Consider the following 62,619-nt stretch of genomic DNA (forward strand, 5'->3'; position numbering starts at 1 on the left):
GAAACAATTGAGAACAGTCATAAATATCGAAATAATCTTATTAATAAAATTCTCGTGTCACAATGTTAGTTCCGGTACTCCTCCAAAACGGCTTGACCGATTCCCATGAAATTTTGTAAATACTTAAAAAATATTCAGGATATCTTAAACAACGTTTGCCGGGACAGCTTGTTATAAATAATTAAGAATAAAGATGAGATAGTTGCGAAAAAACGTACTAGTCAAAATTGACTTGGGACCAAAAATGTCGGATTTGCTGTGCGCATTATAATATCGATTGTTGCAGTAATGCAACGTAATGCAAGTAACGTGTAAACGTGCCGTATGGTTCCCGGCACTTTAAAAAAGGACCACTAAGTACATCTCTTTCTCATTCGTATTTTTTTGTATATTTTCTCTATATTAATAACATCTAAAATTTTGTTACACAGATAACAGAATAAAGTATTTATCAAAGGTACATACAAAAAACGTAACTTTTAAGCAATTTTTGGTCGATTTTAATATACAGATAGAAACGTGAATTTAAAGAATAATTAAGCAACAAACGTTATGATTGTGCTGAACTCGTTGTACGGTACTCGAGTCCAAAGCGCATTTAGCGAAATGATAGACTTGAGATTCAAATATTACTAATTGCTAGTCCATCGCCTAGAAAAAAAATCCCAAGTTTAAAAGCCTATCTGCTAGTCGCCTTTTGGCGACATCCATGGGAATGAGATAGAGTGGTCCTATTCTTTTTTTTAATTAGTGCCGGGTGCCACACGGCACAATATAAACACAATACAATGAAACAATAAAATTCCTTTAAATACGTTTTAATAGTTAAAAAAACATGTGTTTGAAAACCTACATTAGTTTTACGTTATTGTTTGGCACGCTCACCAGACTTACGAGAGAACTTATCGATGTGATTTCCAGGTGGAGAGCCGCCATGGTTTATTCCGCGAGACCCGAATGGCTACTAACTGATCTACACCAGGGCGCTGGAAAAACAAACAAATAAACACACTTTCACATTTATACCTAATATTTATTCAATGTATATACTGATTATATTCAATGTAGCAAATTTCATCAGAATCCAGTATGGATTAATGGATGGATAGACATGGACAGTAAAAAAAATATCGATAAATTTGCACACACATCCTTCCAGCTCTTTTGTTTATTTATATGCGAACATATTATATTACTTGTTTATAATATCTATACTTATATTATAAAGCTGAAGAGTTTGTTTGTTTGTTTGTTTATAATAATTTCGGGAGAATATACGGATCACTTGAAAATTATATCAGATATTTTCAGCAGAACAACAACAAACGTGCGTCACGATCCTGGAGAATTATCAATGCTTTCATAGCCAGCATGGCATATTTAAGATGGCGGCTAGTATAATCCGACAAATTACAAAAGCTGCCAGTTGTCCATAGAATTCTAAATAATGAAGGGTCTTTTGAACATAAGCGCCCTAAAAATTTCCAATCGTTTCATACAAGTGCTTGTTTTCGCGCGAGTGCGCGAGGCTGATAGTGATTACATACTCTTAACTCTTTGCATTCATCTGTCAAGTCAAAGTCAGCAAAAAATCGCTAACCTTCTCTTTGCTTTGCTTTGAGAGAATACTGAGAATTCACAGGAATATTCTATTTAACACTTGAATAATACTGTTAAAAATATAGTAGATTAAATAACTTACTATACGGCCAATGCAATTTTTTATACAATTAAAATAAAGTAAATTTAGGACATTGTGCGCCGGTGAAATAGTGATCATGGCGAATCCGTCATCAGGCGTTGGTTGGTTTTCAGATTGAGATGTATTATTGATATAGTATCTTAAAGATTACGTCTAGTGTGTTATGAAAACAGATTTGTTGTCTGTTTTCAACAGTGTAACAAATATTCAATGTTAATTAATTATTGTATGTCAACAGTAGTACCGCGGAACTTTCGTCTTCTTGAGGAACTTGAACAAGGCCAGAAGGGAGTGGGAGATGGGACTATTTCTTGGGGTCTTGAAAGCGATGACGATATGACTCTGACCCACTGGACTGGCATGATAATTGGACCCCCTAGGGTAAGAACAAAGTAGTGATAAACGTAATTGTTGTTATCTTTGGTGTCCCTTTAATTGATTTTATTATATGTTTATATCGTCTTTTCAGACTCCATACGAAAATAGAATGTATTCTCTTAAAATTGAATGTGGTACTCGGTACCCAGATGAACCCCCTACTGCAAGATTTATTTCTAGAATCAACATGAACTGTGTAAACAGTCAAACTGGACTTGTAAGTATGGAATATGCTTTTGAAGCATACATTAAGATCCAACAACCATGTTTATGATGATGGCATAATTTCTTTATATCTGCAACACTTGTGATGACATAAATTGTTTTAATCAATACCAATGTTTTTAAATTCTTGCATGGTTCAGGTGGATAACAGACAAGTCCCTATACTGGCGAGATGGCAGCGGGACTATACTATCAAGACAGTGCTGCAAGAGTTGCGACGCCTCATGACATTGAAGGAGAACATGAAACTCTCGCAGCCCCCAGAAGGAAGCTCCTTCTAGTTCTTCTATCATGTCTCAATGGACCCAATCTACTCTGATTCATATTGCATATAATTTTATAGCCATAATTATATGTGGCATGTGGTAACTTCATGTAGTTTGGCTTAATTCGACACAGCTATGCTTTTTGTACTTTCTTTGTTATTTATAAATGATATTATTGCATTTAATATATGTCAAGGTTACATGGTAAAAACCAGTTCATAAGGTAAATTTGAAACAATTTTAATTTCAGCTGTAGATTGGGTGAATAATTATCTATTTTCTAAGAATAATTTCTGAAACAGCTCTTAATTACCAACTTAGAGGTAACACCCATTTAATTACATATTACCTAAATTGTTGTGGCCTTTTAAAAAGTTAAACTTGCTTTTGGTATAATAGGCTAGTTTTACTAATTTATGCCTTTATTTACAAATAATCTAATATTTGAAAACAAAATGATTTTAATGTTTGTTATTTGTAAATCAAGGTGTATTTGTTTTTAACATTTCTATATCTACAACGTCTGAAATTTAGATATGTCTCATTTCTACATTATATTATAATAATTTTGAATATACATATTGTAAAAGAAAACTCCTTAATTTTCCTTACAATTGAACTTGATCAAGTGTAAAATATTTTAGGAAATTTTTATTTTTAGGTACATAAGATAAAGTACTACTGGTTCAACATAGCTTTACAGATATCAATGTTTTTCGCATATGTATTCTGAATGGCAATAGAATATTTCGACTTTGTTATTCATAAAACTGTTTATAGAAACCTCAATGTCCTGAAATTTCTCTAGAAATCCCATATAAAGCAATGCATGAATTATTGTTATAAACCAAATGCTAAGTCAAATTGTTTTATAGCATTAATATTTTTACCAATGTATAACTAGCAAAGGTAAATAAATCGTATAATACTGTCTGACCTTTGTTTTCTTAATTAAAATAAAAAAGGTGATAAAAGATCACAAGTTAAATTAGACTCATGGAATAGATTAATGAAAAAAAAAAGTTTGGCTTATAAATTTTTTTGTATCTTGAAGAAATATCTAGCCCTATTATTCAAAAGTACCTAGTTAATTCCTTCAATTATCTTTATAGTACCTGGGTGACCGAGCGGTGCTCAGTGGATGCCAGAAAAAATTGACTGTTTAATTTTTTCAATATTTCAAATTACAATTTAGATTCTGACATAGGTAGTTTTATTATACTTTTTGTGTTCATGGTTGCTGGAGATCGAACCACAATCATGAAAATAAATAGTACTTAGTACCGCACCGACTACTACTTCTAACAACAGTTTTATGCGAGAAAATGATTTTAGGTGAAAATTGTAAGCGTCAGCTAAAAATCATAATTAAATTTCCGAACAGTACAGGTCGCGCCATCTTTTAGTTTGTGACAAAAAGCTATTGAGCACTTACCAAAGAAATTGTATAAAGCATAAAAAGAGCGTGAGGAAAATATGTCCACTTCCATAATCATTGATGCTTAGATATTGGTACTGGTTTATTTATTTGTCTATGGGACCCCCAAATGTTAAAAAAATTTCAAGAAGAAAATAAGTAGATAGGTATAGTATAAATACTTATACAAAATAACTACATACAATAGAAGTTAAAGTTATAAATGAGAAAATTAATATATATAATAATGGAATAATGAAACTGAGCGTCGGTGGTCGAATTGGTAAGGTGCCCGTTTAAAATGCCTGATTGACAGAAAGGCACAGGTTCAAATCCCACCTTAGCAATGGACCAATGACTTTTCAAAGTTATATAAGTACTTTAGTTTGAATATTCAGGAAACTGGATGTGTAACCATGGATCCAATGCGGGTTAGGTTTACCTACAAAGGTTGCGGAGGTCAGATGGGAGTCGCTTCGTGTAAAAACCTGACTCACCCAATCCAGGATAAATAGTCAAACGCATACCCCGGGCTCCTCTCCAGAGAGATGAGGATGCAACCGGGACTAAAAGCCAGGAGGAAGAAGACTAATAATAAATCTATCTAATTAAAAGGAAGTTAAATCCCTATGCTACAGACAAAAATAATTTTATTATAATTTGGACCCCTTGTTTGGGTTCTAGCCAAACCACAGAACCGATCAGCATGAAATTTTGCATACGTAAGTAGATATAGTGTGGAGTAGAGCCGGACATAGTGTATCATCCCGGTAAAAACGATAGTTTCCGCAGGATTTGCGAAAAACCTTATTCTTATGTAGTAGGTGGTATTTATCTAACGTGCAGAGCTGCTGGTATAATCTAGTAAGTCATACTGACGAGATACCTTTAAAAAATTAGAGCCAACAAGGGAATCTAATTATAGTTTTCGAGATCAGTTCAATAATTGAGAACAACGAAAATAGAGTGCACCCACGCGGGCACAAATAATAGATATATGTACATAGACTCCATTCGATAGTACTCAGCGAAGCCGCCACTCGCTCCAAGATGTCCTCCACGGTTTTCTAGAATAATCAGTTCAGTTTATAAACACTAGATGGCTCTAGAATGTGAGTATAAGAAAAAATGGGACTTTTCTAGAACAGGTCCTAAAAAAAATCCAAATGCACCTAAAAACAGACACCTATGAATGTAAACATTATAACTGGATTGTCAATTGCAATGTCTTTTACCACCACGACTCTTCACTATCGTAATAGAAGACGTTTTCAAAATCTTACAAGAAGATGTGCCCCGCATACAACTCAATCAAGACAGAGTAACAAAACTGCCAATCTTTCCATCGTTTGCGGACGACGTCATATTGGTATCTTGTTATCTGCAACAACTAGGTAAACACAATTTTCATTTAATTGAAATCGTTATGTTAAACAGTAGGACTAAAATTTAACTACACAAAAACCAAAATAATCGTCCGCGACCCAGAAAACAAAAATAATAGGAACTTCTATACCTTCGACAGCATAATAACTGCAGCAAAGGAAACCTAGGCACTTATGTTACTGCAACACTCAATAGAAATAAAACAGTGCATGCACGTTTGCAAACAAGCACTTGTGGCGACATCTCTACGCCACAAGTCACAACAACCGATCACGCGACGCTATCAGTCAAAATCAGCGAAGTCTTAGCGCGCAAGCATAGATTTCACGGATTGGAGCATAATATACAACCTCCGATTCAACATCGCCGGAACCGCGGTTCCCCAGGTATAACACCTAGCCTGGCGGAATTCCTTCCCTTTGGTGACGGTCGAGCCGAATCATCACTCCTGCTACACTGGTGACCTCGACGTAATTGGAAGCAACTTTCTTCTTCATCATCAACTCCAATCCTTACCATCATCATTCCTCACTCTGCAAGCAGTCTCACAGAAAGCCAGCAACTGAGTATCGCAGCAGGACCATCGCAGCCGAATCACCGAGCTAACGCAAACGCGTGTCGACTGCTGCGTTACATTACTTAACGGGCACAATAATTAAGGGGTTTTAAATCAATCATTACCTGTGAGGAAAAGTGGATTCTCAGCAATACTCGGAAACGCTCATCGCAATGGCTGGTCCCTGGCCAGCCAGCCAAATTCAGTCCCAAGCGAAAATTGACCCAAGAAAGTCACTTGTAATTGTATGGCGGACTAGTGCCGGTGTCGTTCATTGCAGTTTTCTCAAATCTGGCCAGACGATTACGGCAGACGTCTATTGTCAGCAATTGCCAACTATGATTGAAAACAGAACAGACGGCTACCAAATTAGAGGAGCTTCAATTGGAATGTTTAAGACATCCACCGTACTCACCAGATCTTGCGCCAACTGATTACCATTTTTTTATTTAATTTGGGTAAATTCTTCCAAAGGATAAATTTCAACTCCAATAATAAATAACTCCGGGCAGTCAAAACCACCTTCAAAAATATTATCGATTACCGTCCGAATGGTTTTTTAGTACCTAAAGGGATCAAGGAACTACCTATGAGATGACAAAAGTGCATAATAATAATGGTTCTTACTTTGATACATACATACATACACATACATATAGTCACGTCTGTCATAGAGCCAACAGTCCCGAAAAGACAGGACAGTACGAGCGAAAATAAAATTATCGATTACCGTCCGAATGGTTTTTTAGTACCTAAAGGGATCAAGGAACTACCTATGAGATGACAAAAGTGCATAATAATAATGGTTCTTACTTTGATACATACATACATACACATACATATAGTCACGTCTGTCATAGAGCCAACAGTCCCGAAAAGACAGGACAGTACGAGCGAAAATAAAATTACTAACTACATACATATACCTAGGTAAATATGAAATGAACCATAAGCTTAGGAATGAATAAGTAAAAAAACACATACATTTTTTACATTTATTGAGACAAACATTTTAAGAGAACATCAAACTAAAAAAATATGTATAATGATATTACATTTTGGACTATAAAAAGATTCATTATAGATACTTTAAATCATAATTTTTTTGTTTGACAAGATATTAGAAACTTGTAAACATGTGGGCAGTAATTGTAGAAATCGGTTTGTAATAAGACAATAGAAATGACTTATTATTTTCAAACCATAGGGAATGATGTGTCGAATAGAATTAAGAATTCTATGGCTGTCATCTATTTGCAGACTCGAGGTATAGACAACTAGGTACTTACTAGTTCTGGACCGTTTTTCAAAAGCTTATAAATATTTAATACCATTATACAGATGGCAACCAGGTACACAGTAATTAGAATATAAGTAATATGCTATTAATGCTTTCAACTACAGATAGATGTACTTCAATCATCAATGTTGTATAAATGTACAAATTGCAAAGCTCTCATTGTATATCCTTCATATTGTACTGACCACAGATTACCCCTCTGTGGCACAGACAGACTTAAAAAACAATAATCAAACATTTATTTAATGTATTTATGTAAGTGTTTATATATCAAATATATACAAAGAATGAGTATTCAACTATCACAGCTATCTGCTGGAATATGATGCGGATACAAATAGTTTTTCTACGGCTCTGTTAGGACGAATATGACTTGCTGCATTTAGCTGCACAGCCTGCAGTCAGCTGAAATAATTAAGTAGGTATTGATATCATTAATAAATGTAGTTCAACCAATATTTATTGACTATTAATATAATATAAAACTGTTACATTTGCCAGAGATACAACTCTATCACTCGAATATTATATTTAAATATATTTATACAAAATCCCGCATCTTTCCCGAAAACGTAGGCAAAGACTACATCTTCCCGCATACCACAATCCCTGCAGTTCTTTGCTTAATTCATTCTTTTCATGCAAGGTTGTCGATTTAGGGTTCTCTCGATATGACCATTTGCTAAGATTTGAACAAAGACCTTTCTTTCGCCTAGCCCTTCCCTCCCAACGTTCCCATATACACTCTCTTGACACATTTGCTTAGTCACTCCCCACTACCAAACAGTCTAAGCATTCCCTATTTTATATCCCTTTTAATGTCACTCAAGATTACACTGATCACTATTTCCACGGCATTGATTCTGCTTCCATGCCTCTTCTGCCACACCCAACATTAAGGCCTATACACCGCATGAGAAACCTTTTGGAACAAGTTCCGACTGCGCAAAAAGACATGAATCACCGTTTTCCCCGCATTTACTATCATTTTAATATCCCTATCGTACTTTCCTTCTGCTATAAATATTAATCCAACATGTACAAACACTTTCATTTGCTCCTTTCTCCTTTATGCAAAAAATATAACATTCTGTCATTTCTTCCTTTTTTTCAGTCCTTTCTTATTCAGTTTCATACATACAAATGGCCATGAAAAAAATTTACTAAAAATGTTTTTTTTTAATTAGAAATAAGGAATTAATCACATGACGAAAGTAACCAAATATTATAGTGCTGATTTATCAATGTGTAACAGTCGCACCAAATGTCCAAATACTTGCAATTACCATTACCTAACATTTAAAGCGCTCCCCTATATAAGGACTGACCAGAGCATTTAAAACTTGGAAATGTACTTTTTTAGGAACAAATACCTATTAGATTTTATTTGATCCTAAATAACGATACTCTAAGAAGCTATTTAGTTTCATTTGAGTATTAAACATAACAGAAATAGAATAAGATTTGAGGTTTTACCGAAATGACAGTCCTCTTTCGACAACACAATGCTGCAATCGCTAATCTAGTTAAATTCTATTCTCTCTCTCAATCAAAATAATTAACACCTAACAATAAGTTTAATACAACAGATAACACCAGCCAGACATTTTAACCTACACTTATACATATAAGTTTGATATTATGGTGGTATACCATGACGACCTAAAAGCATTCCGTTACGTCGCTAGTATCTCGTATAAGTGCAGTTGAACAAACTAAAACAAACGAGCCACATTAGCACATGATAGAATTGAAGTTTTGCAACAAGCACCGCCACAGTCTACTCAAAGTATTCGTACGTATATTAGATTACACAATTGAACTTAAAGCTTACATTATGTTGGCACCGAACAGCACGAGATGTATTTAGGATGCATAACACAATTTATAATCTTTGGTCTTATAATGTTCTTCGGATAATAACGAGCACTTAACTAGTGCAATCATTACAAAACTGTTGACATAGTAACAAATATAATATTCGTGAACGAATAACAGAAATCTTCATATCATACACCTCTAACATCCACATTACGTGGAAATTATATAACTAAATCAAATGTCAACGTGCAGCTTATTATTCAGATAAACTATTTATTTACAACAATTTAAATTATGTACATATATTTTATTTTTTAACATTAAATCATTAACATTCCCGTTTCAAGAAGCACAATCAAAATATTTAAATGTAAATACATGCATAATTTTAATGAAAAAAAAACAGTAAATATTTGTATAATAAATTATACCTATGCGAACGAAATGCACATCATTTCATAAATTCAAAATATTAAATATTGACTACACAAATCAATCAATTGCCTTTTTCTTGTATTTAGTATATTTCTCGAAAAAAATCACTAATTTAATGCGAAAAGTTAGTAGTTTTCAATGTTTCTTAAATTACGTAGTAAAAATGTCTTGTACAAAGAAATACTTTGTGGTAATTCATAAGGTTGTTTACTCTTGGTGACATTGGTTCACATTGGTCAAGTTGTATATACTGTGAGATGTCAAGAACTGCTGACCGTTGATTCAACAATAATACCTACTGGTCATGTACCATCTCACATTTCCAATTTACTACCATTCCATATTTAAATGTCCACCTAAAGTTAATGTCATGGTAATAGTCGAATTAGACGATTAAGGGCTTGTCATCATGATCGACGTGTATTGGAGACTGTGATGCACAAATGCGATCAGAAATCAGTCAGTGGGGTGCCCCTTATTATATAAGAGCATTACAATATATATGTAAACCTGCATAATATTTTAATGTTATTTAGATAGATATTATTTCTTAGATAACTGAATTGTGAAACCCTGTTTACCTCGTGACTCGTGACATTATTTTGGAAGTCCTGTTGCACTATCGAATTCATAATTAATGTGAAAGTTCGCATTCATTTTCACTTTATGAATAGTATTTTCACCTCAAAATCTGGAAATACTCGATTAATCTCAACATTACAAAAAAATCACTCTACAAATTAGTACAGAGATAAAAATTTTTATATATTAGTTTAAGTTAGATAAAGTTAGGATTTATTTGGGGTCAGATTCAGTCAAATCGTGAAATCACACATATTTAGTTCACCAGATTTTAAATATGTATGTATAAATGAATTAGGGTTCGAGGCAACTAGACAATCGCTGATCATCGCACGAGAAGCTTACATAATACCAGTTTAAAATAATTTACTTTGCAAGATGTATGTATCGAGCGCTAGGCTTCCCGAGCGGGTTAAAGTTATAGTACTCCTACTACGATACCGCTTCACGCGTGGCGATCACGTCCCCATCGTTCAAGTCTATACAACGATCCCCGGTAACATAGCGTCCAGAGGCTCATCGTTTGCGGATCTTCATGCGACACTTCCTGCCGCTAGTGTCCGCGGAGCTTCCGCCGCCCGCCGGGTCCGCGTCGGCGCGGCGCTAGCACAGGCCGTGCAGCCGGCGCGCGGGCGGCGCGGGCCTCGCCGCCGCCCACAGCCGCAGCAACGGCCGCCCGCACAGCGCCACCAGCCCGCCGCCCGCCCAGCGCGCCGCCGCCGCCTCCTCCACCTCCGCGATGCGGTTCAGCGAGCGCGACTCCCGCAGCCGCGACTCCTTGCGCGCCGCGCGCCGCCGCCGCCCGCCGCCGCCGCGCGCGTCCCCCGCCGCGCCGCCCGCGCCCCCCGCCGCCCCGCCCGCGCCCGCGTCCGTGCCCGGCGCGCCCGCCACGCCACCCGGGGCCGCGCGCGCGCCCCCGCGCCCGCCCGCCCCAGCGCCCCTCTCCTGGCTGTCGCTGGAGTCGTCGTGCGAGTCGCGGCGGGGCCGGTCGGCCGGCAGGTCCGCTCGCTCGGCAGCCCGTTTCTTCTTCTCCGAATCGTCGTCGGACAGGTCCGACGAGGAGCAGGATCCGGCGCGCGGCCGCCGCCGCCTGCATTCCATCCGCTGACGGCGCGCGGGGGGCGGCGCGGGAGGCGGCACGCGAGGCATAGGCGCGCTGCAGCCCGCCCCGCCCTCTCCTCCGCAGTAGATAACGGTCGTTTCATCACTCTTGGATGATTGGGATGATTCATCATCGAGGTTCACCTGAAAATAATAATAAATTAATCTGAAACAGACTAAACGACACAAAGATATTAACGTACTAAATGCCGTGTTCTACTTTATAACACCTTCACAAAATGATCAGCGAGCTGCGTGGTGCGCGGCGGCGGCGCGGCGGCGGGCGCGGGCGGCGCCAGCGCGTGCGCGCGCGCGTGCAGGCGGCCCTCGGAGCGCGAGCCGCGCGCCACCAGCCCCGCGCCGCTCTCCTCGTCGTCCTCTTCCTCGCGGACTATGCTGCATTTCCTCGACCGCTGAAATACGTTTTTAATTGTTAAGTCTCTGTTTGTGTTTAACTTTCATTCCCAAAAATTGTTGAAAAGTATTCTTTACAGTCTTCTCAAAAAATATGTAGTTATAATAAGAAAGATATACACAATTTTTTTTAATCAGTACAAAAAAATCGACGCTTATAACTAAACGTTTTTTAATTATTTCGGACACGCCGAACACTTCTCCGTGTACCTCGTCTGCGCAACCACGACCACTCTGACAAGAGTGTTCGACTAAGAAGAAGATTTATAATTTAATTTCTAATCCAAATCACGACGACGACGATTGAATGACAAGGCACCTACAATGAGGGCGGGCATTGCGCCTTCTCCTGATCTTGACCTGAACATCGAAGCGAGTTTTCGAATGGGTAAAAAACATGTGACTGAACGTATATGAATGGAAGAATCATACTATTATCTAACATCGCGTTTTACCAAATTATCTTACATTTTTCGGGATATTCTTTACTTTTGATCTCACGAATATCATCGGGTAGGTACTGAAAGCTACCTTTTTGTATAGTAATTAAAAATTTATAGTGTATGTGGTTATTCTCTTGTCTGTACACCTCTTCCTAGAGAATTAAAATGTAGGTATGAACTGTATTTGTGACTCACGGGCGGCACGTCCTGCGGGGTGCGCGGCGCGGCGGCCAGCGCGGGCGGCGCCAGCAAGCGCGCGCCCGCCCGCGCCACGCCCAGCGCCTCGGGCCGGCGCGCGGCGCGGCTCTGCTCCTGTCTGCAATACAAACCATTGTGAGCAACGCAGACATGCGCCGCGCCTGATTGTAAAAAACACAAAGAAGTTTCAAATATCGCCATGGTTTGGGGCTATTCAATAATTTGTTGTGATTTTCATTGCATTAAAATAATATTGTATTAAATATAAAAAGCAAACAATTTTTGTATTTGATGATGCATTTTTTATTGATATTACAGACTTATGTCAATGGTATAATAATGGTTGTCAAATATTTCTTTTTTTTTTTTTAAATTAGGCCAAAAACAAAAATAAGGTTTCATAAGATTGAACATTCCGCCCACCATGGACAGAATGTCCATAACATTATGTATGTGCATATTAACACCATTATCTAATAACAAAAATCAACAACAGAAACCGCCCACCATGAAGATAAAAATGATAAATAAAGTGGACTGTATACATAACTTAAATAAAAAGAAATTGATTTCATGGTGAGTAAAATTTAAATAATTAAATTCATATAATCTCCTTAAACTTGAATTCATGACACAAAAATTGCTTGACACTGACTCGTCATAAATTTAAAAATTAAATCAGTATTTGAATAAACAAATAAAACAAAATGCTAACATTTACTTTAAAACAGGCAAAACACAGAGTTTATTAACAGGCCTTTTTATAATTGAGCCTTTACATTTTATATTTACCACACGTGTAATTCCATCCAATCCCGGAAACTTTTGTAAAATTAAACCTAATAACCATTTTCCGGGCGGCAAACCATCTTCTTTAACGAGAACAATATCTCCTACATTTGGTTCAGCTTTTTGATATGACCATCGATACCGGTTGTGAAATTGCGTCAGGTATTCCTGCGACCATCTTTTCCAAAATCCTTGTACCATCCTCTGTGTTAACTGCCATCTCTTTAAACTACTGACATTAGAGTTGTCATAATTCACATCAGGCACAAGCACTAACGGTTCTCCTATCAAAAAGTGACCAGGTGTTAAAGGAGTCGGATCATGTGGATTAGTGCTCAATTGTGAAATTGGCCTTGAATTGAGACACGCTTCAATTTGAGTGAGAACCGTGCTCAGTTCTTCATACGTTAGTGTAGCATCACCAATCACTCTTTTCAAGTGATGCTTGGTTGATTTTATGCCTGCCTCCCACAAACCACCGAAATTAGGCGCATGAGGAGGTATAAAGTGCCAACTCGTATTTTCTACGGCCAGAGATTCAGCTATTTCTTTTACAAAATAGGATTTTTCATTATGAAATAAAGTTTTTAATTCTTTTGCAGCTCCTACGAAATTAGTCCCATTGTCACTATGCAAATGTGCACAATGACCACGTCTTGCTACAAAGCGTCGAAAAGCAGCTAAGAATGCACTAGTTGTCATGTCACTTATTGCTTCCAAATGTACAGCTCGTGTTGACATGCATACAAACAGACATATATAGCCTTTATAAGACTTAGTGCCTCTTCCTTTTGACACCCGCATGTTTATAGGACCAGCATAATCCACTCCAGTGTGATAGAATGGCCTAGAAAATTCTACTCTTGCATTAGGTAGCTGTCCCATTAGCTGATCTCTGGTGTTTACTGCATACCGTACACAAGTGACACATTTTCTGATATATAACTTCACATTCGTTTTAGCATTCAGAATCCAATATCGTGACCTTAGATAATTAAGTGTGAGCTGAGGTCCGCCGTGCATTGTTTTTTCATGAGCATCTGCAATAATTAATGAAGAAAAATGTGATTTATCAGGTAAGATAATAGGATGCTTTGCAGACATATCTATGTTTGCTCTCTCTAAACGTCCTCCAACTCTAAGTATTCCAGCATCATCGAGGAACGGGTTCAACGAGGTAAGTTTACTCTTTCTATTTACATATCCTTTTTTATTTACATCACTTAATTCTTCATTAAAACTTTCTTTTTGTACTATTTTAATGCATGTATTTAAAGCCTCTCTTAGCTCTTCACTGGTAAGCCAATTTTCTTTAACGGTTTTAACCTTTCTTAATCTTTTGCAATAACTAACAACTCTTATTAGCTTACGCAGTGATGAAAATTTGATAATTATTTCATTATTATTTTGCTCATTTATCTGTTGATTACATACTCCAACATGACAAACCTTTTTTTCTAAATCTGTTTCATATATTCGATTTGTTCTTTTTTAATTTGCCTTTCTTTCAGCCAGTTTGGACCAGTAAACCAGATGGATGCATTCTTCAACTCTGAAGGTTTAATACCTCGTGACGCGACACCTGCTGGATTATCCTCAGACCTAACGTGAGTCCATTGATTTCTGTCCATATTAGTTAAGATATGTGATACGCGATTTGCTATAAATGTTTTCCATTTTCCAGGATGACAACTCAACCACGCCAAAACTACTGTAGAGTCCGTGTATGCATAAATATTTTCTTTGCTTATATCCAAAACTCCTGACACTTCTTGCAATAGTTTAGAAAGTAGTACTGCTCCACACAGTTCTAGTCGCGGAATGCTTACCTGTTTTATAGGTGCCACTTTTGTTTTGGATGTTATCAAATGAACCGCACTATTCCCATCTTTGTCTATTACACGAATGAAAACAACTGCAGCATAAGCATCATTGGAGGCATCACAAAATCCGTGAAGTTCCTGACTACAACTGTTACGATAAGTATTTATCCATCTAGGTATTGTGATATCACGAAGCAGTAGAAGATCATTGCGGTAAGTGGACCAATCCTTTAATAGCTTTTCAGGTAGCATATCATCCCAGCCGATCCCTGATATCCACAGCTTTTGTATGAATATTTTAGCAACTATAATAGCTGGTGCCAGCCATCCCAATGGATCGTATAACTTCGCGATTTCTGATATAACTTTTCGTTTTGTTACAGGTTCATCTGCGGGAAGAAGTTTCACAGAATATTCAAAATTATCCGTACTCTGGTTCCAAGTTAATCCTAATATTTTTAGAACATTATCTATTTTCAAACTTACTTTCTCTTCCGCTTGTTTTTCATTTATTGCTTTTAATAAATCTTCACTATTGCTTGTCCATTTCTGGAGCTCAAATCCTCCTCTTTTTAATAATTCCTTTGATTCCAGATATAACTTCTTGCCGTCTTCAACTTTTTCACAGCCCGACAAGAAATCATCCATATAGAAGTCCGTCAAGATTTTCTGTGATGCAACAGGAAAATCAGCTGCCTCATCTTTTGCATTTTGTTGCAGAGCCTTAACAGCTAAATATGGAGCTGATGCAGTACCAAACGTTACTCTTAAATTACGTAAATGCTTCAACTTGTCATTTGGATTGTCACGCCATACTATGCACTGAAAGTAGGTATCTTCATCAGTCACCTTAATTTGCCTGTACATTTTGACAATGTCAGCACACAGACAAATTGGATGAACACGCCAACGCATTATAATATGACGTAAGTCAAGTTGCAATTTGGGACCTAGCATTAACTCACTGTTAAGGGAGACTCCATTTTTTCCAGGACAAGAAGCATCAAATACAACCCTAACTTTAGTTGTTGTTTTGTCCTCTTTCACTACAGCATGATGAGGTAAGTATACAAATGTTGATTTAATTTCATTTTCAGGAATTACCTCCATATGACCTAATTCTACATATTCATTTATTACATTTGCATACTGTATTTTTAATTCAGGATTTCTAATTAATCTTTTTTCCAGATATTCAAATCGTTTTGTAGCAATCGCCAATGTATCTCCATATTGACATTGCGGATCTTCATTACGGAAGGGAAGTTTGACAATGTATCTACCTTCGGAATCCCTTGTTGTAGTACTCGCAAATATCTTTTCACACTTCTCTTCTTCCTCTGTCCATCTTTTTTCTTGACATAACTTGGGCTCTTCTTCCAGCTCCCAAAATTTCTGCAGCAGATTATTATCTTCTACGGCATGCATGCACTGGACAAAGGTATGAAAGTTTTTATTACATTCTTCTACATCAACAGATACCCTACCAGATAATATCCACCCCAACTTTGTATTTTGGGCAATTGGCATTTCTGGACCACTCCTAATAAATCCTTCTTCTATTATTTGACAATACACTTCCGCACCTAGAAGTATGTCTACTTTATTAGGAGAGTTGAATGTTGGATCTGCTAACCTGATTTTGGGCAGGTTTGACCACCTCTGCACTGCAATTTCCTTGTCAGGCAGCAATGTGGTGATAGTTTTAATAACGTGAGCTCTAACTTGAATAACGAAGTCTGGGTTGATGAGGGATTGAATTTTAAAATATACGATATATTTTGACACCATCAATGGATCCTTATCACCACCCAACCCCGACACATAACTCTTGCATTGTTTCTTCGGCAGCCCAAGAAGCTGAGCTGCGGACTCCGTCAAAAACGAAGCTTGTGATCCTTGGTCAATAAGAGACCGGAGAGTTATGCGTGTGCCTGATTGCGATATAGCATCTACCAAAGCCGTTGCAAGCAAAACATGGCTGTGTGTATTAATGTGGCATGAAGTAATATTCTTACACGATTCGTCTTGTTTAACAATAACTTCAGATGAATTATTTTCAGTTGGTACCGAACTAGGAACATTACTCGCTTGCGATAAAACAGTATTCAAATGAAGAAGCGAGTGATGTTTCTTATGACAGATTCTGCACTTGGATGGTACACGACACGAATACACCGCATGGTTTGAATTAAAACAATTGAAACATAGTTTCCGAGATTGTACGAAATTACGACGTGCGTCTGGCTCCTCCTTAGAGAATTTCTTACAGTTAAACAACTTATGGTTTTCGGAGCAAAACGGACATTTATTCGATTCTGTAACATGTAATACCTTAGTTTTCGGAACATTTTTTGAAACCTTATTATCAAGAAATTCAAGTGACCTAAACCTTTGCTGTAGAAATTCTGTGAATTGATTATAACTTGGTAAATTATCCTGCAATTCACTTAACTTCGATTCCCACAATTTACGAGACTCAGTATCTAACTTCAAACACAATATGTAAATTACGATCATGTCCCATGAATCAGTTTGTAAACCTAGATTTTTGAGGGCATTCATACATTCGTTGCTGGTATCTAATAACTCTTTTAATGCACTTGCAGACTCAGTTGTAACATTTCTTTGGCTCATAAATCTTTTTAGGACTGAGTTTGCAATGAAGCGTTTGTTATTGTATCTGTTTTCTAACTGATCCCAGCAAACTACATAATTATCACTAGTAATGGGCACATGTCGCAATAATTGTTCAGCCTCACCAGACAAATAAGATTTTAAATAATGTAATTTTTGTACATTGTCTAAAGATCGGTTAGTATGCACAAGAGACATAAACAAATCTCTAAAACTTGTCCACTCAGCATAGTTACCGGAAAATGTGGGAATTGTAATTTTTGGAAGTTTCACACTACTGTATGAATTTATTTTAGAATCGTTTTCGCAGACATTAGAAGTAGTTGGTATGACAGGTTTAATTTGACTTAATTTTTCTTTCAGTACCGCTTTGTAGTCAAAATACAATTCTTCTGTGACTTCATAAACAGCACATTCATCATATTTGGCTTTTTCTAAATCCTCACTATCGTACTCAGATATGAGTTTGGTGTGAGTATCCAGAAACATAGACCATTGTGACTCTAATGCTTCAAGTCTTGTTTCAATATAAGATTCAGTTAACCGCTCTTTAGGAGATTTTTTGAAATTACTAAAAGCTCTACCGATAGTTTTGTTAGTGTTAATCTGAACCTTAATTAGAGCATTCATGGTTTATGTTTAAGTTACAATAGTTTGAAATTGAAGCCAAATTTTTTTTTTTTTTTTAAAGTCGAAAAATTTTCTAAGTCCTAAATCAAAGATGAAAATTTTACAAGTGTTTAGAACCTTGTCACAATAAAACCGCTAGGAAATTGGGCATAGATTCCTCGTCTGAACACTTTTCTTAAAACTATTCTAAGTCCATACAGTACTACACTAATTTCCAAATATTTTCTAAGTAAATTTCTTCTTGTCTTTAAAGTTCAATTTTGCTACCACTGAATCGAATGAAAAAGTACTCACAATTGTCCGGCACGTCACTTACACTCGCACATGCGTAGTAGGTGTATCCGCTTACTTTCTCGTTCACTGTTGACTTCTCATCCACTGCTGGGCGAGTATGCGCTTACTGTTTGCAATGCTCTCTTCACAACGCAATCGATAATAAAACTTCGATTGAATCACGTGGACACCACTTAAGCATTTCCTGCTGAAACTTTGTGAAAGTCGCACAGTGTTCGCCCTTGACAGCAAACTACTGCCCGTGGGTGCGAACGAGAACCTATACACAGTACCAACCAAGCATCCCGCTCAGAAGGAACATGTACAATCGGCTGATTGTAAAAAACACAAAGAAGTTTCAAATATCGCCATGGTTTGGGGCTATTCAATAATTTGTTGTGATTTTCATTGCATTAAAATAATATTGTATTAAATATAAAAAGCAAACAATTTTTGTATTTGATGATGCATTTTTTATTGATATTACAGACTTATGTCAATGGTATAATAATGGTTGTCAAATATTTCTTTTTTTTTTTTAAATTAGGCCAAAAACAAAAATAAGGTTTCATAAGATTGAACACCTAAAGTTATTAGCAATGACGCACTTATACACACTTCCGGATCAAACTTGTCAAGTACACCCTTCTACGTTTGAATATTTTACAATGCAAGTCTTAATATTGCAAGCAAACATTTCACGGATACTTACACACAATATCATTGGAGCCACGGTTCCCCAGGCATAACACTGAACTATCGCTCCCGCTACAGTATAGTTACATGGCGTTAAATGTAAATTCGTTGGTTTTTGTAGATGGCGCTATATTCACGCGACCGAAACTTCGGGTAAGATTAAGTAATTTTATAAATACAAACGTTTGTAAGGATATGTGAATGTCTACGTTATACAGCAAAACTAAAACAAGGCTTACGTTCGTTACATAGATCGCCGATGTTGGTTTTTTACATTATCTTTAAAGTACAGACATTGGTCGGTTACAGTTATTATATATGTATATGATTTTGAATGTAACTAACTCACCTTTTTATTCTTAATTGTCTCTCGGCCATCAGGAAATATGTAGCAGTAATATGATTGTATTCATTTTTTTCGAGGGCCTCTAATATCTCTTCTTCGGTTCCTATTGTGCCGCATACCATTTCCTTTATGATTGTTGACCTATCTTTCTCTGAGAGTTGTTCTTTAGCTACAAGTGGGGTGTCAAAATCCTCAATAGTGACCCCTTCTCCAGCAGTCACCCAAGGATCAGTGGCTATTTCAGATAGTGTTGCCCGCTTTTCTGGTTCTCTTACAAGCATCCTGCCTATGAGCCTATAAAATTATAACACAGTTTAAAAAGGGAGTTTATTGTTATTCGCAAGTAGTGTGAATTGCACCATATCTAGCAATTCTTTGGCGCTTTATCATGATATTTAACAAAAAAAGTTTACAACTATTATACACAGTGATACCTATCTAATCTAACAAACACACACATCAATCCTGATCAGCGTGCTCCTCCGTTCCGACACACAGTTCTCCCCCAGAACTTTCCACCTTTTTCAGTCTATTGCTAGTCCAACTAATAGCATATGCTTATATCATTTTACATTTAGCGATAACAAAAAGAGTGTCTATAAGAAAATTGAAAATGTTATAATTTCTACTAAGCTGGAGATTTTGTAATATTATGGTACAGTTATTGTTACAGCAATATGGTGCAATTCACACTTCCACACTAAAAGTGTGTGTTTACCTTTTACATGAATTTGATATATATGGTGGAACTGTATATTTGCAATCCATAATCATTGTCAAGGTCTCACTGTCATTAGCCTCTTGAAATGGTGGCTGTCCACACACCAGCATGTACAGAATAACACCCAGGGACCACACATCCACTGCTGGTGCATCATATGAATCCCCTAAAAGAATCTCCGGAGCTGAATAGGCTAAGGAGCCACAAGAAGTTTCTAACTTCTGACCTGGACAAAATTTATTGCTAAAACCAAAATCAGTTAATTTCACTTTGCCTAATTTTTCAAAGAAAACTACATTTTCAGGCTTTAAATCCCGATGCACTACATGTAACCTGCAAACAAAAAAGTCTTGTTACATACATACATAAAATCACGTCTCTTTCCCGGATGGGTAGGCAAAGACTACATATTTCCACTTATGCCACGAACTCCGCATACTTCCTTCGCTTCATCCACATTCATAACGCTCTTCATACAAGCTCGGCGGTTTCGGGTACTCTTGACCTGACCCTTTATTAGGAGGTCCTTATTTTGATCAAGATACGTTCGTCTAGGTCTTCCCACTCCGACCATTCCCTCCACACCCTGTATATCTGCTTAGTCAACCTGCTTTCATTCATCCTCTCCACATGACTAAACAATCTTAACATACCATTTTCTATTCCTGTAACTACATCTTCTTTCACATCACAACATTTCCTTATCACGCTGTTCCTTATCCGGTCACTCAATTTCACACCCATCATACTCCTTAACGCTCTTATTTCCACTGCATTTATTATGCTTTCGTTCTTCTTTTGTGTGTTAAAGTGAAAGAGTTTGTATATCTAAGATCAAAGTTTACATAAGATGGCAAGTGTGATAGTGATATTGAGAGTGAACACGGGGAACATGGTGAATGGAGCTTTGCATGCCTTTATGAGCAGTCAGAAAAGACTGTCTAAAAAGGCTCGACTGGCTGTGCATAACTGTGTGTTTGTCCCGACATTAATGTATGGGAGTGAAAGTTGGGTATGGCAAAAGAAAAGTCTTGTTACCAGTTAAAGGGATTATTGCTAAACAACAAATATAGTAAGTGTTAGGAAACATTTTGCAAAATATTGATCACAGTTCAATTTGGCTACATTAATTTCTCTGCTAGGTTCAAGATATGCAGAATATTTACCTGTGGCAATACGAAATAGCCCGAACTATTTGACGAAAATAATCACGTGCTTGAGATTCTGACAGACCAGATTCATGTCTCATAATATAATCATATAGGTCGCCGCCATCTCCTAATTCTAATATTAAGTATAACTTAGTTTTTGTGTCTATAACTTGATACAGTCGTACAACATTGGGATGCTGCACAAGCTTCATACATAATACCTAGAAATTAAAAACATGATAAGAATATTTGTATGAGAATTTTGGGACCTCTCTCTGTGCTTCTGGCGCTATACACCCTTGGGACTCATTAGCATGCATGTGTTGTCAGAAAATCTCAAACTGAAAGCCTTGCTTCATGGCATACTAGTATTCATATGCAGCAGCTGAGTACCACTCTTTTAGCAGTGTCACTTGGGGCAAGCAATGGAAATGCTATGAGTTGCAAAGATAAAATATTGAAAGATTTTATGATTTTCTATAACTAGGAGGTTCCTCAGGGTCTGTCATAAATCAAAGTAGAAGACAATTCACACTTATAATAAAAAGACTCATAAAACAATTAAAAAAATATTTACTATTTAATTAATTAAGATTTAAAGTAATCCAAGAAAAAAGCACTTCCAAAACATGTTCTTGCCTGCGCTGGCCACACTTTTTTTTTAAAGTCCTCAATACATATACAATATACTTAACTTATATAGTATTCATATACTTATAAAAAAAACTAATGATAAAACAGTAAAAAAATTTTGTCTGTACATAGAGTATATTTAAAAAAAAATATATTACGATGAAGAAATAGTAACCGAACATGAATATGAAAAAAAAGTCTGTCTGTTTGTACACGCTAATCTCTGGAACTACTGAATGGATTTAAATGAAACTTTTTGTTGTATAGCTCTTAGGCATAAGAGCTATACAACAAAAAAGGCCAACATATAAGGTATAATTTACTTTGGAATTTGGAACAGCTGATATGGAACCATAAAAACTTAGCTCAACTATCCGAAATATGGAAAAGACGTCTAAACAAAAGTTGAAAACCTGATGAGCATTTTCTGTTGGCCTATAAAAATCACACATCTGGAAAACCTGATGCCGAACCATTATAGACCAGCTAAATCATCAGAATTGTGGAAAAGACATCTTAACAAAAGTTGTTGTCTTAACAAAAATGATGCCTTAGCAAAAGTTGTTCTATGTGATGATTTATCAATCAGTTTAGTATGTTAGTGAACAAGTTTCGCAGGTGTAAGTCATTACCAAAGATAGCAATTAGTTGTAAGGAATTGAGGCACTCTTTGATTTTAACACCATTTTTCATTTCCCAAAAGCACCCACACTAGTTGGATTCTATAACTTATTTTTGTCTCCATATTAATTCTGCCCCATGTAATCTGCTGCTATAAATACCTATATTTAAGATTGGATTTGGTGTTGTCGCTATGTTAGGGTTAACTTTTGACTTGTCCATATTTAATATTTAATTATAAATATCGTTAATTAGGGATGATTGTTTTATAAATTTTTCGAAATTTCGACAGGAGCAGAAAAAGGAAGCAGAAAAACGGGTCATTGTGTGTATTTCGAGGGCAAAAATTAGGATTTTAATTAAATAAAAATGAAATGTCCGTAATCAAAGAAAAAGCTAATGTAAGGTATGTGTATGAAAAAGTATAAAATAACAATTAGATAATATACAAGCATTTATTTTAATTACCTCTTGAAATAAGTGAGACTGAGACACCTCATCTAGTTTACTTTTATCAATTACTTTTACAGCGACTTTTTCACCCGTAAACACATGTCTTGCTAGTTTGACCACAGCAAAGTGTCCAGAACCAAGGGTATCAAGCAAATCATACATTCCAGCAATTTTAGTATCATATGTTCCACTTGGTGCACTGACTATGTTACCAATTGAGGTGCCACTGGAGTTGTTCATAGCTGCAACCTGTTCCAACAAATATTTATCAATACTTTTAAACTTTCGTGCAGCATGATTATTAATATATGCAAATGGCAATTGATTGGAACATGTGTTTTTCAATTGTAAAATGCCAGTGGATGAAGATTCCATGGCGCCAACACAGAGGTAAAACTGGCATACCAGTCATCCTGTGACCACTATCAGTTTAACCTGGTAAAAACATTCCCATTAATTCCCATTTGCATACATTAATAAATATTTTATTAAGTGAAATAACATCTAATTAAAGTTTTATAAATATTGGTCAAAGTGAATGTAATAAGGATAAAGGAAATTTCTCATTGATTTTCCAAAAACATTAAGAAGGTAAAGTAAAGATGTTCTTCTAGTAATACACATTAGGTAATTGTATGGAATCCGAAACCTACTGAATTAAAATAAAAGGTTTCAAAGCAATTTCTTCGGTGTAATTACACTGCTAACAACTATTTTTAATGTTTTTGTGCCAAAATCTTGTATATTATTTACTATCTAGTTCTGACCTACATACCTTCTATAAACAGGTAGTCTATCTGAATATAGGTAGAAGTATATGGATGTTTTTATTCAATTATTGATAGACGTAAAAACCATAAACCTTACCTTTTATAAAAGTAATTTAACAGAAGAAAGCAAGAATGCCACACTTGGTTTCATAAAACTTATTTTAGATTGAAGATGGATTGAAGTCAATACAATACGAACATGTTTCACGAAGGACTATATCTTATAATAAACCTTTCGGCAATTAAAAACAAGCATACATTACATTAAAAAGGTTGAATATCATGTAATATTGAACGTAAAAAAATAGTTAAATTGATCGACAAGAATCACAATTTCGCCATTTCACAAAATTCAGTTCAGAAACCTTAGTAGGGATGTACAATTTTACGCGACCAGGTTTTAAAATTAAAACCAGAGTTTAGTTCGATTCCTAGTACATATACTAGGTTTCAGACAGAACTATTTGTACCCCGCTTCAAAGTAGACGCCGTAGTACACAGACGTAGGAATGTGAAAAAAAAATCGATTATGGAAAAAATCGATTAAAAATCGATTTTTTTAAAAGAAAAATCGATTTTTATTCATGATTTTTTTTTAATTAATAATCGATTAAAAATCGATTTTTATAATCATACAATAAATGCACTCCAACATTACATTTTTGTCTTCTGGCTTGGAGCCCGGAACGCGAACTGCCAAAGAATAGTTTAATTTGAACTTAAATCAAAATTTCAGTACACTCTGTACATAAATCTTTTTAAAATTGGCAATCCATAAAATATATATATATATATATATATATTTCTTTTTTCAATATTAAATCTCACAAATATATAAATCTCCCGTGAACAATGTATTCTCCCGTCCACATTCTATTCTAAGTATAATTTAATATTGTGAAGATGACGTTGTTGAAGAAAATGCTGCAGTGCAGTTTGTTACCGCTTCTTCTGCACTGACGCCTTGGAAGCGGCAGTAAACTTAGTTTTTAAGTAATTTATTTGACGTCAACCAAGTTGTTAAACCATACGACAATTATTAAGCGATATAATAATATCCTATAATAATGAAAAAAAAAAAAAACTATCATAGCTCCATAATATTACATCAACGCCATCTGTGCATTCTTTCTGTGCTCTTAAAACAGTTTAGAACTTTAGATGATTAATTTAATCAAACATTCTCTAGATGGAATTAGTCGATGAACAGTATTTTACCGACATTCGGTTGATATTTTATTCATTATTCGTTGCTGAAACTTCATTTTTCAAACTTGATTGTTAAAAACTTTAATTTGTGTTGATTTTATAAGAACTTTCTGTTTCTGTTGTTTATTTTTAACGAATAATTCTATTGATATAATGTAAATGGCGTTTCTTTTGACATAAATTGAAAAATTAGGAAAAAATCTATCAATATAATAAAATCGATTATTTTCTTAAGAAAAATCGATTATTTGTTAATCGATTTTTCATACTTAAAAAATAAATCGATTATATAAAAATCGATTTTTTATCAGCAATGTCACATCCCTACACAGACGCCAAGTAATCAATCCCTTTCAACCGTTTAACTGTCACGATTCATTATATTATAATATAGTTACATGATGAGCTAGTTTACTTGTGAACACTTTTTTTCCGGTACTTATCACGCAATCCATGCGTTAAAAGCGTTTATATATCTAGTGACGTAAACTAGGTATTTAACAGAAAAACTCCTTATGTTTTAAGATCGACAGGTGTTTTAAAGATGTAATACAAACGGCCACAAGAGTCTCGTTGCATCTACGGAAAAAATCATTGTTACGTTGTTAGCTACAAAATTGGATGTGCGCTACGTGCCTCGTACTTGAACTGCCAATACGCTTACAACACTCATCAAAGTTAAATAGAAAATTGATGTCGACTCTCAATCCATCAAATATTTTTTTGTTTCCATAACTGGGATTATTTTCCGTTAAATACTTTCAATGTATTCGTACTCTTCGTTCAAATACGTGTTCTTTTTTTGTTTATGCGTATTTGTTGTTTATTGCAGCTGTTCACAACTTACCGATAGAGGGAGTCACTTAAACACTGCACTGATTTTTACGAACTTATTTATTTAAAAACCATTTTTGTTTTATAGCTTTAACAGCGAACAACCATAGCGAGTTCTTATACGGCACAGCGCCATCTAGTGTCAGGAATCTAAACTAATGCTAACATTACCGGCCCCCAAGGACGGCTAGTCCTTTAAAAGGCTTGAAGTTATAACTATAAACCAAAACTAGAAATATAATTTAAACATAGAAAATAAAAGCAACGTCAGTCAACTCCACTGAATAAGAAATCTAAATAACAAAAAAAATAAACCTAATTATCAAAAGGAAGGGGACATATTTTAGTGATTGGTCGTTTAAAAATATTATTTTTATACTTGACAGTTACCACTCTGGTCAATCCATCCTTTCCGGGGTGTTTTTCAATAATACGACCCAATAACCACTTTCCGGGAGGAAGTCTCTCGTCCTTGACAAGTACCATTGTACCAACATCAGGTTCCAAAGTGCAATGCCACCATTTACGGCGATTTTGTAAAGTGGTTAAATATTCGATACTCCAGCGAGCCCATACAGTTTGAACCATTTTTTGAATGAGCTGCCAACGATCCAGATGCGAAATTTTATCAGGGAGACTTACTTCCGGAACAGTCACGGTAGCTTCGCCAATCAGAAAATGGCTCGGCGTCAGTGGAGAAATGTCATCAATAGAGGCACCCATAGGGCATAGGGGTCTGGAATTTACGCAAGCTTCAACTTGACTTAACATAGTGGTGTACTCCTCAAAGGTAAGATAAGTCTGGCCTATTACTCTCTTAATATGGGATTTAATGGATTTCACTCCCGCTTCCCATAACCCACCAAAATGGGGAGATCCAGGAGGAATAAAATGCCACTTAGTATTCTCATTAGCAAGAAGTTCTGAGATTTCTCCAACCACTGTGGATGACCTATTTTTAAACATAATATCCAATTCCTTTGAGGCCCCAACAAAATTAGTAGCGCAATCACTCCACAAATCACTACAGTGGCCACGCCTAGACGTGAACCGCCGAAAAGCTGAAATAAAGGCAGCTGTGGAGAGATCGCTCACCAATTCTAAATGTATAGCCTTGGTAACAGTACATATAAACAAACAGATATAAGCTTTAGTAGTACGTTGACATCGTCCTGGATACAGTTTAAGTGTGACAGGTCCTGCGTAGTCTACTCCACTATTGCGGAAAGGTTTAGTAGGAGTAACTCTGCAGGTGGGTAATTGACCCATCAATTGGCTGATCGGAGTAGCAGAGTATTTAAAACAAGTTATACATTGACGTATAGTCTTTCTAACTAAATTCTTTCCTCCGATTATCCAATAATTTTGTCTTACAGTATAATGCGTCAATTGAGGTCCTCCGTGTAACGTCTTAAGATGGATATCTCTAACAATTAACAATGCTAAATGACATTTAGACGATAAAATAATAGGTGACTTTACATCAAATTCAATTTCAGCGTTGTTTAAGCGCCCTGTAGCTCTTAAAATCAGATCTTCATCAAAATAAGGAGTTAATGATCGTAATTTACTAGATTTAGAAAGCTTTTCTCCAGTCCTCAACCTTTGAATTTCATTGTGAAAACTATTTAATTGGGACAAACGAATACAAACATTCTTAGCCTTAATTAATTCGTCAACGGTTAAATAGTGAGGAAAAGATACAACGATAGTCTGATCAACCTTAGTCTGAAGGCGAGTTTTACATATTTGGTAAAACCTAAAAACGTAGGCAGTAACACGTATCAGTTTCTTAAAATTTGAAAACTTGGTTAATAATTGCAATCCATTATTAAGATCTACTACAGCCGAAACATGTACCTTTACCTTACTTTCTAGATTTGTTTCGGGAATATCAGGGTAACACAATGGAATACTATCGGATTCTTGCAAAAATTGTGGTCCATGCCACCACAAGTCACATAACTTTAAAGATTCAGGGTTCAATCCTCGCGTCGCACAATCTGCGGGATTGTCTTTTGATTTAATATGGTGCCACTGGTCAGTACTTAAAATATTTAATATCTCAGTGGTTCGGTTTGCAACGTAAGTTTTCCAGTAGTTTGGGCTCTTTCTCAACCAAGATAACACAATAGTGGAATCTGTCCAAGCAAAAACGGAATCATTCGCAATCTTTAAACTAGTTTTTACATCTTTTAATAGTTTTGATAACAACACAGCTCCGCACAACTCTAATCTAGGTAGTGAAACTTGCTTCACGGGAGCGACTTTGGTTTTTGCAAGCACAAGTGAAACATAAGTTTTATTACTAGTAATAACTCTAACGTAAACGACTGCGGCGTACGCTAGACATGAAGCGTCACTGAACCCATGAATTTCCATCTTCTCTATGTCATTGAATTGTGTAAAAAACCAACGATTTATTCGTAGGGTTTCCATGTGCAGTAATTGGTTTCGATATGAAGCCCACTCTGATGCAAGTTCACTTGGAAGTTCATCAGTCCAACTAACACCACTAAGCCAAAGTTTTTGCAAGAATATCTTTGCTATAATAATGATAGGACTTAAAAATCCTAAGGGGTCAAAGATTCTAGCGATATCAGACAGCACTGTGGTTTTTGTAAAAGGTTTAACTGTATCTGTGACATTAATATGCAGTTCAAAGACATCTAACCGCGAGTTCCATTTAATACCTAATGCTTTAATTGTATTTTCTATAGTGATATCGATACATTCATTTGCGACTTTATCTTTATCTGGAATTTGTGCCAAAACCATGCTGCTGTTTGATGCCCACTTATGCATTAAAAACTGTCCTTTAGCCAAAACTTCAGTAATTCTACTTTGTAAATAAACTGCTGTTTCCTCGTCATTCGCACCAGTCAATAAATCATCCATGTAAAAATCGTTGTTAATAATGTCAAAACAGTCTGGATAAACAGACTTTTCATCTAAAGCTCATTGTTTAAGCGTGCGAATGGCTAGGAAAGGAGCACAAGAGGTACCATAAGTTACTGTGAGTAGACGCTTTTCAGTGACCTCTTCTAATGGAGAACGACGCCAAAGAATGCGTTGGTAGTCCACATCATTTTTAGAGATTAAAATCTGACGGTACATCTGCTTAATGTCAGCAATCAAACAAATCTTGTGTGTACGCCAACGTATAATTAAATCTCGTAGGTCTTGTTGTAGAGCTGGTCCTATAAGCAGCTCATCATTAAGTGCTGTTCCATGTTCAGGTTTCGCCGATCCATCAAATACGACCCTTAACTTAGTTGTCAAACTAGACTCATTGACAACTGCATGATGAGGTAAATAATAGGGTTTGTGAGTAATCTTTTCCTGTGAACTGACATCTTCCATATGATCTAAATTTTGATATTCATCAATAAAGTCGGTATATTTCTTTTTGAATTCAGGTTTACGTATGAATCGTTTCTCCATCTGCAATAATCTCTGATGAGCAATTTTACGTGAATCACCAAGTCTTGTTTCATACGATTCTCTAAATGGCAGACTAACTATATATCTACCTTCATTTGTGCGGGTGTGAGTTTTTACAAAGTGTTCTTCGCATTTGATTTCATCCAAAGTTAAAGGTTTCTCATGGGGTAGATATTCTTCTGTCTCCCAAAATTTTCTTAATAAATGCTCGATCTGAACTAGAGCTGACGAAACCACAATTGTGTGTGTGGATAAACTTGCTTGTGAATGTGCAGTGCCAGATACTAACCAACCAAGTTTTGAATTTTGGGCAATCAAAGATCCGCTTTTCTTAAGTCCTTCTAATAAAATCTCCGAATATATATCGGCACCCAATAAAAGATCTATTGGTCCCGGTTTGTTCATGTGAGTATCTGAAAGCGGTATTGTGTTAAATTCTGACCATTGTGATATATCCAATTCTCGTGTGGGAATAAGTGGCGTCAATTTTGTGAGTACATGAGCACTAATTTTAGTAACCCATTTCGAATCGAGTGGTGAGTAGATATCAAAATTAACTACATAGCGTGATTTGACAGCGTGATTACTTATGCCTGTGATGTTTGTCTCAAGTAGTGTCTTTTTTAGATTAAGCAACTGAACAGCAGACTCCGTTATAAAGGTAGCTTGCGAGCCCTGGTCCACCAAGGCACGTAAATGAATGAGAGTTTCATTTCTATTCTTAATACCAACTTGAGCTGTAGCGAGCAGGACTTGTTTTTCAGGAGAAAATACTTTCATACTAGTGATCTGGACAGGCTCCGATGAACAGGATTCTTTATCTGAGTCTGGGGAATCAGCAATGGCAGTCTTAGTGATTAAATTCTCATTGTGTAACAGCGTATGATGTTTGTAGTTACAAGTCCTACAAGTCGTGCGTTGCCTGCAATTTCTGATGGAGTGTCCTTTAACCAAACAATTGAAACACAGGTTATTGTTCTTAGCAAAATCTCTACGTTGTTCAACTGTCAGTGTGGTGAAATCAGTGCAATGACAAATATAGTGATTATTTTTGCAATAGGTACATTCAGTCTCTGTTTCAGCATAAAATGTTTTGACAGCCTTAGTCTTTTGTAGTTGTGACGATGCAATATCCTTTCTGTCTCTTTTCTGAGTAACTTGTACCATTTCTATAGCCCTGAATCGTCCTTCTAAGTATTTATTTAATTCACTCAAAGTTGGTAAATCCGTTGAAGCACCCAGTGATTGCTCCCAAGCTTTGTGAGTTTCTAAATCTAATTTGGAAACAACAATATGTACAACAATCGGATCCCAATTTCTCGTTTCGATCTCTAAATTATTCAAACTATTAATGCACTCATTCGTAGTATCGAGCAAATCTTTTAAGCCTTTGGGACATTCGTAGGTGAGTTTCTTTTGATTAAGAAGGCGACTGAGTACATTATTAACAATTATTCTCTTATTGCTGTATCTGTTAACTAGTGTCTCCCAGGCTTTACTATAATTAGCGGCTGTGACATCAAAATGGCGAAGTAATTGTTCAGCTTCTCCCTTTAAACTGGACCTCAGATAATGATGCTTCTGAATATCACTGAGACCTTTGTCTTGATCGATCAATGAAGAAAATAAATCTTTGAAATTTATCCAATCACCATAATTTCCAGAAAATGTGGGTAAGTTTATAGGAGGTAGTTTAGGTTTTGATATTACAGAACTTGTCGGTGCTTGTGTGGGTGAAGAAGATTTTAGCATTATTTCTTCCTTTAAAGCTGTTTTAAAATCCAAATATATCTCTTGCGTGTTACTAAACAATTCTTTCGCTGACTTCCTACCTTCCGCACTAATGTCAGCATTTTTAAGAATAGAGTGATGTTCGTTGGAATAACTCATCCAATACTGCTCCAATAATTCCTTTCTTGTTTCTAAATAACTTAATGTATGACGAGACACAGATGTTTTCTTGTAATTAGTGTATAGTTTTAATATATCTTCATATATATCTGATAAAATAGTAGCCATTTTTAAACAGTTGAATTAATATTATAAAACAGTTGACACCAGTAACCAGTTATATTATTCACAAAGAAACACTGTATTTATTTTAGTTCCTATAGCATTCACAGAAATTAATGTTTGTTCAAATTGTTTTAAGTTTCAAGTTCTAAGCAAGAAAGCGAATATTCTAAGTGTTTGAACAACATGCGAAATTTTTACAAGTCTATGTTACTTCGAAATTTTCTAAGTCCAGGGATTAGAACACGAAAATATTACAAGTCTTTTTCTCTTCGGATTTACACTAAGTCCACAACTAAACACTTTAAAAATTTCACAAGTCTTTTTAACTACAAATTTTTCTAAGTCTAAAACACTTCACATTTATTTCACTGATAATCCGCTCGTTTAGGACCACTAATGTTCACAACTTACCGATAGAGGGAGTCACTTAAACACTGCACTGATTTTTACGAACTTATTTATTTAAAAACCATTTTTGTTTTATAGCTTTAACAGCGAACAACCATAGCGAGTTCTTATACGGCACAGCGCCATCTAGTGTCAGGAATCTAAACTAATGCTAACAGCAGCAGACTATTGTCCATTTTCATTTAAATGGGAATGATGAAATTAGATTCAAATATTGACAGGTTACTAGCCCATCGCCTAAAAGAATCCCAAGTTTATTAGCATAACCCTTAGTCGCCTCTTATGACGTCCGTGGAAAAGAGATAGAGTGGTCCTATTCTAAAGTGCTGAACCACACGGCATCTTAATTAAGAAATGCGAGTGGCTGGGATTAACAGTTTTCTTTATACAGGTTATCTTCCTTTTAAATATAGAATAAATATAAGATAAAATCGAGGTCATAAGCTCGGAGGTAGTTTCATAAGTCGGAGAGTTCCAATATTATTATTAGTCAATCTCATTGCAACAAGTGCTACGGGTGCTACGACAATTTTTGGGGCTTCGAAAGTACTGGTGCCATACAGCCGCTTACGTTGACAGATTGTGTGCGACTGAGCAAACGTTGCAAAAAGTTTTTTTCCAAAGCAGTGACAGTGGGGCGAGTGGAGTCTGCAACCATTAAGGTGGCGCTGGTGTACCATTTTCCCATAACAAACACGGGTGTTCACAACGGCTATATACGGACGTTCGTACGGCGGTGTGCACTGATTAACCCCCTTCAAAAAAAGGTGTGGGAAGTTGTCACCGTGAGGATTTTACGTTTTAGCGTTTTTCGACTTTGTACGAAGCTTATATAAATGTGAATACAATATATTTGACTTAAATTAGTAGAATGATTAATCAATATTCCCAGTAAAATTCTATTTTGGGCCAGTTGCCGGCAGCGATTCCAGCAAAATTTCCATTCCCTGGCAATGTTCTCGGGCATGGAACATCACTAATTGCAGCCCTTTGTGGGATTAATTTAGTAACAAAAAAGTAACCTTAATTTGATATTACTCTTTTTTACTTTTTTTTTTATTTGATTTCCAAACACTTTCTATCAGAATGACATCAAGTATAGATAAAATATTGTTGGAGCTTAGTTTTAGCCAAGATAGTTAGGATTTCCGATATAGAAAATCAAATAATACAAAATCACAGACGTATTAAACTTTCTAGGTACAACGATGATCGGAAATCTCATCTTCATTCGCTCTTCCATCGATAAAATATTATCGACTAAACGAACAAGTGAACATCTCTAATCCGCCATGTTTGTCACCCGGTTTGTTTATTTAGATATGCAGCAAAAGTAACTACATGCATTACGGGCCACTTCCATAGGATACTTTTTCAGAGACATATTCAATCTTAAACGTTATTTATATTATGAACTGTTTTAAAGATGATGAATTCAAATTCACATTAACATTTTGTGATGATTCTGTGATTTATTTGCACTACCCTTGTACCGTAAGGGTTAATAGTTAATATAAGTGAGAAAAGTTCGTACCTATTTTTTATATCAATTGTTTGAGTAAGCGGTAAATTTTCGCCTCAACTATTTTTATTTTCATATTATCGTTACTTTGGATTTGCAAGAAAAAATGGTATTGGCACATGATATTAATGCAATACCCCGAACACGAGATGTCCAGATATCCTACAATATAACATTTGATAATATGCTGCTTGCCCAAGAAACACTAAATGGTTTGAAAAAATCTGGATTTTTCAAACCATCACCAATTCAATTGCATGGCATCCCATTGGGTAAATGTGGATTTGGTAAGAAAATTTTAAGTTTAATGAAAATTGATTTGTTCTCTTTAATTGTAATTTATTTTTTGTTGGTTAACTTTAATTTCAGACCTTTTACTGGAAGCTAAGTCAGGAACTGGTAAAACAGCTGTATTCAGTATAATAGCATTGGAAAAGATAGAGCCAAAAAAAGGGCTTCAAGTTGTTATCCTAGCTCCTACAAGAGAAATAGCAGCACAAATTTGTGATGTTATAAAACTTATTGGATCGGACTATAAAGGTGATTATTGATTCCTTGTTCAATATTTTGAAAAACATTCACTACCGAACTGGCATCCAGATTGTTTTAGTTAAGGATTAGGAAAAGTTATTAGAAAACTAAAGGTCTCACTACTAAAATAATATATATATAAATACTAGCTGTGCGCATGACTTTGTCTGCGTGGAATAGTTATTTTGGGCATCATTGAAGTCCTCAAGGATAAAATAAGTGACCCTAATTGTCACTCTATTGATTTTCAAATATGTCCACTTAACACTTAGGGACGCATGCTTCAAAAAGCAACATAAACACCTGCTACCGGGTCCAGCAGACCTAGACAAAATAAAAGTTTTTTGTGTTCTGCACAAACTGGTGTATTACATTTTTCACAAAAAAACCTTGGTTTTTCTATCTCTCTTCCAGTTACAAAGACCGCAACTTACTTTTCGTCCACTCGTTTGGTAGGGGTGCGTTGTATGCTGCAGTTGGTTCTAATTCCGGTATTATATTTTGAATACGGGTTTGATATGCTGTGGAATATTAATGATAGAAATTCTTATATGTACCATTTATGTCCGTAGCACTCACGGGCAGCACGCTAACTGACAACTTAGATCGTAATTGTATCGTACCTTAAAAAAACAGTACAAAACTTAAATTCACTCAAATTAAGAAATATCCTAGTACAATCTATGTCAATCCTAATTGATTAAATACATATAAACGTAAGCTTTGTGAAATTATTGTAAAAGCATACAAAATAAAACTGTCCATCGGGACAAGACTATTAAAACAATTTTATACCTATACTACAAATGCTATATTTACTATTCAGAACCGCCCACCATAACATTATGGTGTACTTATATATGACATTTACATATAAGTACTTTAGCATTGTTTCTTTGGGATAAGCCTGTAATAACATGCTGTAATAGAAAAATGGATTTATTTACATATATAGAAACAACAAGAGAATTTTATAATTAACAAACTTGAATCACTTAGGTAGGAAACAAAGGATTTATAGGACGTTTTTAAAAATTTGCATTTTATGGTAACTACACGCGATATTTCTTTTCCTGGATTTTTTTAAAGTAATTTACCAAGAATCCATTTAGTTGGAGGAAGATTCCCTTCTGGTTTTGGTTCTGATTTTTTAGGAGTCCATTTATACCTCTTATCTAAATTTAATAAATAGTCTTGACCATCTATGCCAGAAATCATTCGTAATTTTTTGAACTTACTTCCATCTACTAGTTAAATTAACATTTTTAGTTTGATCCGCGTAATTTTCGTCACATACATTAATGAGGGGTTCATCCACTAGAATGATGAAAAAAACGAAATGTAGCATTTGTAGGATTTAGCTCCTTTACCAGGAGAAAGGGGCCCGTGCAGTCCACACCTGATGCCATAAAACCCTTATTTGGTTCCAATTAACTTCCGGTAGCTGACCCATCATTCACCCACTTTACGTTGAGAATACCTAATACATATGACGCAACTTCGAATTAATTTATTTTCTTCTGCGTCCTATTTTTATGAACAGAAATGTATGCAGCACCACTCTGATTAATATTATTAAAAAAACACCAATGAACTCGCAACTTGAAATTGATACACTCATGACAGAGTTAGACGGGAGTTAAAGGTGAAAGCTCAAGTACGTCTCATGAAAAGCCACAAGATCCCCATGACGAACTCTCGACAGGGCGAGAAAACGCCGCCAATAAATAATAATCGTTGGACCTGACAAGGGAAGCAGCTTGTCAGTATTAAGGGAGGCGGATACTTCAGTGTGAAGAAAACGGTAACCTATAAAGGTAGCTGTAGGTAGGCGAGCATGGAAACCATCAAATTCGGCTGTAGTACTGCGATTACCAGTCCGTCGTAGCTGTTATAGCTAAAACCTTTCCCAAACCCAACCATGACTGACACAACAACGTATCGACCCCGAGTTTCCAGCGCTCCATCAATCCTTGGTTCGAGTAGTGGCCAGAGGTCACGGGGCACGGGCGCCCCTGGCGAAAAGACTGGGAGTTCCCTGGGACTAACTGCCCTAAAAATATTGACATATAATGTCCAATCGTTGTCTTCGGATAACAGACTACCAGAACTCGAAAATGATCTTGAAATTCACGTGTGACGTACTTATACTATCCAAAATAAGAATGAGATCATTTAGAAATCTATGAAAGAGTTCTCGGACACATTTTGAATGCTCGAATTGCTCTTAATGTCTCCGAAGAAAAGACATAGAAATTAACACCACACAATGTTCATCTGATAGGATAAGGGCGAGAAATGCTAAAATCTGGAGTGCTACAAGAGGAATACAATCGAGAAGGCATCTGAGAGGAACAGCAGCCGTAACGTTAGTCAAGGTCGAAAACAAATCTTCAAATTGCTGGATGATAAAGGTGAGGTCGTAATCAATAGCGTCCAATTACATTGGGAGAGTTCTACAAGCTTTATACAAGTAGAACAAGACCTGAGCAGAACTCTGGCGGAGAGCACCACGGCAGACGACAACCCTTGTCCGAAATGTAGGGTCAGAAGATATACCTGACGTTCTTCCAGAGGAGATAGCGCTTGCGGCGCCCCTGGTGAGGACGGCGTCCTACCAGAGATGCTCAAGGCAGATTGTGAAACTCTACTGCGGACTTTGGCTATGCACTTTACCGAGTGCATACTAGAAACCTAAGTCGCAGTTTCATTGAACAATGTTGTCATAACCCTCATACACAAAAAGAAGCTAGAAAACTACAGATCAAAAATCCTTCTGCCTCATCTAAGTACACAAAATATTTACCTTTTTATTTATTTATATTTATTTATTTGAGTACTAATTAATTGACTTAAGAAGAAACTCAGGCAGGTTTTCGGTCAGGATTCAGCACTTATGACCACATCTTAAACAATTATAGAGAATTACATTGAATACAGGAAACCATACATGTTTTTGTTGACTACGAAAACGCATTTTTGACTCGATAGAATCGTGGGCTGTTAAAAAGATCTCTTTGAATGCGAGTGGACGAAAGGTATATCCAGTTGATAAATCATCTTCACTTGAATGCCACATGAAATTTTGCGAACAAGAACTGTTCAAAACGATATTAATACGTTTCCAATCACTGCTTGTGGGTGCTCAAATAACCAAATACTGTAATTACTAGTTTGCGCCTGAAGCTTTGCTCTTATGGAGAATCCTTTTCTTTTTTATTTTAATTATTTTTTATAATTGTTGTTTTTAGTACCTACTGTTGTAACTTAAACCAAATTAAAGTTAGTAATTAGTGCTTCATACTGCCGTTGGTTGTTACAGTTTTTATATTGAATTTGTACTTTCAGATTTGCATGTTGAAGTTGTAATGGGGGGCCTTCCTGTTCAAGAAGATATTGAAAAATTCAAAAAGAATGTGCATATTGTTGTTGCTAGTCCTGGGCGCTTACGTCATCTTATACAAGATAAATATATAGATACAACATCTGTTAGACTTCTCATACTTGATGAAGCTGATAAATTGATGGAGAAAAGTTTTCAGGAAGATATCAAAAATATTATATCATTTTTACCAACCCAAAAACAGGTTATAATGAGTAGTGCAACATATGATGAAACTGCTAAAATGTTTATTAAGAGCTATGTACAAAATGCACAACATGTATGTCCTGAGAGTAATTGTGTTCTCTTAGGGGTGGATCAGAAAGTAACAGAGGTCAAATATAATTGTAATATAGTTAAACAAACTCAGAATAGATTTCAAGAAGTGATCAAAATATTTTCTAAAATGTCATTTAAACAATGTCTTATATTTTGCAATTACCAAGCTAGGGTATCAGAAATACATAAACTACTGTTACGTGCAAACTGGCCAGCAGAACAGTTGTCTGGAAATCAAGAACAGACTGATCGACTGGAGGCATTGAAAACGTTACAACAATATAAATGCAGAATTTTAATAGCCACAGATCTTGCTGCCCGTGGTATTGACGCCTCAAATATTGATCTAGTCATTAATTTTGAACCTCCTTTTGAATGGCAAACTTATTTACATAGGATAGGAAGAGCGGGGCGTTATGGTTCTTATGGAATGGCTGTTACAATACTTAGTGAAGGAGTGGAAGCAAAGAAGTTTCACATGATGCTTGACCCAATGAAAGATACTATAAATATCACAAATCTGTGGTGCAATAATAACACTTTTCATGAGGATATCTCTCCTAAATCACCTTGTCCAGATGTTGATAAAAGCTGTGGTACACCTCAATCAAATACACAAATTGAAAAAGCGTGCAATGAATTATGGAAAATTTTGGTATCAGATGAAGAAATAATAAAGAACAATAAAGTAGAAAGTTTTGAAAATTTATGCAAGTCATTTGATGAAAGTAGCCCAGGTATTGAAACATTTCATGAATTATTACAATCGTTTGAAAATGATGATGGACATGCTGAAATAGATGTAAGTTTTAAACACATTGAAATCAATAATGATAATTTTATAAATATTAGAGCTGCATTAAAAAATAATGACTTACATTCTTTTGAAGATAATAATAAGTTTACAGATAAATGTGAAAAACTTTATTATGCACATAATAATGAAAAATACGACAATTATACTGAAGGTAATTCTAACCACAATGGCAAAACTTTTCCTAACGTAATAAACGACCATCTGAATGACTATTTAGTTAAAAATTCTGAAAATAAAGAGAATTTCATCGTCAGTAAAGACATTACCACTCATAGTCTACAAAACTCAACTGAGATAAGTGATCCTCATGATCCACAAAGAGCCCTTTTAGACGCAGGTCTCCCAACTGAATTTGGTAAATCAAACAAAAAGAAAACCAGAAAACTTTATTTCAATAAAAAGAAGCCCATCACATCAGACATTGAATTTAAAATATTAAATGATGCACTAGAGATTGAAAGAAATGTTTTTTGTAATGGTACTGGAAGTAATACAAAATCTAAATCTGTGAAAACCAATGATTTCAAACAATCAAATACATTTATTAAAAACAGTGAAACCATTAAATTAAATAAAAGTTCACATTATATGTACAAAGATTATGGAGATTGGTATAAACATCTAAAACTTCAAACCAAGCAAATCGAATTAGCAGTGTACATAGATGAACTTTCGAAATTGTAAACACAAGAAAAATATTTTTAACCGGTTAATCTTTATCTATACTAATTTTATAAAGCTGAATAGTTTGTTTGTTTGAACGCGCTAATCTCAGGAACTACTGGTTCGTATTGAAAAATTCTTTTTGCGTTGAATAGACCATTTATTGAGGAAGGCTTTAGGCTATATAACATCACACTGCAACTTATGGAGCAAAGAAATAATGGAATATGTGAAAAAAAGGGGGAAATATTCATCCTTGAGGGCTTCAATGATGCCTAAAATAACTATTCCACGCGGACGAAGTCGCGGGCACAGCTAGTTTCTAAATATAACTTTATCAACCAACCCAAATTCACTTTATTACCCCGTCCACGGTAGTAGGTACTACGTACATATTAAAAGCCAAATTCTTAATTATATACTTACTGAAAGTTTCAGGATCATCCGTCTAAAGTACCCACGTAAGGCCACGTAAAATGCAAGTGGTTATCCCAAATCATATGACCGCACAGTGCATACTTCCGTGTCCGCAACACACATTTCCATACTGGGTTACTTGTCATGCGGTTGAATGTACAGAACTATAAATTTATTATCTACTCTTGAATAATAATAAAAAGAAATGCAAAGTGATTAAAAAGTTATTAATTTTTTTACGAGCTTTCATTTTGTTTTCCCTGTCCCGATGTATGTAAGTAAATACAATTTTGCAAGCTAATTTGACCATCTGATCTAATTCTGTTGAAATTTTTAATGCTGGTACTCGGAGGTAGTTTAATAAGTCGGGTGTTTCCAACACTATTATTATTAGACGAACTCATTGCAGAAAGGGCTACGGGTGCTACAATTTTTTGGTGCTTCGAAAGTACAGGTGCCATACAACCGTCTGCGTCGACAGATCTGAGAGTCTTCAATTTGAATACTGAACAACTTTACTGATGTTACCGGTTTAATACTAAGTACGTTGTCTAATGTCTAAGTAGAGTGTGTCTATTGTTGGCCGTTAATTTGAATAACATTAGATAGTTTTGGTATTATTCACATTTAAGTTATTATTTTTTTATCAATTTTGAAATATAAACTTTTTGTATCAAGATTGCGGTCCCAATTATAGCGTTCGTGTCATCGGAAAAAATATTTACTGTCTGATAAAAATTACAAATACTTCAAACTGGTCCTGTAATTTTAAAAATTTTAGATTTTTTGATAGAATTACTGAACTCTCCCTTGGTGTGTCTTACTTCAACATATTATTTATTGGTGATTATCGGGATATTACTTGAGCAATATAAAGGTGTTAAGGTGACCCCGAATGCCATATAAATCTAACTTAAAGAATATCTTGGTCAACAGAGTCAAATGCTGAACTCAGGTCAAGGAAGCAACTTTAATTCTTTTAACTTTTACAAGTGATGTCATGTAGCATGAGATGTACCTACACCGTAGTGCCTTTCATTTTTGATCATAACTTATTGTATAATATTATTAAACGAGCAATATTTGTATATATATAAATATTTATGCATAAATGATGCTGCGCCTATATAATATATATTTTAAGTGCATTTTAAAAAGGTAGTTTTTATTTTAAATTTGTATTCTGTTATATTTGAAAATTATATACTTATGTGTGTGTGTGTGTATAGTATTATTTTTTCTGTATGAAATAAAACAGGGATACATTTATTTACCGTTTAATATTTTATTTACTTTAAAATACATATGATTTGCTTTTCATATTAAGATCATATGTCTTATGGAAAATACATAAAATAATACAGATACAATGATTTTTATAAGGTACATTTGGTACCGCTTAAATTATTTTAGCCATAGCCCATAAGTTAAGATAACGTCTCAAATTTTACTACCTCGAACATCTGACGAACAGACAACTAATATTGGCGCTGGCATAAAAAATATACCGGGAGTCGTGTGAAAACCTGACTTACCTAATCCAGGATCAAGCGCACTCTTTTCGTTGTCGAAGGGGAAATCCCCCAGGGGGTCGTCCCGGTCTTCACCCGGGAAAATGTGGGACTCCTGGCACTTAGTGTTCCAGGTTACCCACTAAAACCCCTCCAGTACGCCTTTCTTGCCATTTTGAGAGCATCATGGGATCGCACGACATTCCACCACGATGCCCTCTGGCTTCCTGGCTCGACTAGGCCGGGTATATTGTTGTTTAAGACGACCAGTAAGTCGCTTACCTAACGAAACAGGCCTGGGATCCTCCCCAAATAACTGTAGATATACTCAGGAATACAGTCAGGTGGAAGAAGGGTCATAGGTGTATGTCCCTGCACGTACATATAACTACACGTGCTTGACCGTAAGGTAGTATATACTTACCTCAGTCGAGTTTCCTTATAGGTATAATTTAAAACTCTATAGTATAGGTCGCGCGGTGGTTAAAGAACGCTCGGCAAAAATAGTGGGGGCAATCGGCGCATGTGTACATTCGCGCTCAAAAATGCTAAGGGAAATGTTTTTTTTTATTTATTTAATACTAGCTGTTGTCCCGCAATTTCGCCCGCGTGATTTTCCAAAAAAAAAGTAGCCTATGTTTTAACTCAGTTATTTAACTATATCCATATCTTATAATATTAGTATGGATTTTGTGCCTTATAAATACTTATAATCCCTACTTATATTATAAATGCGAAAGTGTGTATCCCTACTTATATTATAAATGCAAAAGTGTGTATGTGTAAATTTTATTTTTTGGCATTTGTTCCCATTACGACTTACTATTAATACGATAAAACAATCTGTACGCAACAGTACCCAAGAGACACGGGACGCGCGAACTCAACGCGGGAAGTAAAGAGTGACTAATCCACCAATACGTGTCGCCGTCGGCGCACACCCGCCCCCCCTCTCTCCTCGTCGCACCTAATAGACCTAAAATTTGATCACTGCGCATGCCCCTTCTACTTTTGCCGAGCGTTCTTAAACCACCGCGCGACCTATATTATCTTCCTCTTCTATTTTATTGAACGTCTTAAGTTCCAATTTTCTTTTGCGCCTATACAAATATTCAAAGACTAGATTTACGTTAAAATTCATGATACTTATATGAGATTAAAAAATCTATCTGTATGCTAATGCCGAACCCTACAAACCATACTCAGGAACCTCTTTATATGCTTTTATTACCTTTAGAGGTACAAATGTCTGTTAAAGAGTAGTAGTATAGTAAATTTATACTACAAACACTTTGTGTGCTATATTCTGAATTGGAGACTTGGTCCCACCATCTTAACTTATCTTTTTTCAAGTCTCAGCTCATCTACGCTTGATGGCGCTTCAACGGGTTTCAATACCTTTTCTACTTAATTTCGCGTAGATTTTATAAAAAGTTAAGATCAAATAATTTGAGAGAGATTTCAGATGGTGCGTTACTCGTCTTGTTAAAACATAATCAACATCATATTACAATTACCGCGATGCTTATTTTACACAACGATACTATGTAACACATAAATTTTACATAGGTAAATAGAACTTAAATAGGGGGCTTTATCCACTTCACAGCCTTAATTCTTTTGTTTTATAGCCGGTGGTTTTATACCTTTTTTTTGTATACATTTAAGTTATTTTTACCTACCTTCTGCACTTTATGTCTACTTCCTTAGAAATCCGAATAATGTAAGAAATGTTCCATATTCCATTTTACATCAATTTCATCTACATCCAGAATAAAATTAAATTCTAAATTACCATTGCCAATTTCATATACTTAAAAACTATTAGGAATAAATTATGTAAATACTTATGTACAAAATTACACCTACACACCACTCTTACTACACACAAAAACATGTAGTATAAAAATTCGATTAGTTTACATATGAATGAATAGGTACAGAACTGTACACACACATTAATAATAAATGAAACTGTTCCAAATAATATTGGTATACCTAAACTAAAGGAGCTGTCTAGGAAAGTATTTGACCTTCTTCATAATTTCATACTATACATAGCTTTTATACTGGATGAAGAAATACCACTGCGTTCGTATATTGTCCCTGAAGGTTATTTCAAATTTGGCTGTTTTATTTCGGACGAAACATCAATATTTCCTAATTGAATAGGTGGCACATCATTATATTCATGTCAACAATTAAAGGAATCAATTTGCGGAGACTTACTTAGTCCTTCTTTTCGTGTGTATCTGTAACAATGAATGGATTCAATTAAATAAAAGTTAAGGCGACTAAGGGATAGGCTTATAAACATGGGATTCTTCTTTTAGGCGATGGGCTAGCAACCTGTCACTATTTGAATCTCAATTCCATCATAAAGCCAAACAGCTGAACGTGGCCTATCAGTCTTTTCAAGACTGTTGGCTCTGTCTACCCTGCAAGGGATATAGACGTGATTATATATGTATGTATGTAAAAGTTATGTCCATCTGTTCCCGAATCCAGCAAGGCTAGTAGGTACATTGATCTTCACCACATTTCGATGTTAAAATGGACAAACTCATGTGTTTAATCGTTTAACTAGCGACGGGCTCCTGTTTTATACATACCTTCCTCAGGAAACCCGCTTTCCATCATTTCAAACAAAATCCGTTCACAACTTTCCGAGATTAATGCATACTTACAGACAAAGAACATAGGGGGACTTCATAATAATTCTGTTAATTTTCCTTCCCGCCGGCATTTTAGGAAATCCTCTCTTTGTGCACCCCTAGACCACATAAGGAACCTGCTTAATTTTAAATTTCTAGAGATTTGTTTTCCTTTATTGTTTTCAATAATCAGTCTTACTAGATGTACCTAAGACTTTAGTAAAAGTCTTTGCAGTAGAATGTCTTAAAGTAGATAATTACCAGAAGAGTCTTCTTCTTCTGCGTCCAGGATGTCTGCGCAACAAACCGAATAGCAGATAAGCGATAAGAATCCGAGAGGCAGGCCAAATACCAGGGCCGTAAGAACTGGATTGCCGCGCCACATGTTGGTGAGAGTTGTTCTGGCCTCGTAAAACCCTCGGTAGAAACGCACTGGCCAGCTATTCCCTCCATACGCCTACAAAAAGGAACAAACAAATGACGAATATTCCAGTTTACAAATAATCCGCAAAACAATTAACGGTTGATTTTTTTAACGCTTTTATCCTAAGTTAGACCGCAGCAGTAAAATTTTTGTATGGCGCGCGCCATATGAATCCGCAAACTGAACTCAAATAGCAGAAGATATTTTGTTTTTATATTTTTAGATTAATGTGCTTGTATTAAGACTTTTTATTTTGTTTACATTCATTTTGATTCGGCGGCAGGTTGCGCTTCTGCCCCGTTGAATATTGCTATGCGACTTATAAAAGTGGTACTGTATTGGTGGTATTAATACAGAAAATACGTTTACCGGTGCAACTTGTTCATGTATGTGATCAAGGAAGATTGAGACTGCTTCAGGTGTCATGAGGACTGGATCGTCATCAGGTATATGGTGGTGGCTTGTGGTAGAGTTGAGTACCAAAAGATGGGGGACGGTCAGTTCTGACATTGCTATAGAATTTGCTAGCTCTGGATTGCCCAACCAACCAAATTGAAACCTACGGTGAAGATCCCTCTTCCGTTTCCTGTGAATGGAACAAAATTAAAGTGGATATGTATAATGATCCGATTCTTTATCATTACGTAAAGGCAAATCTGGTGTATCCACTATTACTATGGATAATATTACGAAAAAAAATCTAGCTATGTTAATTGAAAAGTTTACCACTTTTAATCACTACATAGTAAAACAAAGTCGCTATTTTAGTCTCTTTGTCTGTATGCTTAAATCTTTAAAATTACGAAACAGATTTTGATGCGGTTTTTTGTAACAGGTAGAGTGATTCAAGAGGAAGGTTTTTATGTATAATAACATTTATAATTTTGCACCCGTGCGAAGCCGGGGCGGGTCGCTAGTGAATAGATAAAATTAAATGCAAAAAAAAATAATAACCTGCCATTTTCTGGAATAATTCTCCACCGCACACACACACACATAAACTCATCAACTTTCTTTGAAGCTTATGTAGAATATTGTATAAAGTCGATGAAAGTATAGACAAATAGACTTACTTGACAATTCCTTCAATCATATCTTTAAAATCTCTTTCAGTTTGAGTTATTTCATTCAATTTATTTTCAGACACAACCGCCATCACTATGTATTTTTCTGTGTCTATCAGATCATTTATATTGGATCTGGTAATTTTGGGGAAGAAACCGAATCTTTCAGAGTTAATCCATTTGTCCAAAGATACATTAAGGGCTTCCTTGTCTTCAATTATAGCTGGAGTAGCTGGAATTAAATCATAACATATTAGATGAATACTGGTTAATTTGATTTAGTGCATACTCATACTTATAAAGTGACAAAATAAATGTGTACACACCTTCATAAAAAAACACATCACCTTCCTTATGCACAAATACTGTAGTTTCATTTGGTGGCTTAAACTCCGTTTTGATTATATCATGAGACATAACATAAAACCATGTATGCGGTTGATACTTTTCTGCATGATTTGCATACATATCCTGTGAAACAGATTTATCATTACATATGAGGTAAACATAAGTACAGTCCCAACAGCATCCCAACCTACAATTCACTAGGAAATTGTCTCTATTACCTCGTCATAGAGTTCACTTGATAACTTGAACTTTACAACTTAGCTTGCAAACAGTAAAAGATAAAAAAGCAAGTGTTTAATCATAAAGAAGAGCATTAATAATAGTGTGGACAAATGTAGTAAGTAAAATATATAATGAAAAAGCTTAAGAATTTATAAAAAATCACCCATAATGGCCCTGCTTGTTTGCCAACATATCCAAAGAATATGGAGTGTGTTTCCTTTAAGTAACCAATGCTGTCTTCCTGGGATACTTTTTGAATTGCTGGTTGGGACATGCGCAGAGCATAATTCACCATCTCTTCTTTCACCCTGTCACCATTGTACTCATGTTGAAAGGAACCTTTGATGCTGGAATATTAGAAAAACAAGTAATTATATCTGAAACTTTTTCCAAATGTAGAAAACACCACACTGACTGACATATCAATGTAAACCACAAATATAATAATTATAAAATTTTTGATATTGTCATTTTAATTTATTTAAATGATTATTTTTTTTACACTTATTCATTTTGATGAAGAATAAAAATAAATGATAATATTTTCATTTAACTCACAATAATATTGTGGGATATGCTCTTATTTTAAAATGTGAAGCAACCGCAGAAAACCTTGTACAATCTACTTTAGCCACTTTAATGGGAGAATTGTAAAGTGTCTGCGCTACATGGGCCCACACCGGCTCCAACCGCCGACAGTGAGCACACCAGGGAGCATAAAATTTCACAAACCACATTCCTTCATGACTAATGTCAATAAATTTATCACTTAATTCTAAGACTCTTGATGATGATGAAGCTGTTAACACTGAAATAAAATTTTAACATTAACTTTTAAATTAATGAACTTTTAAATAAATAAATCACCACTCTTTAGGGCATCCAAATATTAGTTAAAGAACCACAAAGAGAAGGTTAAAGTTATTGAACAGTGACCTGACCTTTTAAGTATAACACGGGCAGACATAAAAATATAATCAAGACATACATATAAAAAATCACACCTCTCCTCTGGAGGGGTAGACAGGCACAACATCTTTCCACTTGCCACAATCTCTACATAATTCTTACACTTCTTTCACATTCATAACACTCTTTGTTTCTTTATAACTATCATTACAGGAACCCAATGCAATAGCAAAGCAAAACAAATATTAAAATTTGTTAGTTTCGGGTATTCTTGACAAATAATGCAATCTATAAATATTTGAAGTATCTGAGAGGTTTCATAGATGTGTTATAAGTTTTAAACCCATATCATTTTCATGATAAACCTAAACAAACCAATATATGGGTACATATAACACCAGATTTAGTTAGGAGCAATTGACAATCATTTTAAAGAAAAGAAAGAAGGTTAATATGATTCCGAGGATTCCATCCCAATAATCCCGAACCACCCAAATAAAATAGTCTTACCTGATACGAAACATATAAAAGATCCGACAACTGAATTCATTATATGAAATTATTTAAATGCACATTAGAACACAGATATATATTTAAGTTTAATATTTTTTGTATCACAATAATCAGTAAAAACAAATAGAACTTAAATCACCTATAATAATCACTTGCCAAATTATGAAATAATAAGTATACCTACGTCTGTCTGTCGATTGTCAATGTCAGTTGTCATGTCAATGGGCATGGATTGTAATCAAAGAAGTATCCTATGGAAATGTCGTAATTGTTCAACTTGACTCAGAAATAAACAATGATATATCCGTCTCTTTCTCACAACAGCGGTTTTACGGGAGAAAAAACACTACACTCTTTTATCAGCACCCATCCCAATTTCCAACCACTGATCAACCATCATGCTCGAGTAAACCACATCCACAAGATGATCTTGAATTGGTATGAGTAGTTTGTGATGAAATAATTTTGGTTTGTCATGTATATTTTTGTTTGTCATGTAGATTTTAACTCCGTTTGCGTGTTATTAGAAATACAAACGTTAAGATTATTAAATTTACTAAAATTTCGGTGCATATTAAAGAGAAGCTGGTTTCTTTGGCTTCTACATCACATGATCCAGATCTTTCATTTTATTTTTCGCCAAAAGAAAATGCTCGTCAGGTTGAACAACTTTTATTAAGACGTCTTTTCCATAATTTGGATGATTTAGGTGGCCTATAACGGTTCTGCGTCAGGTGTTTCAAATCTTCAATTTTTATAATAGTCATTTCAATATTACCTATAGTTTAGCTGAGTTGTTATGGGTCGATATCAGCTGTACCAGATTCCAAAGTAAATTATACCCTATTATTATTTTGAGATTAGATCAAATTCTATTAAAATGCAGACAATTTTATTTACTGTTTTATTATATGTTTTGATTTTATAATATGTATTGATAAAGCCATTTAAATATTTATTACACGAAGAGAGCGTTGAATTTTTCTTGTTTTGTCATTTTAAGTAGAACTATCTGACTTTTTATTTTATTTTAAGTTTCCACTGAAAACCTGCGTCATGACCATTGGTAGCATATAAGATAGAATAAGAGTTGTGTTTGCTGGTATTTTATGCTCCAATAAATAATTTCTTTCTTTCAATCCTTTATAATGTTAACATTCTTTTAAGTAACCTACCTAAACATATAAAGTACCTACTAGCTTTTGCCCCGCGGCTTCACCCACGTGTTTGTCTAAATAATAAACACACTAAAATGTAGTAAGTTTTTAACTTCACCCACTATTGCAGCCCTTTGGGGGATTGATTTATTTACAAAGAGTCACCTTAATTTGAACTCGGGTATTTAACAACATCCACACCAAATTTCGGTTCAACGGTTTAGCTATAATTTTAATCATAGGGTATTAATTATATTTAATTTCCAAACACTTTTTATCAGAATGACATAGGGTGATAGATAAAATAGTTGGACCTTAGATTATAGACACGAAGTTACGAAATTGGTCGATGGACGGATGGACAATCTGAAAGAAGAAGGATAACAAATGTACAAACACAAAAAGATAAGTAAAGGACAAAGACAAGTTGAAGTGACGGACTCATTTCATGAAAAATGATATGATCGCGTTAATACGCTATTTGCGTTTTCCGTTAAAATCATTACATAAATTATCCTTGGTAAAAATACAATAGCCAATAACGTAAATAAACAACACAACTGCTTCGCACCGCTCGTCACACGCTACTGAGGACCACGAGAGTGTGAAGCCAACAATATTCGCGTCTATTCTCGCGCTAAAAATCGAAAACCACCGGAGAAGGCGAAAAGAATATGTGATTGGATCCACACTCACGCGTCTCGTGGTTTTCTCGCCTTCTCGCGAGGTTCTCGCGTAAGTGTGGAGCGGGCTTAACAGACCGGCAGTGTTGCCAGATAATCGATTTAAGACCGTCACAGACCTAGCCTAAGTGTTATACGTAGTCCCTATTTTGGGGATTGATGAGGGATAAAAAAAATCAAGGCAATTGGATGGGAAACGCCAATGATATAGTCATGGGACAACTAAAGTTTAGGAGGATTTGTGTGACGACGATTTTTGTTTGATGAAAGAAAAAATTAGCACCAACCAAATTTTATATTAAAAAAATAGCAATTGTATCGGACACGCATCATAACCTAAACTGTGAAGCTAATTCATAATTTTTTCATAATCGCCGAAGTTCCTGCGAGCAACCTGCTTTCTTTATCGGTTTGAGCGAATGGAATGAGAAAGTTTTACTTTCACTACAAACCACAGCTTACAAACAACGTCACAGAAATTTGATTTCAATGACGCTACAACTGATACGCGTCATACGTAATTCATTTGCAATTCGCTTTGAAAAATATTCACATTTCGGTCGCCATTGCAGATTACGTAGCGAATCCCGTTATTCGGAGTGGGGGCACGGACGCGCGAGGGGGGCACGTATCAGCGGCACTGTTGGAGTTCACTCTGTCACTCGGTCATTACGGTATTTCTCAACAGCGCGTCCTACATTTACGATATTGAAAGAAAGAGTGACAATGCCAGAAAACAAACAATTTCAGCGTCTTCCAAAAAATGTTTTACCTAAACATTACAATTTAGAATTGGTTCCAAATCTTCAAAAATTTACATTCACGGGGAAAACTGCAGTGAAAGTATCGGTAAGGATAATTTCAACACATCGCCGTTGCGAATTTTCCATGTGACGCGTTAAAACTCGAATTGCATTTGCTTTCAGATATTGAGTGTAACAAAGGAAATAGTGCTCAACTGTTTAGATTTGGACCTTAAGAATGTTATTCTTCAGTACAACAATGAAGGCCCCGAGTTTGCACTGAAACCCGTACAAGTGCAGCTTAATGCTTCAGAAGAAACTGCTCGGCTCGTGTTTGAAAAGCCACTAACGGTGGGAGAAGCGACCCTATTATGCGAGTTCACTGGCGAAATCAACGACAAGATGAAGGGCTTGTACCGCAGCAAGTACCTGACGCCCAACGGGGAGGAGCGCTATGCTGCCGTCACGCAGTTCGAAGCCACGGACGCGCGCCGCTGCTTCCCCTGCTGGGACGAGCCTGCCATCAAAGCTACTTTTGATATATCCTTAGAGGTACCTGCAGATCGTGTGGCCCTGTCCAACATGCCAGTTAAGGAAGAAAAAGTGACAGGGGAGACAAAGTATATAAAGTTTGATACAACTCCTATAATGTCTACGTATTTGGTGGCAGTAGTGGTAGGTGAATATGATTATGTGGAGAAAAAGTCTCGGGATGGCGTCCTCGTGCGTGTTTACACGCCAGTCGGAAAGACCAAGCAAGGGTTGTTTGCATTAGAAGTTGCCGCACGAGTCCTTCCATACTACAAAGAGTATTTTGATATTGCTTATCCATTGCCCAAAATTGACTTGATAGCAATAGCAGATTTTTCGGCTGGTGCTATGGAGAATTGGGGTCTTGTAACATACAGGGAGACCTGCTTGCTAGTTGATGAAGAGCATACTTCAGCAGTGCGCAGGCAGTGGATAGCATTGGTGGTGGGCCATGAGCTAGCCCACCAGTGGTTTGGCAACTTGGTAACTATGGAATGGTGGACACATCTTTGGTTGAATGAGGGATATGCTTCCTTTGTTGAGTTCTTGTGTGTGAACCACCTGTTTCCTGAATATGATATTTGGACTCAGTTTGTAACAGAGACATACACCAGGTAATTTATTTTCAAAATATCTATTCAAATTTGTGTTACACAGTTACAAATTAAATCAAATAGTATATAGAAATTAAATTATGTGGTACCTATTCAAGTATAATGAAGTGTCATTGTTTTCAAAACTGAATAGTTGGCACATTGCCAACAATGAGTAAGCATATAAATTTTTCTTGAAATGCATTCTCATTTTGATAATTTACAACCACATGATCCATCTGTTTTTGTTCATTTTAGGGCATTGGAATTGGATTGCCTAAAAAATTCACATCCTATTGAGGTGCCAGTTGGTCATCCATCAGAAATTGATGAAATATTCGATGATATATCATACAATAAAGGTGCATCTGTTATCCGTATGTTGCATAGATACATTGGAGATGATGACTTTCGTAAAGGAATGAATGTTTACCTCACCAGGCATCAGGTATGTTTTTTTAAGTGGTTGGAGTTTCATCATCCTCTTGGGGTCTGACCCGTTCATTCTTGGTGCCCTTCTGGAGGAGCCTAGGGCCCTCTATGGCTACAAACCAGAGGTAATAAGTAATTAATGGAGTCATTTCCATTTGACATTAATGACCCTGTTGTAGGAACAAATGAATCCCATTTTGTCCTGTTGCATGAGGTGAAAGTGGGCTAGTCTATCCCCTTAGTCTTTTCTTAAGACATGCATATGAAATTAATTGAGTTGTTCTATTTTAAGAGTAGGAAGGCTTGTCAAGCCTTCCTAAATAAAAGAAAAAGTAATACACTAAAACAAAAATTTTATTATGTTAAAATAGACATTATCTACTTACCAAATTTAAAAAAAATAATTTTATTATAGTAATGGATTGTTTGTGACGGGATGTACCAGTGGTTGGAATAAGTTTATCATAAATGTTATCTCCTACTGTAAACATGAATGGTTATCATTATATTGCTCTAGTGCATATTTCAGTTTTGTTAATATTCACTGAAATTCATAGGTATGTAAAGGTATGTGTGACTAAACCTTAGTTGTCCTCACATGACTTTTTGTAAAAAGTATAGCTATGTTACTCCTGGTGGCCTACACTAACTCTGCCTTATTTTATCAAAATCGGTCCAGTAGTTTTTGACTATTCATGATAAACAAAAATACAATTCCAACTTTATAATATTAGTATGAAAGTTTTAAAAACTAAAAGGGAAATACTTTTGCTAATAATAATCATACTTTAATACAGAAATGTATTTTTCAGCAAAAAGACCTATCAATATCCCAGTTGCATCCTCCACTATAGTTCTTCAAGTTGCAGGTTGCCTTCCTACATTCTTCTTTCCACTTTATCCAGTCTGCTGTCAGTTTTCACACCCAATGGAGTGAAAATGAAAATGCAGATTGGACTAAACTTAATCCACCATTATTGGTTACATTTTAATTAAATAAAGACTTACAAATTTCCCACCTCGGCCATGTACCAATGACTATATTCAAAGTTATGTACATTCGTTTGAATACTAAACGATGCTCTTACAGAAATATCTTGAGTAAACCTGCACATTCAGGGAACTGGATGTGTAACCACAGATCCAATTCGGGTTAGGTTTACCTGCAAAGGTTGTGGAGGCCAGATGGGAGTTGCTTCAAGTAAAAATCTGACTTACCTAATCTAGGATCTATGGTCAAAGCCATACCCCGGCTCCTCACCAGAGAGGTGAGGATAGAGAAAGTATCACAAATTTGTATAAACAATTTGAATTTTCTTTTAGTATAAAAATACTTTCACTGAAGATTTATGGGCAGCTCTAGAAGAGGCTTCAAACAAGCCAGTGGGAGCTGTGATGTCAACATGGACAAAGCAGATGGGATTCCCCATGGTGCAGGTAGGTCTTGTTAAACCTATAACTAAAGAGTATGCTGAATAATTTTGATAGAGCTTGTTATTAAATGAATTCTGTCATTATTCAAATCTTAGATGAGATATTTTTACTGAATAATTACACTGATTGAGATTGGTATTTAATAATAAAGATTTATTTGTAAGTAAACAGATATAAAATGCACCTAGGAATTTCACATGACTCCTTAAATATATTTTTTGAAAATCCATATTTTAAGAACTCATCTTTCTGGCCCTGAAGGCTGGTACCATTATGAATATTTAAATTTACATCTAGCAATTTGATGTTATGTTCAAAAGTAGAAACAATTTTAAAAATAAAATAAAAGATAATAGGTAAATTTAAATTAAGGTAATTGATAATAGGCAGGTACTTATATAAATACATTGTCAATAATAAGTATTTGTTTTATTGCAGGTGACATCTGAACAAAGAGGCAAAGATAGGGTACTGACATTAACCCAACAAAAATTCTGTGCTGATGGATCCCAAGCAGATGATACCCTTTGGATGGTTCCTATCACAATCTCCACACAAGAACAGCCTTCAAAGGTAACAAAACATTGACAGTAATAGCCTCTTAACATTGAGTGTACGATCAGACAAGATTGCCCTTATCATCTTTATCATTGATGTCTATTACCTGACATTGACCTACTTTTTCATTTCCTGTTGATAAAATTGATAAATTGCATCTGCATGTATTTTGATTTATAAGCCAAGTATTTTCAAATGATAGTATTCATTCATACATATAATCACGTCTATATCCCTTGCGGGATAGACAGAGCCAACAGTCGGAAGTCTGACAGGCCATGTTCAGCTGTTAGGCTTAATGATAAAATTGAGTAGGTAAATAAAAGTATTATTTTCATGTCAAAAAATGGTATTTGTTTTGTCATTTTAAATTTTTTGTGTTATTTGTGTAACAGTCGCAACAAGAATTGACGAATGCTCGGTGTGCAAATGAAGACTGTGAATGTGACGTTAGTGCAGGGAAACCTCTAGCTTCTCCATTTCATTTACAAGTACAAATGAAGACGGACCAAGTAAATTGGTTACTAGATTCATTTTTTTTATCCTAATATGTTAGTAAGCATATAAAGGCGTAGTTAGATTTTTTTAGAGAAATACGAGATCCTCGTGAATAATTAACTGCTGTAACAAGCTTCTTTGTAGACTCTTATTTAATTTTCTTACCTGTGCTACTCACTCATAACCTTATTCAAATTAAAATTAATAGATAACACGGTACATTGTAGGTGCTAGCACGCTTAAAATTTTAAATAATAATAAAAATTTATTCTGATTTTTAGGTGACATTGTCTACAGTGTTGGAAAAGAGAACACAAGAGGTTGTGTTGGAGAATGTGGGCGAGGAATCGTGGGTGAAACTCAATCCAGGAACTGTAAGATAATTTTTAACAGTTTTAAAGCTTAAATTTTAAAGCTTAAATTGATAAGGACAAAAGTCACTTCTTTAAAAGTTTGTTATTAAAAAAAGTTTGTAATCTAACCACAACTTTCCAAGTTTACATACACAAGCAGAGAAAATAGGAGGATTTTATAATATTGGAAAGTAGGTTTTATGAGGAAGGTTTATATCTATAATGCAGCCCGTGCGAAGACGGGGCGGATCGCTAGTTAAAAATAAGTAGTCTGGTGGCTGACGCCGGGGTTCCAATTGAAAGTGGTCCCAAATGCTGGACATCACAGAGTTTCGGTCGTACGTCCAAACACGCACGAACAATACTACTTAACTACACTGGATTTGACAGAAACTTGTAATTGTCCAGGTGGGGTACTACCGCACCCGCTACCCGGCGTCCATGCTGTCGCAGCTGGTGACGGCGGTGCGCGACGGCTCGCTGCCGCCGCTCGACCGCCTCGGCCTGCTCGACGACTGCTTCGCGCTGGTGCAGGCGGGCCACACGCACACTGCCGAGGTGACTGCTAGACATACTACTCTGTCAAGAAAGTAGCGGGAAAAGATCAATAATACACAAACTGTTTGTTATTCATCCAAATTTATTTTATCACCTTCAAAATATGCTCCTTTAGAAACGATACACTTACGCCAACGAATAATCCAATCATCAAAACATTTTTTAAACGCTGTTTCCGGAATTGAGGTCAGTTCTCGCCGCGAATTCTCTTTTATGTCTTCTACCGATTGAAAACGGGTGCCACGAAGTGGTAATTTGAGTTTAGGAAAAAGAAAAAAGTCGGCTGGAGCCATATCTGGTGAATATGGTGGTTGCTCGATGGTATTTGTTGAGTGTTTGGTTAAAAATTCGTTCACAATGATGGCCTTGTGCGAAGGTGCATTATCATGGTGCAAAATCCAAGAATTTTCTTTCCACAAATCTGGCCTTTTTCGTCGGATTTGCTCTCTTAAACGCCGCATAACACTCAAATAATATTCCTTATTTACCGTTTGACCTTCCGGCAAGAATTCCGAGTGCACAACACCGCGATAGTCAAAGAAAACAGTCAACATGACTTTGACTTTTGAACGACTTTGGCGTGGTTTTTTCGGTTTCGGTTCAGTTGGAAGGCGCCACTCCGAAGCTTGTTGACTAGTTTGCATGTCAAACTCGTAAACCCACGTCTCGTCACCAGTAACAATGCGTTTCATGAATGTTGGGTCGGAATTGACTCGTTCTAGCATGTCCTCAGCGACTCTCATGCGATTGAGTTTTTGAAAAAAATTCAGGTCTTTTGGGACTAGCCGAGCGGCAACATGTTTCATACCCAAATTATTAGTTAAAATGGTACGGATCGACTCGTGAGATACAGAAAGTTCGGTGGCTATCTCTCTCAAAGTTGAATGAGGATTTTCAGTCACTATTTCCTTCACTTTTGCGATGTTAACTTCAGTTGCAGACGTTGATGGCCTACCAGAGCGAGGCAAATCTTCCATCACATCTCGACCGCTTTTGAACGCTTTGTACCACTCATAAGCACGAGTTTTTGATAAAGTCGATTCACCGTAAGCCTTCTGTAACATTTTCAGTGACTCCGAACACGATATTCCATTGGCAATGCAAAATTTAAGACAAACTCTTTGTTCAATGTTTTTATCCATTATGAAATTAGCAATACACACTAGATATGATATAACTAAAAATAGCACTGTATTTAATGTAAACAACAGATGCAACTCAAACTCCGCGCCAAAATGGAAAACAGTTGTGCCAATCTAACAACAACAAAAAAAACAAAAATTTGAATTTGGAACCATAAATAAATAATCCATTCCCGATACTTTTCTGACTGAATGTACTCACGGCTATATCCCTTGCGGGGTAGACAATGCCATGTTCATCTGTATCACCCATCGCCGACATGTAGAATCTCAAGTTTATTAGCCTTTTCCTTAGTCGCTTTTTACGACATCCATGGGAAAGATATGGAGTAGTCTATTCTAAAGTGCCGGGCACCACACGGCACGGTGAGTGCTTTTGTCATGAAATTTGACGTGAATTTTCACTATCACTATCAATCACTAACGTGAATAATACATCAGGACCAAATTATTTATACATTACAACAAAATTAAAGCTAGTTTTGGGCCTCCATTTGAAATGCTCTCACATATTCCTATTTGTTTTGTGTTATAAATCAATGGCGTATGTGTATGTTCTATAGTTGTAAATTCCAAATTAATTATTTTCCAGTCCTTGAAGCTGATGGAAGCATTCACCAATGAAACAAACTTCACAGTTTGGTCATCAATATCAAATTGCTTGTCAAAACTGAGTGTGTTATTCTCGCACACGGCCCTTGACAAACCACTAAAGAATTACGGACGACAACTTTTTGCAAACATCACTCGCAAGCTGGGTTGGGACGCAGAGGAGAAAGAAAGCCACTTGGACACCCTACTAAGAAGTTTAGTTCTTAATAGAATGATCAGTTTTGAAGATCCAGAGACTATTAAAGAGGCAAAGATCCGGTGAGTTTCCCCATTTTAATAAAACATATACATGTGAAGTGTTGATTACCCACATTAAGGCAGCAACAGTATATAATTATGTCGTGAGACTATTTTACACCATAGTCTGCCGTATCTTAACAACTGACGTAGAGACCATATCTACCGTGTTGTTAATTTTTATCAGTGTAATAACTTAATAATAATAATCTCTTTGTCTACAACTTTTTGGTAAATATCGGAGCATCATTAATTATACTACTAATGACTGGCAGTATAATCTGCCTACCACATGTAAACTAATGAAAAAGTAGCATTTGATTTCATCATATTCAGATATAGCTTTTGTCAGCTTGAAGCATGACATGAAAGCTGTATGTCTTATGATCTGTATCATAGCGTGTATCTTGTGGTAGTTCTTAGTGGAATATATAAATATGAAGAACTGTACCAAAGTTGATTACAATTGAACGATTATCCCTTTGCGCTAGGTTCGAGCGCCACAGTTCCGGCGCGGCGCCGCTGGCAGCAGACTTGCGGTCGGCGTGCTACCGCGCGGCGCTGTGCGACGCCGACGACGCCATGTTTGAGCGGTTTCTGGCATTGTACCGCGCTGCAGACCTTCACGAAGAAAAAGACCGCATCAGCCGCGCCCTGGGAGCTGTTAAGGATCCAGCGCTGCTCAATCGAGTGCTCAACTTCGCTATTTCGGTATATCTAGTCTATTTTCTATATTCTACCTATAGTCTTGTTGCCAGACATGTCATTTTGGCTGTTCCTGGCGCTGAATTGTATGGCGCGGTAGATGACAATGCCATATTAGTAAAAAAAGATTGCCATTTCTGTGCCCTTTCCCCGGGCACCGTTGGCTCCCCATATAACACTGATTCTTTGTTTCCAATAAAAAAAACTTAATTGTTGTTGTTTGTTCTAGGATGAAGTGCGCTCACAAGACACAGTATTTGTGATAGTATCCGTAGCGGTGAGTAGAAACGGCAGGGACCTGGCGTGGCAATTCTTCAAGGACCACTGGCAAGAGTTCATAGACCGGTATCAGGTTAGTGCTCTCATAAAAAAAAACCTCGTTGAAACTGGGTTCAATTTATGTTAGATTCTTGATTGCATTCTTAACATTAGAGTATTCTAAAAAAGCCCCTTGTGAGAGACTAGTACAAGTTTAGAAGCGAGTGCGATGGCACGACTTTTTACAATTTCATACAGATTCGCGATTGTTTTCTCGTTTCATTTGATCGATTAAAACCCTAATCCCTATGGAATAATTGACATAAAGGTATTAATTTTTCTTTACTCAAAATTGATGTATAATTTAGGGCGGCCACTTACTCGCGCGGCTCGTGAAATACACCACCGAGAACTTCGCGTCGGAGGCGGCCGCGCTCGAGGTGGAGGAGTTCTTCCGCACGCACCCGTCGCCCGGCACCGAGCGCTCGCTGCAGCAAGCGCTCGAAACCATACGGCTGCATGCTGCCTGGCTGCGGCGCGACCTGGCCGCCACCAGCCGCTACCTGCAGCCCTACCATTGACGGTGCTCACTCTATATACACTAGCTCAGATATCCTTGAGATAAACGTCCGCGTGCAAATAAATTTTGAATTCCATGTTGAATTTAAAAAGCCATTATTCTTCAACAATTTTTTTTTTGTTTTTAGGACCAAATGACACAAGACTGAAACTACAACGAAATCCACAGTTATGTTTCAATCGGAGAATTTACGGAGAAATCTAGCTTTATTTATTTTCAATGACATATGTTAATGTAAATTTATGAGAGTTATTGTATTATAATTTACTTATTTATGCTACTTACACAACATTATGTTGTGTATGCATTTCTATGAGACATTTCTTAACAACAGGAGTACATACTTGTACAGTATGCACATCAAAGTTACACTGTTACATTTCAGTAATCGTGCTCAATTTCGCATTTTAAATTACAAAGGTAATTAATTTTAAAGTGCACGGCTATATTAGACAGATAACCAGGTCGGTTTATCTGTTAGAAAACTAGGTACATACTATTTTTGATTCCAGTGTTTGCGACCGTTACGGCGCAACACACATGAGCGACTGACCCGCTGTTGCTTCATGTGTGTGCTGCGCTTAAATAATGACATTTTTATTGTAATTGCTTTCATAGCACCCTAGGTATTTTGTAAATGTGTAAAAATATTATTTTAATTTATGTTAAAAATATTGTAATTTGATTTCTCATTGGTGCTGTAATGTTGCCCTTATTTGGTTCTTCACATTTTTTTCGTTTTGCTAAACACTTCCTATTACCAGTTATAACATCGTGCAAATAGACTATTTTAATCTTTAGGATTAAGTTAAAGTTGGATAGTAATTCTGGATTTGTCGAAGTGAGTCAGTCAAAATTGTGATGTGCGTCGCTTATAAATTGAAGTTACCAACTTTAATAAGTTTCTCGTTTGTTGTGGTCGCTAATTTGTTTTGTAAGACTGTGTTATCGCAATAAATCGTACAAAATTATATTAGTATGCGTTTTTGTTGGTACTCTAAACCTCTCACGAATAAGCTAGTATTTACTTCGATTGATAGAAAGCTACGGCAAAAATGGATTCAGCTTTCACTATAGTTTTTCTTCATTACCACCATGATGTTATATAAACTATCTATCTATGGTCAATCAATACGATGTCAGGTTTGTTAATAATCACAGTCCTGTCCGTAATGATAGACAGATGTCAATAGAGCGTGGCATGATCATTTTCTGGAACTCTGGTGCGTATTTATAGAAGCGTACCTCAGATTCTACAGGGCTATATTGAAGAGCAAGTTGCTGGTGAATATTGTTGACTACGAGGTTATATCTGCAAGTGTTTGCACTTAGCCAGATGAGAACAATTATTACACCGTGCTTATATAGGGATATTTCTATTATGAAATAAAACATAAATAAAACAGTACATCTATATTGCACTATAACATCTCACTTAGTATTGTACAAAATGGGTGTCATGGAATTGGGCTAAAGTTATAGTAGATCTATCAGAACACAATATTAATTCATTAAAAAATATTATGTTGATGCCCTTAACATTATACTAGTGCAAAATTACACAACACAAAAACATAGGACTCTGATTTCCAAACAATTGTAGTTTTAGAAATTAAAGCCCAAGTTGGGTACACACAGTTTTAAAGTAGGATCTATAAAAATATTTTGCGGTATTGTTTAATGACATACCAAATGTTTAAAAAGTATTGAGTAATTAGAACTTACGAAGAACTGGATAGTCTCAAGTATATTGCTTGACAGTTACAACCATTATATAAAGGAATTGTAGAAGGCAGATCTCTTCAACAATATTACTTAATAATATCATCAGTATGTCAATAGACTAATCACATTTCTTGTCAAATATATAAATATGTACACTGAGAACCTTACACCATCCATACTTCTGTTCATATAATTTTCATTTATAAACTTTATAAAGTATTTTTATGCCAACCAAAACATATTAGTTACTAACATATTTGTCTGAATAAAAGGCGTAAGTAGGTGCTTTTATAATAGATCTATTTTGAAATAATGATGAGTTCATACATTAATAATTTACTCGTAATTATAGGTTTTGAACCCAGTTATACATCTTGTTGTCTAAATTAAATTTGCAAAAGCTTGTTTAAATCGAGGTTTATAGACACATGATTCAATAATATAAGACTGTCGAAATGATAAATTAATTTGTCATATTCGGTATTTTTTTATAAAATGACATTACGTTTCAATAAAAAAATCTTGTGTGCTACCAAAAATCGCTTTTAATTACCAAATAACCAAACTAATTATGAGCCAAGTGTTCTTTAAGACTTATTAATTGGGCTAAAATAAAATGTTAAAATCTACAGCAATCTGAACTTAACGTAATGACTATAATAAATATTTTGCGAATTTTATTATTGATCGAATAATATGTGTGCACGATTACCTTGGAGATGGCCTATTTATGAATCTACAGGCCTAAATACTTAAATATGGTTCTTCCTAATCCAAGCCTAATCAAACTCATCATCGCCACTAGAAGTCCACCGTTAGACTATGTACCTATATTTACACAATCTACTTTTAACACTTATGAACAATGCAGATCCCTTGTGCTTTAATCACCGACCAACATGAGCTGCAATAATGAATTTGTGTAAATGTGTTAAAAGAAATCTTAATGACGACTAAATTGTATGATATTTTGGTTTAATAATCAATTTTCCTTTAAAATATTTTTAACGTCATCAGATTTTGTATGAGAAATTTGACCATATTGATTGTCAAAATTGAAATTAAATATTTACAGATATTATTATGCACCTTTATACAAAATCGGACGGTATAGCACAAACTTAAGCTCGAATTGCTTAAATAAAGTAGTGACGAGATCTTCAATGTATGTACATACTAAAGCCTATTTTTGAAAGTATTAAAGGCAAAATACGACTTATATCATTATGATAAATGACTTCGCTACCGCTGCTCTGTCTATTAAATTGTCGAATGAAAATATGAAACAGCGATAATCTGATTTCATATAATAAGCCTTACTTTTTTAAAGAAATATGTTACTTAATTGTATTAAAATGACTAGTAAGTATAGAAAGTCTAAAAACGTTTTTTTTTTTTAGTTCCAATTATTATGGTTGGAAACATTGTAAAAAAACGCGGTTAATTATTGAATTTTAAATGCTTTATTATGTCTTTTATCGGTTGCGACTAGAAATTCCAATTATACGACAATAATTAAAACCCGGTTTCACATCATACGCAATATCAAAACCAATATAAATAAATAACAAACCAATTTGAAGAAATATTAAGTTTCTTAATCCAAGATTCATTCCATTATAATACCGTATCGTAATGTTTTTGAATAAGACGAAACGATATCGATCTGTCGTATCAAAAAAATTCTTCTGTAGACAAGAAATGCTGTTTGAAATAAGTTGAAAACGTATTTTAAATTGTCATCACAATAGTTCCACATTATAATTAAGTACTTAAATTCATTGACCTAAAGGTACTTCAAGTATGTATATATAATTATTTATAAGTAGGTTCAATTTGAGCAAATGCAAATAAGAATAAATTCCTATATCTATAAATGAACAATCCCAAATAATTGTATTTTCCCATTCATATTTATGAGAAGTTATATTATCAGGAAAAGCATAAACTGATTAAAACAATCCATCATAAATAAAATCTCATATGTCATAATCATAACTCATAAAATAAAACAATATCAAACAGCTATAAAATTATAAATTGGCACATGCGAAAAATGATTTCAGGAAAGTTGAATCTTAAAGTCATTTTAAAATAAGGCTGAGTAGATTTAAGTTGAAAAAATCTATTACATTGTTTCCGCATGATAAATATTTCTGCTAAATATATATATGTATAAAAAATAAATAAATAAATATATATGCATAATAGAAAAAACATCAAACAATTTCTCTTACTGAAGCAATCATGAAATTATTTTTAAGCAATATCCCTTTTCATAAGCAACTTAATTGTATATCTTAATATACAATTAGATATTTTATTATCACGCTTTTTCTCTGAAATAAATACAATGTCAAAATTATTACAACTCTACAAAATTGAACTGAAATTGAATATATGTATATGTAAAATATGTAAAACCATTCACACTAACTCTAATAACCGAGTGTTAATTTTACGATTGTTTTATTTACACAGGGAATCATCTTTTTAAATAATCTGGATTAAGAAATAGAATTATTTGTATCTACATTTTACCCACAAATATTGGATGAATAACTAGCTTATGAAAACACAAGGAATTCAACCAATTAACAACATTGATCTAATCTACTCCACAACCCAATTACATATTGGAAAAAATACTGAAATATTATATTTTATGTGTACTTACTGTAAACACCAAACGTATTCTAAAGGTACCAAATTATTAAGACACGTTCAGACCATTGACACCGAACCGGAGCACACCAATCACCCGAAAGAAACAGCAAAATAATAATTCATATATAAACGGATAATTTTAGTTAAAAAATTCTTCTATATTTGAATGATCATCTTGCATCATTCCTCTTTATAGCGAGCGAACGGGGTTATCTACGC

At 35.6% G+C, this 62,619-nt stretch overlaps 6 protein-coding genes and 1 long non-coding RNA gene across 13 annotated transcripts; 3 read left to right on the forward strand and 4 right to left on the reverse strand.

The window, feature by feature from the left end:
* Positions 1-811: 811 nt before the first annotated feature.
* On the reverse strand, positions 812-5,583 carry LOC132902280 (uncharacterized). Its single transcript, XR_009657074.1, has 3 exons — positions 5,505-5,583; positions 5,272-5,378; positions 812-986 (listed from the first exon to the last, which is right to left on the reverse strand). It is a non-coding gene; the product is annotated as an uncharacterized LOC132902280 (long non-coding RNA).
* LOC106135057 (ubiquitin-conjugating enzyme E2 variant 2) lies at positions 1,550-3,504 on the forward strand. 2 transcript variants are annotated; one of them, XM_060946736.1, is made up of 4 exons: positions 1,550-1,803; positions 1,944-2,083; positions 2,172-2,297; positions 2,446-3,504. In XM_060946736.1, exons 1-4 carry the CDS (start codon positions 1,779-1,781, stop codon positions 2,584-2,586), a joined length of 432 nt encoding a protein of 143 aa, XP_060802719.1. In that variant the 5' UTR covers positions 1,550-1,778; the 3' UTR covers positions 2,587-3,504. The 2 variants fall into 2 exon arrangements, with proteins under 2 accessions (XP_060802719.1, XP_013190690.1); XM_013335236.2 differs by having other exon boundaries at positions 1,551-1,803; positions 1,941-2,083.
* Positions 5,584-6,937: 1,354 nt separating the features above from the next.
* On the reverse strand, positions 6,938-24,242 carry LOC106135058 (SNF-related serine/threonine-protein kinase). The gene is made up of 8 exons (XM_060946735.1): positions 23,865-24,242; positions 23,013-23,246; positions 21,306-21,511; positions 20,137-20,472; positions 19,422-19,712; positions 12,222-12,342; positions 11,400-11,582; positions 6,938-11,313 (listed from the first exon to the last, which is right to left on the reverse strand). Exons 2-8 carry the CDS (start codon positions 23,235-23,237, stop codon positions 10,672-10,674), a joined length of 2,004 nt encoding a protein of 667 aa, XP_060802718.1. The 5' UTR covers positions 23,238-23,246; positions 23,865-24,242; the 3' UTR covers positions 6,938-10,671.
* A 4,526-nt stretch (positions 24,243-28,768) lies between these two features.
* On the reverse strand, positions 28,769-31,273 carry LOC106134183 (uncharacterized). Its single transcript, XM_013334161.2, has one exon. It carries the CDS (start codon positions 31,271-31,273, stop codon positions 28,769-28,771), a length of 2,505 nt encoding a protein of 834 aa, XP_013189615.2.
* Positions 31,274-32,983: 1,710 nt separating this feature from the next.
* On the forward strand, positions 32,984-40,407 carry LOC106135060 (probable ATP-dependent RNA helicase DDX20). Of its 6 annotated transcripts, none has more exons than XM_013335238.2 (4): positions 32,984-33,487; positions 33,570-33,740; positions 37,080-38,194; positions 39,699-40,407. In XM_013335238.2, the coding sequence occupies exons 1-4, from the start codon at positions 33,307-33,309 to the stop codon at positions 39,774-39,776; spliced, it is 1,545 nt and encodes a 514-aa protein (XP_013190692.1). In that variant the 5' UTR covers positions 32,984-33,306; the 3' UTR covers positions 39,777-40,407. The 6 variants fall into 6 exon arrangements, with proteins under 6 accessions (XP_013190692.1, XP_013190693.1, XP_013190694.1 ...); XM_013335239.2 differs by lacking the exon at positions 39,699-40,407 and adding an exon at positions 39,305-39,524 and having other exon boundaries at positions 32,985-33,487; XM_013335240.2 differs by lacking the exon at positions 39,699-40,407 and adding an exon at positions 39,311-39,524 and having other exon boundaries at positions 32,985-33,487.
* Positions 40,408-40,554: 147 nt separating this feature from the next.
* On the reverse strand, positions 40,555-47,116 carry LOC106135197 (protein disulfide-isomerase TMX3). The gene is made up of 8 exons (XM_013335429.2): positions 46,932-47,116; positions 46,071-46,320; positions 45,676-45,859; positions 45,269-45,413; positions 44,952-45,174; positions 44,248-44,464; positions 43,716-43,911; positions 40,555-43,052 (listed from the first exon to the last, which is right to left on the reverse strand). Exons 1-8 carry the CDS (start codon positions 46,969-46,971, stop codon positions 43,030-43,032), a joined length of 1,278 nt encoding a protein of 425 aa, XP_013190883.1. The 5' UTR covers positions 46,972-47,116; the 3' UTR covers positions 40,555-43,029.
* A 1,794-nt stretch (positions 47,117-48,910) lies between these two features.
* Positions 48,911-58,981, forward strand: LOC106135065 (puromycin-sensitive aminopeptidase). Its single transcript, XM_013335249.2, has 12 exons — positions 48,911-49,623; positions 49,701-50,662; positions 50,900-51,089; positions 52,397-52,510; positions 52,946-53,080; positions 53,845-53,937; positions 54,325-54,474; positions 56,209-56,486; positions 56,957-57,176; positions 57,400-57,522; positions 57,797-58,011; positions 58,136-58,981. Exons 1-11 carry the CDS (start codon positions 49,264-49,266, stop codon positions 58,007-58,009), a joined length of 2,838 nt encoding a protein of 945 aa, XP_013190703.1. The 5' UTR covers positions 48,911-49,263; the 3' UTR covers positions 58,010-58,011; positions 58,136-58,981.
* Positions 58,982-62,619: the final 3,638 nt, after the last annotated feature.

The sequence above is a fragment of the Amyelois transitella genome, chromosome 11 (assembly GCF_032362555.1).
Source record: "Amyelois transitella isolate CPQ chromosome 11, ilAmyTran1.1, whole genome shotgun sequence".
Lineage (NCBI taxonomy): Eukaryota > Metazoa > Arthropoda > Insecta > Lepidoptera > Pyralidae > Amyelois > Amyelois transitella.

What these genes read in the sequence shown, in the direction of transcription:
- LOC106135060 (XM_060946424.1), top strand. Translation starts at nt 33,307, where the DNA reads ATGGTATTGGCACATGATATTAATGCAATACCCCGAACACGAGATGTC. An exon ending in ATTGGGTAAATGTGGATTTG is followed by an intron (nt 33,488 to 33,569) that starts GTAAGAAAATTT and finishes CTTTAATTTCAG; the next exon opens with ACCTTTTACTGGAAGCTAAG. An exon ending in TATTGGATCGGACTATAAAG is followed by an intron (nt 33,741 to 37,079) that starts GTGATTATTGAT and finishes TTGTACTTTCAG; the next exon opens with ATTTGCATGTTGAAGTTGTA.
- LOC106135057 (XM_013335236.2), top strand. Translation starts at nt 1,779, where the DNA reads ATGGCGAATCCGTCATCAGGCGTTG. An exon ending in GAATCCGTCATCAGGCGTTG is followed by an intron (nt 1,804 to 1,940) that starts GTTGGTTTTCAG and finishes GTATGTCAACAG; the next exon opens with TAGTACCGCGGAACTTTCGT. An exon ending in TGATAATTGGACCCCCTAGG is followed by an intron (nt 2,084 to 2,171) that starts GTAAGAACAAAG and finishes TCGTCTTTTCAG; the next exon opens with ACTCCATACGAAAATAGAAT.
- LOC106135065 (XM_013335249.2), top strand. Translation starts at nt 49,264, where the DNA reads ATGACGCTACAACTGATACGCGTCATACGTAATTCATTTGCAATTCGC. An exon ending in TTTACCTCACCAGGCATCAG is followed by an intron (nt 51,090 to 52,396) that starts GTATGTTTTTTT and finishes ATTTTCTTTTAG; the next exon opens with TATAAAAATACTTTCACTGA. An exon ending in ATTAAAGAGGCAAAGATCCG is followed by an intron (nt 56,487 to 56,956) that starts GTGAGTTTCCCC and finishes CCTTTGCGCTAG; the next exon opens with GTTCGAGCGCCACAGTTCCG.
- LOC106135058 (XM_060946735.1), bottom strand. Translation starts at nt 23,237, where the DNA reads ATGAACAACTCCAGTGGCACCTCAATTGGTAACATAGTCAGTGCACCA. An exon ending in AGACAATTAAGAATAAAAAG is followed by an intron (nt 12,343 to 19,421) that starts GTGAGTTAGTTA and finishes TTTGTATTGCAG; the next exon opens with ACAGGAGCAGAGCCGCGCCG. An exon ending in CCCCGCAGGACGTGCCGCCC is followed by an intron (nt 11,583 to 12,221) that starts GTGAGTCACAAA and finishes AACGTATTTCAG; the next exon opens with CGGTCGAGGAAATGCAGCAT.
- LOC106134183 (XM_013334161.2), bottom strand. Translation starts at nt 31,273, where the DNA reads ATGGCTACTATTTTATCAGATATATATGAAGATATATTAAAACTATAC.
- LOC106135197 (XM_013335429.2), bottom strand. Translation starts at nt 46,971, where the DNA reads ATGAATTCAGTTGTCGGATCTTTTATATGTTTCGTATCAG. An exon ending in AACAAGCAGGGCCATTATGG is followed by an intron (nt 45,414 to 45,675) that starts GTGATTTTTTAT and finishes TCTGTTTCACAG; the next exon opens with GATATGTATGCAAATCATGC. An exon ending in ATGATTGAAGGAATTGTCAA is followed by an intron (nt 44,465 to 44,951) that starts GTAAGTCTATTT and finishes TTCCATTCACAG; the next exon opens with GAAACGGAAGAGGGATCTTC.